Source organism: Gobio gobio (genome assembly GCF_949357685.1).
Source record: "Gobio gobio genome assembly, chromosome: 14".
In the NCBI taxonomy this organism is placed as follows: Eukaryota; Metazoa; Chordata; class Actinopteri; order Cypriniformes; family Gobionidae; genus Gobio; species Gobio gobio.
This window is the reverse complement of record NC_137107.1, coordinates 2,565,830-2,637,918: the sequence shown is the minus strand read 5'-3', so window position 1 is coordinate 2,637,918 and position 72,089 is coordinate 2,565,830. Positions and strand designations below refer to the sequence as shown.

The following is a 72,089-nucleotide window of genomic DNA, read 5'->3' as shown; positions in this document are numbered from 1 at the left end:
TGCCCTCACCCTCACACTCTCACACCCTCACACTCTCATGCCCTCATCCTCACACTCTCACTCACACCCTCACGCTCTCATGTCCTCATCCTCACACTCTCACACCCTCACGCTCTCATGCCCTCACCCTCACACTCTCACACCCTCACACTCTCATGCCCTCATCCTCACACTCTCACTCACACCCTCACGCTCTCATGTCCTCATCCTCACACTCTCACACCCTCTCACTCACACCCTCACGCTCTCATGCCCTCATCCTCACACTCTCATGCCCTCACCCTCACGCTCTCATGCCCTCACCCTCACACTCTCATGCCCTCACCCTCACGCTCTCATGCCCTCACCCTCACACTCTCACACCCTCACACTCTCATGCCCTCATCCTCACACTCTCACTCACACCCTCACGCTCTCATGTCCTCATCCTCACACTCTCACACCCTCACGCTCTCATGCCCTCACCCTCACACTCTCACACCCTCACACTCTCATGCCCTCATCCTCACACTCTCACTCACACCCTCACGCTCTCATGTCCTCATCCTCACACTCTCACACCCTCTCACTCACACCCTCACGCTCTCATGCCCTCATCCTCACACTCTCATGCCCTCACCCTCACGCTCTCATGCCCTCACCCTCACACTCTCATGCCCTCACCCTCAAGCTCTCATGCCCTCACCCTCACCCTCACACTCTCATGCCCTCACCCTCACGCTCTCATGCCCTCACCCTCACACTCTCACACCCTCAAGCTCTCATGCCCTCACCCTCACCCTCACGCTCTCATGCCCTCATCCTCACACTCTCATGCCCTCACCCTCACGCTCTCATGCCCTCACCCTCACACTCTCACACCCTCAAGCTCTCATGCCCTCACCCTCACACTCTCATGCCCTCACCCTCACGCTCTCATGCCCTCACCCTCACACTCTCACACCCTCAAGCTCTCATGCCCTCACCCTCACCCTCACACTCTCATGCCCTCACCCTCACGCTCTCATGCCCTCACCCTCACACTCTCACACCCTCACGCTCTCATGCCCTCACCCTCACACTCTCACACCCTCACGCTCTCATGCCCTCACCCTCACACTCTCACACCCTCACGCTCTCATGCCCTCACCCTCACACTCTCACACCCTCACGCTCTCATGCCCTCACCCTCACACTCTCACACCCTCACGCTCTCATGCCCTCACCCTCACACTCTCACACCCTCACGCTCTCATGCCCTCACCCTCACCCTCTCATGCCCTCACCCTCACACTCTCATGCCCTCACCCTCACACTCTCACACCCTCACACTCTCATGCCCTCACCCTCACACTCTCACACCCTCACATTCTCATGCCCTCACCCTCACACCCTCATGCCCTCACGCTCTCATGCCCTCACCCTCACACTCTCACACCCTCACGCTCTCATGCCCTCACACTCTCATGCCCTCACCCTCACGCTCTCATGCCCTCACCCTCACACCCTCATGCCCTCACGCTCTCATGCCCTCACACTCTCACACCCTCACACTCTCATGCCCTCACCCTCACACTCTCACACCCTCACGCTCTCATGCCCTCACCGTCATACTCTCATGCCCTCACGCTCTCATGCCCTCACCCTCACACCCTCATGCCCTCACCCTCACGCTCTCATGCCCTCACCCTCACACTCTCACACCCTCACGCTCTCATGCCCTCACACTCTCATGCCCTCACCGTCATACTCTCATGCCCTCACGCTCTCATGCCCTCACCCTCACACCCTCATGCCCTCACGATCTCATGCCCTCACCCTCAAGGCCCATTTATACTTCTGCGTCGAGTGTACGCGCGTAGCCGACGCCGTCGTGAGCATTTATACTTCTGCGCTGTTGTTTGCGTCAATGTGCAATTACACATGCAGACGCTAGTAGGCAGTGTCCTCGGGCATGTTGGTGTAATCAAGACAACAGCCGAAGAAGAAGCAGTTTGTTGTGTAGAATGTGTGCATTCATGTCGGATTATCAGCAGCAGTGAGAGAGCGGCTTTTCTTGCAGCTTGAGTTGTTGTATCTAATACAAATTAAGCATCTCTAGTTGATTAGTAAAGTTAAATAAGGCGATCTGGCGCTGGAATGCGTTTGTGAAATCATGCGGAGCTCGTGGCCGCTGTTTTCAGTAGCGGTGGCTCGAGCAATCGATTGCTGTTGCGGAGACTTCATTCACGAAATATACCCTAATGTGTCCCTGTTCTTGATATACAATTACTGATTAACATCTTTGGTTTTAATGCGAAAATAAATAAACTATACTCAGCGGATCTATGTATTTATTTACTACCATAAAGAATCGCTGGACTGCAAAATATTGTGTTATAGCAGACGTAAGGAACTATCATCCAATTTCTGGACACACACACACACACACACACACACACACACACACACACACACACACACACACACACACACACACACACACACTCCTATCGCAGATTTTTTATTTATTTATTGACCTGAGGGAAGGGTTCTGGCAGACCAATCACAGCGCTTGCGGTCCGCGTAGAATTGACGCGTTGTTACATTTTTGGAGAGGTGCGCGTCAGGGTACGGCGTAGGGTACGCCGTATCCAACGCGTCTATAAGTAGGGTACGCCGTACCCTCTGCGTGCACTCGACGCGGAAGTATAAATTGGCCTTCACACCATCATGCCCTTATGCTCTCATGCCCTCACCCTCACACTCTCACACCCTCACACTCTCATGCCCTCACACACTCACACTCTCACACCCTCACACTCTCACACCCTCACACGCTCTCACCCTCACACACTCACACTCTCACACCCTCACACCCACACACTCTCACACCCACACACACTCACACTCTCACACCCTCACACCCACACAGTCTCACACCCACACACTCTCACACCCACACACTCTCACACCCTCAAGCGCAAACACCCTCAAACTCTCTTACTCTCACACCCTCACACTCACACCCTCACTCTCTCATGCCCTCACACCCTCACTCTCACGCCCTCACACCCACACACTCTCACACCCTCATGCTCTCATGCCCTCACACCCTCACTCTCACGCCCTCACACCCACACACCCTCATGCTCTCACGCCCTCACACCCACACACCCTCACACCCTCATGCTCTCATGCCCTCACCCTCACTCTCACACCCTCACACGCTCACACTCTCACGCCTTCAAACCCTCACTCTCTCACACTCTCACACCCTCACACATCACACTCTCACACCCTCACACTCTCACACCCTCACCCTCACACTCTCACACCCTCACACTCTCACACCCTCACACTCTCATGCCCTCACACACTCACACTCTCACACGCTCTCACCCTCACGCTCTCACACACTCACACTCTCACACCCTCACACCCAAACACTCTCACACCCACACACTCTCACACACTCTCACACCCTCACACCCACACACTCTCACATCCACACACTCTCACACTCTCACACCCACACACTCTCACACCCTCACACCCTAAAGCGCACACACCCTCAAACTCTCTCACTCTCACACCCTCACACTCACACCCTCACACCCTCACTCTCTCACGCCCTCACACCCTCACTTTCATGCCTCACACTCTCACGCCCTCACACCCTCACTCTCACGCCCTCACACTCTCACACCCTCAAGCGCACACACCCTCACTCTCTCTCTCACACCCTCACACCCTCAAGCGCACACATCCTCACTCTCACACCCACACAGTCTCACACCCACACACTCTCACACCCACACACTTTCACACCCACACACTCTCACACCCTCATGCTCTCATGCCCTCACCCACACACCCTCAAACTCTCACACCCTCACACTCGCACACCCTCACACTCTCACACCCTCACACTCTCACACCCTCACGCTCTCATGCACTCACACTCTCACACCCTCACACTCTCACACCCTCACGCTCTCATGCCCTCACCCTCTCACTCTCACACCCTCACGCTCTCATGCCCTCACCCTCTCACACTCTCATGCCCTCACCCTCTCACTCTCACACCCTCACGCTCTCATGCCCTCACCCTCTCACACCCTCATGCCCTCATCCTCACACTCTCACACTTTCACGCTCTAAAACCCTCACACCATCACGCTCTCACCCTCTCACACCCTCACACTCTCATGCCCTCATCCTCACACTCTCACTCTCACACTTTTACGCTCTCACACCTTCACGCTCTCACACCCACACACTCTCACACCCTCACACTCTCACACCCTCACGCTCTCATGCCCTCACCCTCACACTCTCACACCCTCACGCTCTCATGCCCTCATCCTCACACTCTCACACCCTCACACCCTCATGCCCTCATCCTCACACTCTCACACTTTCACGCTCTAAAACCCTCACACCATCACGCTCTCACCCTCTCACACCCTCACACTCTCATGCCCTCATCCTCACACTCTCACTCTCACACTTTTACGCTCTCACACCTTCACGCTCTCACACCCACACACTCTCACACCCTCACACTCTCACACCCTCACGCTCTCATGCCCTCACCCTCACACTCTCACACCCTCACGCTCTCATGCCCTCATCCTCACACTCTCACACCCTCACACCCTATCACTCTCACACTCTCATGCCCTCACCCTCACACTCTCACACCCTCACGCTATCATGCCCTCACCCTCACACCCTCACGCCCTCATCCTCACACTCTCACACCCTTACGCTCTCATGCCCTCACCCTTACCCTCTTACACCCTCACTCTCATGCCCTCACACCCTCACACTCTCACACCCTCACACTCTCACGCCCTCACACCCTCACGCTCTCACCCTCACTCTCTCACAGTCTCACACCCTCACACTCTCATGCCCTCACCCTCACACTCTCACACCCTCACACTCTCATGCCCTCACACACTCACACTCTCACACCCTCACACTCTCACACCCTCACACGCTCTCACCCTCACACACTCACACTCTCACACCCTCACACCCACACACCCACACACACTCACACTCTCACACCCTCACACCCACACAGTCTCACACCCACACACTCTCACACCCACACACTCTCACACCCACACACTCTCACACCCTCAAGCGCACACACCCTCAAACTCTCTTACTCTCACACCCTCACACTCACACCCTCACTCTCTCATGCCCTCACACCCTCACTCTCACGCCCTCACACCCACACACTCACACCCTCATGCTCTCATGCCCTCACACCCTCACTCTCACGCCCTCACACCCACACACTCTCACACCCTCACACCCTCATGCTCTCATGCCCTCACCCTCACTCTCACACCCTCACACGCTCACACTCTCACGCCTTCAAACCCTCACGCTCTCACCCTCACTCTCTCACACTCTCACACCCTCACACATCACACTCTCACACCCTCACCCTCACACTCTCACACCCTCACACTCTCATGCCCTCACACACTCACACTCTCACACGCTCTCACCCTCACGCTCTCACACACTCACACTCTCACACCCTCACACCCAAACACTCTCACACCCACACACTCTCACACACTCTCACACCCTCACACCCACACACTCTCACATCCACACACTCTCACACTCTCACACCCACACACTCTCACACCCTCACACCCTAAAGCGCACACACCCTCAAACTCTCTCACTCTCACACACTCACACCCTCACACCCTCACTCTCTCACGCCCTCACACCCTCACTTTCATGCCTCACACTCTCACGCCCTCACACCCTCACTCTCACGCCCTCACACTCTCACACCCTCAAGCGCACACACCCTCACTCTCTCTCTCACACCCTCACACCCTCAAGCGCACACATCCTCACTCTCACACCCACACAGTCTCACACCCACACACTCTCACACCCACACACTTTCACACCCACACACTCTCACACCCTCATGCTCTCATGCCCTCACCCACACACCCTCAAACTCTCACACCCTCACACTCGCACACCCTCAAGCGCACACACCCTCAAACTCTCTCTCTCACACCCTCAAACTCTCACACTAACTCTCTCACGCCATCACACCCTCACTCTCACGCCCTCACACCCACACACTCTCACACCCACACACTCTCACACTCTCACACCCTCATGCTCTCATGCCCTCACCCTCACACTCTCACACCCTCACTCTCACACCCTCAAACTCTCTCACTCTCACACTCACACCCTCACTCTCTCACACCCTCACACTCTCACGCCCTCACTCTCACGCCCTCACACTCTCACACCCTCAAGCGTACACATCCTCACTCTCAAACCCTCACGCGCACACATCCTCACTCTCACACTCTCACACCCTCACACCCACAGTCTCACACCCTCACACCCTCAAGCGCACACATCCTCACTCTCACACTCTCACACCCTCACACCCACACAGTCTCACACCCTCAAGCGCACACATCCTCACTCTCACACCCTCAAGCGCACACATCCTCACTCTCACACATCCTCACCCTCACACATCCTCACCCTCACACCCACACAGTCTCACACCCTCAAGCGCACACATCCTCACCCTCACACATCCTCACCCTCACACCCACACAGTCTCACACCCTCAAGCGCACACATCCTCACTCTCACTCTCACACCCTCAAACGCACACATCCTCACCCTCACACCCACACAGTCTCACACCCTCAAGCGCACACATCCTCACCCTCACACTCTCACGCCCTCACACTCACTCTCTCTCTCACACCCTCACACCCTCAAGCGCACACATCCTCACCCTCACACATCCTCACACATCCTCACCCTCACACATCCTCACCCTCACACATCCTCACACATCCTCACCCTCACACATCCTCACCCTCACACATCCTCACACATCCTCATCCTCACACATCCTCACCCTCACACATCCTCATCCTCACACATCCTCACCCTCACACATCCTCACCCTCACACATCCTCACACATCCTCATCCTCACACATCCTCACCCTCACACATCCTCACACATCCTCACCCTCACACATCCTCACCCTCACACATCCTCACCCTCACACATCCTCACACCCTCAAGCGCACACATCCTCACCCTCACACATCCTCACCCTCACACCCACACAGTCTCACACCCTCAAGCGCACACATCCTCACCCTCACACTCTCACGCCCTCACACCCTCACCCTCACTCTCTCTCTCACACCCTCACACCCTCAAGCGCACACATCCTCACTCTCACACCCTCACGCCCTCACACTCACTCAAACTCTCTCTCACACACACACACACACACACACACACACACACACACACACACACACACCAGTGATGCGCGGGTTGATCCAAAATGAGTGGGTGCCTGCGGTCACCCGCGGTTACCCGCGGTTACGAGTCATCCAAAAATATTTTTAATGATATTCGGGTCACGGTCGGTCGGGTCGTCAATAAATCCTTATTTACCTTTTGAATGTTGAGCGTTAACTTTTGAATAAATGCTGACGCGGGACAAAAATGCCCTATTTCCCAAAACGTTGAACTGAGCAATGCCATTGTACCATTTTAATAGGCTACTTTTAAACGCATAGCTCCGAAAAGTCAGTTTTATGTATTTTCTGAGAAGGGGCGGGATTTTTGCTGGGAAAGTCGGGGGAGAGACGCACACTTCGATTAGACTGGATAAACACATGCAGCATCTTAATTGTTAAGAAAATGAAACTAAATAAATGAATAAATCAAGCCTGTTTTACATAACACTAGGCTATATCATACAGCATTCAGAAAAATAACAGTTTGCGCTCCTAAGGGCTTGCTGATTAATTCTTCAAGCCGGGTTGAAACATAAACATCGTGTTCATCAATAATATGCATCTAGACAGCTGAAATGGAAAATGATGGGCCGCCTCAAGAACTGCCTGCTCTCGCCGCTGCACCTCTGAGCGACACCGCGTCAGGGCCTGAAACATTTTCTCAAAGGCCCAATGACGCTACGATGAACATTTACTACTTTTAAAAAATGCGGGTCAGGAAGCGGGTCGGGTACAATATTTTCTTCTTTTTTTTTTGCGGTCCGAGTTGCGGGCGGGTTAGTTGAAAACGTTGGTCGGGTGCGGGTTGTTTAAACACTGACCCGCGCATCACTGACACACACACACACACACACACACACACTATATCACCTTCCTCCCAGCAGGGGTCTGATCTACAGGTCTGGTGTTCACAGATGTTTTCTCCTCCTGGGGTCTCAACTCTCCTCCTGCAGAAACAGCTTCATTCACTCAGAGCCCAGCCATATTCAGAGCTGATACACACACACACACACACACACAGTCAGTCTATGACACAGAGGGAAACTCAAGTACCTGATGCGCCACCTGAGGCCAAGGCTTCTGAAGACACACATACAGGAGACAGCCTGAGAAACACATCACATGAGCTTATACAGCAGTGGCCAAACATGATGTATAGAAATATTGAAAATGTAGTGTTGTGTTATTGTGCTTTGAGTTAATCATTTTATTCATGATACTGCAATGAAACATGGTTACATGAACTGGAAAACATGAATTACACTTGTTACATTGTTTGCATTTGTTGTTCATGTTCAAATGAAAATATATTTCTCTGAAGAAAAATGTTTGCTTCAGTGTAGAAATCTTTCTATTTACTTTTTTGGACACATCTACAATTTCAGTAAATAAAATACACCTGCTTTCACTCAAAAACGCCTGGAATAAAATTATAATAAATGGCTATAATTTGCTGAGGGATTGTTACATGTAGACAACATTTTATCTGGAAGTCTAAAACAACCACACAAAAAAATCCACACTTCATGAAGTTCTGTTTGAGCTCACAGTAAAAAACACCACATTTTTCCTGCCGTTTAAAAAAAAAAAAATTAATTTAATCCATTCTCAGACTAAATAAATGTCAAATTGGGACTTCAAATGAGCTAGATGGACACTTCAGGTTCTCCTGTTCAAAATGATATATGACATGAGTGGGTGAGAAAAATAAAGAAAAGCAGAGGCAAATCAGGCACCCTTGCTCTTCCCTCATATTTTCCTCATATTTTGATGGTTTAATTGAACTTGTAGGGTCATTATGAACAAATCTTTCCTCTGAAATATATATATATATACACACACACACACACTCACCTAAAGGATTATTAGGAACACACACTAATACTGTGTTTGACCCCCTTTCGCCTTCAGAACTGCCTTAATTCTACGTGGCATTGATTCAACAAGGTGCTGAAAGCATTCTTTAGAAATGTTGGCCATATTGATAGGAGAGCATCTTGCAGTTGATGGAGATTTGTGGGATGCACATCCAGGGCACGAAGCTCCCGTTCCACCACATCCCAAAGATGCTCTATTGGGTTGAGATCTGGAGACTGTGGGGCCATTTTAGTCCAGTGAACTCATTGTCATGTTCAAGAAACCAATTTGAAATGATTGGAGCTTTGTGACGGTGCATTATCCTGCTGGAAGTAGCCATCAGAGGATGGGGACATGGTGCTCATAAAGGGATGGACATGGGCAGAAACAATGCTCAGGTAGGCCGTGGCATTTAAACCATGCCCAATTGGCACTAAGGGGCCTAAAGTGTGCCAAGAAAACATCCCCCACACCATTACACCACCACCAGCAGCCTGCACAGTGGGAACAAGGCATGATGGATCCATGTTCTCATTCTGTTTACGCCAAATTCTGACTCTACCATCTGAATGTCTCAACAGAAATCCAGACTCATCAGACCAGGCAACATTTTTCCCATTCCGACATTCAGTGTGGAGTTCAGGAGATTGTCTTGACCAGGACCACACCCCTAAATGCATTGAAGCAACTGCCATGTGATTGGTTGATTAGATAATTGCATTAATGAGAAATTTAACAGGTGTTCCTAATAATCCTTTAGGTGAGTGTATTTGCATATTCATCTAGAAATAATACAGAGATTCTTCAATGCACACTAACTTTTTTTTTTTAACAATGCATTTCATAAATGCTCTTAGACTTTTCAAACCCATCAGTGTGTGTGTGTGTGTGTGTGTGTAAAGGCCTTACAGTACAGGCGACATCTCTTCATCCTCAGCAGCGTCTGCTGAGAGTTCTGCAGGAAATGAAGGATAAATGCAGTGAGACGTCAGTGTGAGATGATCAGCTCTGTGTGAAGCGGATGATGACGCACCCAGAATGGAGGAGAGGTTTGGAGGCGGCTGGAGCTCCAGATCCTGTGCATGACTGAGATCCAGAAGAGTGGAGTTCTTCACAACACTCATCCATCCGGCTTCCACACATAAAGCGCTCCCTCCATCTGAGAGTTCACAGGAAATCATGTTCAATTTGTTCTGCACCCTAAAAAGTTCATTCTGGATTGATGAAGAATAGGACGCAGGAGAAGAACGTTCAACACTTCAGCAATAAAAAAAACAAATGTGATGTTTAAGTCATTTTTGCTTGTTATTATGGTTGAAGTGGATCATCGAAGGTCAGCAGCGAAGACATAAAGTGAGATTAAAGGATTAGTTCACTTTTAAATAAACTTTTGCTGATAGTTTCCTCACCCCCATGTCACCCAAGATGTCCATGTCTTTCTTTCTGCAGTCGAAAAGAAATTAAGGTTTTGGATGAAAACAGTCCAGGGTTTTTCTCCATATAATGGACTTCAATGGGCTCCAAACGATTCAAGGTCCAAATGACAGTTTCATTGCAGCTTCAAACGACACCAGATGATGAATAAGGGTCTGATCTAGACAAACCATCAGTTTCTGAGAGAAACCCAGCAGTATTTATGCTATTATTTCACCTCTTAACAGACGAGCGTGATCATCTCTGAGCTCCGCCATAACTTCCGCTAATCGAGGTCAAAATATAGATGTATATGTAGATGCCTCATTAGTGCCTGTACGGATCATTAGAATGAGGCATCTACGATCAATATATCTATGACCACGCTCATATTTGACCTCACTCAGCGGAAGTTATGGCGGAGCTCAGAGATGATCATGTTCATCTGATAAGAGGTGAAATAATAGCATAAATACTGCTGGGTTTCTCTCAGAAGCTGATGGTTTGTCTAGATCAGACCCTTATTCATCATCTGGTGTCGTTTGAAGCTGCAATGAAACTGTCATTTGGACCTTGAACCGTTTGGAGCCCATTGAAGTCCATTATATGGAGAAAAACCCTGGACTGTTTTCATCCAAAACCTTAATTTCTTTTCGACTGCAGAAAGAAAGACATGGACATCTTGGATGACATGGGGGTGAGTAAATTATCAGCAAAAGTTTATTTAAAAGTGAAATAATCCTTTAAATACATCAAGTATATTTAATTATTACTGCTGGAACTATTGTAATGTTTGGGTTGAAGTAAACCCCAGTTCTCAAACGTGTTAATTATACCATCATTGTCAGCTTTGCGAAACTCCTCGATGGATGAAAGCGTCGAGTCCTCGACTGAATTTGGAGAGTCCACATCCAAGCAGTCCAACAGGAAGCTGGAAACCCCAGAGGGCATCGTCAAACCTGCCCGGCGACAGAGAACGGGTTGGCAAAGGCACAAACACACAAAGCCTTGACCTGAGAGCTTCAGAACTGACTGGTGGAGTCCTGGCTGAAGTCCCCGGGGCCGCTGGCAGACGACGGGCCCTGCTGAGAGCGGACAGGAGATGAGTTAGGCTCTTCAGGCACCAGAAACTGACCATCTTACACTCATACTGGTTCAGTGACATCACAGCACTCATACCTCTCCATGGTCGCTCCTCGTTCCTCCACTCAGACATCCTCCACCTGCCTTCTGTGCTCTGAAACTCCACACAATGGCACAGTTATGCATGGTCCACTCCCATAGCCCAGGTCTCCTGCTGCGGTCGGGTCAGAGGTCGCTCGTCAGGCGTCGGGTCAGAGGTCACTCGTCACACCTCGGGTCAGAGGTCACTCGTCAGGCGTCGGGTCAGAGGTCGCTCGTCACAAGTCGGGTCAGAGGTCGCTCGTCACAAGTCGCGTCAGAGGTCGCTCGTCACAAGTCGGGTCAGAGGTCGCTCGTCAGGCGTCAGGTCAGAGGTCGCTCGTCAGGCGTCGGGTCAGAGGTCGCTCATCACAAGTCGGGTCAGAGGTCACTCGTCACAAGTCGCGTCAGAGGTCGCTCGTCACAAGTCGCGTCAGAGGTCGCTCGTCACAAGTCGGGTCAGAGGTCGCTCGTCAGGCGTCGGGTCAGAGGTCGCTCGTCAGGCGTCAGGTCAGAGGTCGCTCGTCAGGCGTCGGGTCAGAGGTCGCTTATCACAAGTCGCGTCAGAGGTCGCTCGTCACAAGTCGGGTCAGAGGTCGCTCGTCAGGCGTCGGGTCAGAGGTCGCTCGTCAGGCGTCGGGTCAGAGGTCGCTTATCACAAGTCGGGTCAGAGGTCACTCGTCAGGCGTCGGGTCAGAGGTTGCTCGTCACAAGTCGGGTCAGAGGTTGCTCGTCAGGTGTCAGGTCAGAGGTCGCTCGTCAGGCGTCGGGTCAGAGGTCGCTCGTCACAAGTCGGGTCAGAGGTCGCTCGTCAGGTGTCAGGTCAGAGGTCGCTGATCACAAGTCGGGTCAGAGGTCGCTAGTCAGGTGTCAGGTCAGAGGTCGCTCGTCACAAGTCGGGTCAGAGGTCGCTCGTCACAAGTCGCGTCAGAGGTCGCTCGTCACAAGTCGGGTCAGAGGTCGCTCGTCAGGCGTCGGGTCAGAGGTCGCTCGTCAGGCGTCAGGTCAGAGGTCGCTCGTCAGGCGTCGGGTCAGAGGTCGCTTATCACAAGTCGGGTCAGAGGTCACTCGTCAGGTGTCAGGTCAGAGGTTGCTCATCACAAATCGGGTCAGAGGTTGCTCGTCAGGTGTCAGGTCAGAGGTCGCTCGTCAGGCGTCGGGTCAGAGGTCGCTCGTCACAAGTCGGGTCAGAGGTCGCTCGTCAGGTGTCAGGTCAGAGGTCGCTCGTCAGGTGTCAGGTCAGAGGTCGCTCATCACAAGTCGGGTCAGAGGTCGCTCGTCAGGTGTCAGGTCAGAGGTCGCTCATCACAAGTCGGGTCAGAGGTCGCTCGTCAGGTGTCAGGTCAGAGGTCGCTCGTCACAAGTCGGGTCAGAGGTCGCTCGTCACAAGTTGCGTCAGAGGTCGCTCGTCACAAGTCGGGTCAGAGGTCGCTCGTCAGGCGTCGGGTCAGAGGTCGCTCGTCAGGCGTCAGGTCAGAGGTCGCTCGTCAGGCGTAGGGTCAGAGGTCGCTTATCACAAGTCGCGTCAGAGGTCGCTCGTCACAAGTCGGGTCAGAGGTCGCTCGTCAGGCGTCGGGTCAGAGGTCGCTCGTCAGGCGTCGGGTCAGAGGTCGCTTATCACAAGTCGGGTCAGAGGTCCCTCGTCAGGTGTCAGGTCAGAGGTTGCTCGTCACAAGTCGGGTCAGAGGTCGCTCGTCACAAGTCGGGTCAGAGGTCGCTCGTCAGGTGTCAGGTCAGTGGTCGCTCGTCACAAGTCCGGTCAGAGGTCGCTCGTCAGGTGTCAGGTCAGAGGTCGCTCGTCACAAGTCGGGTCAGAGGTTGCTCGTCAGGCGTCAGGTCAGAGGTCGCTCGTCACAAGTCGGGTCAGAGGTTGCTCGTCAGGCGTCAGGTCAGAGGTCGCTCGTCACAAGTCGGGTCAGAGGTCGCTCGTCACAAGTCGGGTCAGAAGTTGCTCGTCAGGCGTCGGGTCAGAGGTCGCTCGTCACAAGTCGGGTCAGAAGTTGCTCGTCAGGCGTCGGGTCAGAGGTCGCTCGTCAGGCGTCGGAGGTTACTTGTCACACATCGGGTCAGAGGTCACTCGTCACGTGTCGGGTCAGAGGTCGCTCGTCACAAGTCCGGTCAGAGGTCGCTCGTCAGGTGTCAGGTCAGAGGTCTCTCGTCACAAGTCGGGTCAGAGGTCGCTCGTCAGGTGTCAGGTCAGAGGTCGCTCGTCACAAGTCGGGTCAGAGGTTGCTCGTCAGGCGTCAAGTCAGAGGTCGCTCGTCACAAGTCGGGTCAGAGGTCGCTCGTCAGGCGTCGGAGGTTACTCGTCACACATCGGGTCAGAGGTCACTCGTCACGTGTCAGGTCGGAGGTCGCTCGTCATGTCTCAGGTCAGAGGTCACTCATCATGCATTGGGTCAGAGGTCACTTGTCACTCGTCGGGTCAGAGGTCGTTCGTCACTTGTCGGGTCAGAGGTCACTCATCATACATGAGGTCAGAGGTCACGCGTCCGGTCAGAGGTTACTCGTCACTTCAGAGGTCGCTCTTCACACATTGGGTCAGAGGTTACTCATCATGCGTCGGGTCGGAGGTCACTCATCATGTATGAGGTAAGAGGTCACTCATCACGCATCCGGTCAGAGGTTACTTGTTATGTTGTCGGGTCAGAGGTCACTTGTCATGTGTCGGGTCAGAGGTCACTCATCATGCGTCGGGTCAGCGGTCACTCATCATGCATGAGGTCAGAGGTCACTCGTTCCGCATCCGATCAGAGGTTACTCGTTATGTTGTCGGGTCAGAGGTCACTCATCATGCGTCGGGTCAGAGGTCACTCGTCATGCATGAGGTCAGAGGTCACTCGTCATGCATTGGGTCAGAGGTCACTTGTCACTCGTCGGGTCAGAGGTCGCTCATCACACATTGGGTCAGAGGTTACTCGTCATGCGTCGGGACAGAGGTCACTCATCATACATGAGGTCAGAGGTCACGCGTCCGGTCAGAGGTTACTCGTCACTTCAGAGGTCGCTCGTCACGCATTGGGTCGGAGGTTACTCGTCATGCGTCGGGTCAGAGGTCACTCATTATGCATGAGGTCAGAGGTCACTCGTCACGCGTCCGGTCAGAGGTTACTCATTATGTTATCGGGTAAGAGGTCACTTGTCATGCGTCGGGTCAGAGGTCACTCATCATGCGTCAGATCAGAGGTCACTCGTCATGCATTGGGTCAGAGGTCACTTGTCATGCGTCGGGTCAGAGGTCACTCATCGTGTGTCAGGTCAGAGGTCACTCGTCATGCATTGGTTCAGAGGTCACTCGTCATGTATTGGGTCAGAGGTCACTCGTCATGTTTTGGGTCAGAGGTCACTCGTCATGTATTGGGTCAGAGGTCACTCGTCATGTATTGGGTCAGAGGTCACTCGTCATGTATTGGGTCAGAGGTCACTCGTCATGCGTCAGAGGTCACTCTTTTGCCGTAAATCGTTGTGTACAGCCGTCTGTCATGGGGAAGCTACACTCTAAAATATGCTGGGTTGTTTTAACCCAACTTTGGGTCAAATATAGACAAACCCAGCCTTTGGATTACATTTTTTAATAATTTTAACCCAACGGTTGGGTTTGTCCACATTTGACCCAAAGTTGGGTTAAAACAACCATATAAAGTTATAAATATGGATATGTTTCTCCGCTTCAGAAGGCCTTTATTAACCCCTGGGGCCGTGTGGAGCACTGTTATGATGGAGGGATGAGCTTCAAAATCTCCCCCATTCACTGCCATCATAACGCCAGGATATTATTTAATATGAAGAAGAATGTCATACACACCTAGGATGAGTAAAGGGAGAGTAAATCATGGGCTAATTTTCATTTTTGGGTGAACTATCCCTTTAAAGCAACAGTGTTTCAACAACAGAAGAATGTAAACGTGTGGTATTTGTGGTTAATATGATAATACATATCCGGATGATTTTTCCATTTGTTGACATGACACGGTTAGATTCAGATGGGAAATATATCATCTATTAAGTTGGGAGATAATCACCATATTTATAATGAAAAAAACAGATTTTATGAATAACATATACAGAAATAATATGTATCTGTTACTACTGTAAATCGATATTAAATTATAATTAATAAATTATATGTATAGGCAAAAACAATGAGATTTTGTTTTTCATTCACCAATCAATTTTCAGGTTTCAGGATTTTTTTTTTAACCAAACGTTGTTTAGAGATGATTCTTATGAAATATATGATAAAATATGATTTGATGTACCATTTTACTTGATGCAATATGTGGGTAAGATGGCCATACATGGGTTTTCCCATTCAATGCAATGTCTGTCTCTAATTTGCATATTAATGTGTTCTTGTAATGAAAATAGAAGTGTAATAATGGGAGTAATAATTGACAACACTTTCATAATAATATCTTGTAATTCCTTTCCCTGTTCACTTGTGTTTCAAAATGTATTTTTAATGAGTAAAAAAGGCCATTGTTTTATTTGAAAAAGTTAATAATTGTATTTTATTGACAAAATATTTTAGTTTGTCTTGTATATTTTCCTTTAATAGGGCTTCGGGTAATTTTGAAGGATTTGTTCCCAAGTGTGAGGGAAGGATGAGGGTTAAAGTAGGTCAATAATCGAATCAATAAACTGCTGGTCTGAGCATATAAAACACAAAGCCATCAGTGCGAAAGTAAACAGTCTCATAATAATATGAATAACTCCTGATCCAGGTGTAACTCATCATCATCATCATCATCATCATCAGGTAACCCCACCTGTCACTGCTGCATCCGGGACCTTTGAGCTTCGACAGCTGCCGACCTCGGCGAGCACTTCGACCGCGTTTAGACCCGTGTGTTCTGAAATCTACAAATTAAAAATGACATTTATATCGAGTCGGTGATCACCGCGGAATTACAGCTCATAACGCAAAGCGCTCGTACTGGAGAATGACGGAGGAGCGGCTCTCATCGGCGTCACTTTGCGCTCCGTGCTTTTAACTCTGGACGGTTTCTTCACAATCATAGTCAACGCGAAACCGTGTAACGCTCTCGGTGCAGTTCTTCTCTACCGGATCCCCTCTCACGCTACAATCCCCGACATCTTCAGCGACACTTGTTGCCGTTAAAGTGGGCGTGGTCCACGCGCGAGGAACGTAACCAAGCAACGCGAGTAGATTAGCTCTACTCTAGAATAATAAACATAGCATAGCGCTAATTTAGTGCTCTAACATGGATACAATAATAATACATGTGGGCTTAAGTGTACAATTATTTATTATTTAGCAGCTGTGATATTTTAAAATGGCCATGAAATAAAAAATTATTGCTGTTGACTAATTATAAATAATTAATCAGTGTTTTCTTTAACAAAAATCCAAATAATTCCCTCTCTCTTGCAGCGACGTTGGAGACACAATATAAACACAATATATTAGGGGAGAATGGGGTAAAATGAGCATTTTTTTTAACTTATGTGGTCCTCAAGATAAGAGAAAATAAGGCAGAAGTACAACGAAAGTATCTAAAGTAAAATTCAGGATGTTTGCTATCATTTTAAATGATCCGAATGCATCTGTGACAAAGGGTTCTTAAAATATGGCTTCTTATAAAAAAAGTGTTCATGTGGCTCAATTTACCCCAGTTTAGTGTTGTGTAATGAAGTCAGTGGGTAATGAAGTTCAAATTTAAATTTCTGAACAATATGTTAAACACCAAAGTTGTAACCTTCCCAATAACAGACTAAACAGAGTCTGTTGAGTAAAATTAAATACAAATTAAATACAATATAAACTGAATTAGAATGAATGAATGTCATTGAAACGAATGAACATTGTAGTCAGATGGTTGGCATGGCAGTTTTTCTGCAGTGTTGAACATGTTAGGATATACGATTGAGCATCTTCTGGGTCCGATCAGAGAAGGATTTGATGTACTTGTACATTTTTCCTATCAAATAAACTCAAACTAAGCAATTTTTTAAAAAGAAAATGATAAACTAAACCAGTTGTGTAGCATTATATTGAAATGATACCAGTTTATACTTCAGAGATTTAACTCAACTACAGTGCCTTATGGTGGGGTAAGTTAAAACGCTGGCTCAATTTACCCCACTCCATTTGGCTCATCTTACCCCACTCTCCCCTACATGAAAATGATTGCCAACAAAACACACGTTTGATGCAGTTTCATCAACCAGTCATCTCATTTGCAGGTGCTCTTCTCCCTTTACTCCCCAACACTTCCACCACACTCACTTCATTCATAGGCTATCTTGTTCTCTTTGTAAGGGTGGCCGACTCACAACTTATCTACATCAAAAACATTTTTTGAGTGTCCCACAAAGTGATTAGTGAAGGGCCATGTGACACTGAAGACTGATGATAAATTCAGCTTTGATCACAGGAATAAATTACATTTGACAATATCTTCACATTTGAAATTGTATTCATTTTTTCAAATTTGTGTTTTTTCTGTATTTCTGATCAAATAAATTCAGCCTAAATGTCACCCGACATTTAAAAAGTCCTAATTATTTCACATTTTTGATCGCCAGTGTGTAAAATAATGTGAAATAATTAGCAAATTAATTTTTTGGGGGGGACATAGGCTTTAATATGAAGGTTGCCAAACTTGAGAGTGATATTTTGAGTTTTATGAATTATTTTCAAATGATTGTGGCATTACTGAAGAAATCATTTATGACCGAAGACAATGAACGCTACTTTTATTTTTACGACCAATTAGCATGCTCGAATCATGACCCCAATTTTTGTGTGTGTTTACATACCTAATGCAAGAAAAGTCACCAAGTTTCATATCATTCTGATGAAGCTGTGATTTTTAACATTTCAAAACAGAATCTTTTCCTGTCAGAAATGACCGAAGAGCACCAGAGGGTTAAACTTTTTAAAATCGTAAACAATCTGCAAATATTGCTGTGTTATTGTCTCGTCATGTTCAGCTGCTTATCTTACCTCGGCTCGCATTCTTCAAGCATTAAAATGCGCCGCGCTTCTCGGTTTCTGTGGACAGTAAATCCCACCTCCTTCAATTTTATTGGATATCTCAAACCTTTTTGACCTCGTTGCTACTCAGGCGACTCTGGAAGATCATTCGAGTCATTTGGAGAAGAGGAAAGGTGGCACAGCAGTGGAGATTTGCTGAGGGAGTCTGGATCCCCAAGGAGAAAGATTCCAAGAAGATAAATCAGTTCAGAATAATCTCATTGCTGAGCGTGGAAGGCAAGATCTTCTTCAGTATAGTAGCAAGGCGTCTGACCAACTTCCTCTTAACTAACAATTACATAGACACATCTGTGCAAAAGGGAGGAATTGCTGGAGTCCCAGGTTGCTTAGAACATACAGGAGTGGTGACTCAGCTCATCAGGGAAGCTCGTGAACACAAGGGAGACCTCACAGTACTGTGGTTAGACCTAGCCAATGCATATGGCTCTATCCCCCACAAGCTGGTCCAGACCACCATGACCAAGCACCACGTGCCACAGCACATTGCAGATCTGATCTTGGATTATTACAACCATTTCAGGATGCGAGTCTCGGCAGGAGGTGTGACATCAGATTGGCACAAACTGGAGGTGGGAATAATCACAGGCTGCACAATCTCTGTGATCCTATTTGCGGCGGCTATGAATATGATTGTCAAATCGGCAGAGCCTGAGTGTCGGGGGCCCCAAAGCAGAGGAGGGGTCCGTCAACCGCCAATCAGAGCTTTTATGGATGACCTGACAGTCACCACAGAGTCAGTGCCAGGAGGCAGGTGGATACTCCAAGGGCTGGAAAAACTCATCCGGTGGGCTCGGATGGAGTTCAAACCAGCCAAGTCCCGTTCGCTAGTGTTGAAGAAGGGCAAGGTCACGGAGAGATTCCAGTTCAGCATCAAAGGGGCAAGGAGACCATCACTGTCAGAACAGCCGGTGAAAAGTTTAGGCAAGGTTTTTGACAGCAGCCTCAGAGACTCCGCATCAGTCCAGGCAACCTGCCAGGAGTTAGACAGCTGGTTAAGAGAAACAGACCGTTCTGGCCTCCCAGGCAAGTTTAAAGCGTGGATTTACCAACATGGTATACTGCCAAGAATACTCTGGCCACTACTTGTGTATGAGGTTCCCATTTCCACGGTGGAGACCTTGGAAAGAAAGGTCAGCAGCTGTCTCAGGAGAAGGTTAGGGTTGCCCAGGAGTCTCAGCAACATCGCCCTCTATGGAAACACCACAATGCTCCGGTTGCCTCTGAAATCCCTGGAAGAGGAGTTTAAAGTGACTCGGGCGCGTGAGGTACTTATGTATAGAGACTCCAACGACCCAAAGGTGGCTCAGGCAGGAGTGCTGGTGAAGACGGGGAGGAAGTGGAGCGCCCAAGCCGCTGTGATGGATGCACAGGCTCGACTGAGGCACAAAGAGCTTGTGGGAGTGGTGGCCCGAGGCAGAGCAGGCTTGGGGATGTTCCCAACACCTCCTCGACAAGTGCGGAAGGGGAAAGAGAAACGCAGCCAGATACAAGAAGAGGTCAGAGCTGCTGTGGAGGAAGGAAGGACGAGTAGAGCGGCTGGAATGGGGCAACACGGGGCCTGGACCAGGTGGGAGCAGGCCGTGGACCGCAAGGTCACCTGGACGGAGCTCTGGCAAAGCGAGCCGCACCGCATAACTTTCCTGATTCGGGCAGTGTACGATGTTCTGCCTAGCCCAGCAAACCTCTGTACGTGGGGAAAAGCAGACACACCAACTTGCCAACTGTGCCCTGCTCGTGGAACGCTGGAACATATTCTGAGCTCCTGCCCAACAGCGCTCGGCCAGGGTCGTTACACTTGGCGCCACAACCAGGTGCTGAAATCTATTGCAGACACCATCAGCAAAAAGATCAGCAAAGGCAGCCGAGGGAGCAACACCACTCACTCAATTACATTTGTTAGGGCAGGAGAACAGCCACAAGCAGGGAGGAAGGCACCGGCAGGGATACTGGCATCAGCCAGGGACTGGAAACTCTCTGTGGATTTAGAGAAGCAGCTGAAATTCCCCCAGCACATCGTCAGAACAAATATGAGGCCAGATATCATTCTAGTCTCAGAGAGCACCAAAAACATAATAATCATGGAGCTGACCGTGCCATGGGAGGGCCGCTTGGGAGAAGCCCACGAAAGGAAGATGACCAAGTATGAACATCTGGTCACAGACTGCCGAGCACAGGGCTGGAAGGCGAGATGCATGCCTATCGAGGTTGGCTGCAGAGGATTCGTGGGGCGCTCCCTCCACAAAGCCTTTACAGCACTGGGCATTGTAGGAACAACAAGGAGCAGGGCCATCAAGAACACCACCGACGCAGCTGAGAAAGCCTCGAGATGGCTCTGGATCCGTAGAGGAGCACCATGGGGGAAAGCTAGTGCTACCTGAACACAAGTCACGGTCTGATCAGCCGTGGCTGGGTCGCCTGGGCGAGGGTGTCTGATGTTGAAAGACCCGAAACACCCGAGGACCCCAGGTTACATCACTGATGATGTGTTCAGGTGCATCTGAAGATGTGTTTCAAGTACTATTTGACGAGCGGTTTTAGACGGCTGCACTGACACTGAGCACACTAAATAGATTAGAGTTTGTCACTCAAGTGGACCGCGTGAGAAAACTGTCTGGGCTGACGGAAGGATATAAGCTATGGAAATTTACTTCATATACACTCACCTAAAGGACTATTAGGAACACACACTAATACTGTGTTTGACCCCCTTTGGCCTTCAGAACTGCCTTAATTCTACGTGGCATTGATTCAACAAGGTGCTGAAAGCATTCTTTAGAGATGTTGGCCCATATTGATAGGAGAGCATCTTGCAGTTGATGGAGATTTGTGGGATGCACATCCAGGGCACGAAGCTCCCGTTCCACCACATCCCAAAGATGCTCTATTGGGTTGAGATCTGGTGACTGTGGGGGCCATTTTAGTTCAGTGAACTCATTGTCATGTTCAAGAAACCAGTTTGAAATGATTGGAGCTTTGTGACGGTGCATTATCCTGCTGGAAGTAGCCATCAGAGGATGGGGACATGGTGCTCATAAAGGGATGGACATGGGCAGAAACAATGCTCAGGTAGGCCGTGGCATTTAAACCATGCCCAATTGGCACTAAGAGGCCTAAAGTGTGCCAAGAAAACATCCCCCACACCATTACACCACCACCACCAGCCTGCACAGTGGTAACAAGGCATGATGGATCCATGTTCTCATTCTGTTTACGCCAAATGCTGACTCTACCATCTGAATGTCTCAACAGAAATCCAGACTCATCAGAAGGGGCAACATTTTTCCAGTCTTCAACTGTCCAATTTTGGTGAGCTGGTGCAAATTGTCACCTCTTTTTCCTATTTGTAGTGGAGATGAGTGGTACCCGGTGGGGTCTTCTGCTGTTGTAGCCCATCCGCCTCAAGGTTGTGTGTGTTGTGGCTTCACAAATGCTTTGCTCCAGACCTCGGTTGTAACGAGTGGTTATTTCAGTCAAAGTTACTCTTCTATCAGCTTGAATCAGTCGGCCCATTCTCCTCTGACCTCTAGCATCAACAAGGCATTTTCTCCCACAGGACTGCCGCATACTGGATGTTTTTCCCTTTTCACACCATTCTTTGTAAACCCTAGAAATGGTTGTGCGTGAAAATCCCAGTAACTGAGCAGATTGTGAAATACTCAGACCGGCCCGTCTGGCACCAACAACCATGCCACGCTCAAAATTGCTTAAATCACCTTTCTTTCCCATTCAGACATTCAGTGTGGAGTTCAGGAGATTGTCTTGACCAGGACCACACCCCTAAATGCATTGAAGCAACTGCCATGTGATTGATTGATTAGATAATTGCATTAATGAGAAATTGAACAGGTGTTCCTAATAATCCTTTAGGTGAGTGTATATTTACGTAGCAACAGGCCAGCCCACATTGTCCAGCGGCCCCCCTGGGAAAACTCCCGGTGCTCCAGATGGCCAGTCCACCACTGGTGTTGGTTATCTTCGTGTTCATTAAATGTATTATATCTTCATTCATTCTGAGTCACACACCTTTCTTGGTTTTAACTACATGGAAACCCGTGACGGAACTGTAAGACAAGATTTCATCTGTGAATAAACTATGGATATTCCTGCTGTCCATCTCCTCTTGCTGGTGCATCGGTCCCTCGAGGATCACACAAGGGACTTTCTTGATCTAATCAACTTCCCTGACCACTTGCCAACACCAGCCTCTACAATGACCAGCCTCAATGACGACTTGCTCGTAACTGTCAAGAAGAGACAGCTGAGAGGGTATGGTCATATTATCAGATCATTAGGCCGATCAAAGACCGTTCTTCAAGGCAACTGTACAAGGTAGTAGGAAGCGAGAGATGGGAATATAACATCCGAGAGTGGACTAAAGCTCAGCCATGCTATGAGATCAGCAGAGGACAGAGAGAAGTGGAGAGAGCTGGTCAATTGAACGTCTGTGGTGCCCCAGCAGCCTCCTAATGGGACATGATGGTGAGCCTCAACGAGCGGTCGAAGCGACGCCTGCCTGTGGATGGTCCTCGAGGGTCCAAAATGACTCCCAGATGACCGTCTGACTCGCAATGTTAATTTTGACAGCAAATTTTGATTTAGTTTTAGTCATAGTCTTTTGACTAAAATGCCATTTAGTTTTAGTCTAGTTTTAGTCTCCTAAAATCTAATGAGTTTAGTTAAATTGTAATACATTAAGCATTTAAGCATTACATAACACAAATACACGAAAGAGCTCAATTCACTTTTTTGTTTGTTTTTTAAAAACATCAATATAGTTTTTATAATGTTGTATTTCTGTTTTAGTCAGTAGGCCATATCTGGTTAAGCTAAAGCTTCAAATAAGTTTTTTTTTATTTCAGTTAAAGCTACACTGTGTGATATTTTCCCCCATCTAGTGGTGAACTTGAATATGACCATCCAGAGAATGTTAGTTTCTGTTCCTCTCAATTCCGATTTGGTTTTAACTCTACGGTGGCTGATTTAGTCCAAGATTAACATGGCTTCCAGTTCGACCTCGTCCACATTGGACACGGTGCCATCGAGTGTTAAAACGCCAAAGGCGAAGCTTGAATTTACGGGAATGTCCCTCTTTGGCTAATGTACTTTCAAGATGGAGGAGCAACATGGCGACCCGCATTCGAACCCTCACCCGTATGTGTTTACAATGGCATATTACAAACTTACCAGAATACTTTATTACTTGAAAGAAGTAAATATACATTAATGAGCACATACATTTTTGAAAGAACTAAGTGTTTTTAGCTAAGAATAAACTAAAAAAGTTACAGTGTAGCTTTAATATTAATTTAATTTCAAGTAATGAAGATTTTTTAAATGGTTTTAGTGAACTATTATAACCTGATACTTTATTGAATATGTGTCAAATACTGGTCTTTCCTCCTGACTATGAATTAAATGGGAATTAAATTAAATACAGTTTATTGTGTAACCAAAAACGAATATATAATGCATGACTTTTAATTATAAACAAGCTCGAAATACGCAAGGACTCTTATTTTGAAATGTATGCTCCTCTATTGCAGTTGCAGGAGCTCATTCAAGTTCAGATGAGGGAGATCAAATATGCATTGTTACAACCGTCTAAAACATATTACTATACAAACATCGTAAAGTAAACACTGTCATTATTCATCAGTATTAGTTCATAAACACTGGTCTGGCATACATGTGTGTTATTGATTGAGCCGCTCTGGAGCTGGATTGGGTGTGTGTGTGTGTGTGTGTTTTTCAGTGGTTAGATCAGCATCTGTTACACAGGTCATCAGTTCTGACCCCATCTCTTCCCTAATCGACCCTCACTAACATTTCAGTCTCGTTTTTATTCGTTGACAAAAATGACAGTTGATTTTCATCATAGTTTTTGTCATTCAACACTAGTTTTTATTTAGTTATCGCCTCGTTTTCGTCAGTGAAAAAAGGTGGTTGACGAAAATTATGAGGAAAATTATTCGTCAATGAAATTAACACTGGTGACTCGAGGACAGACACCACTCAAGACACAGAGCCCAGCGAGCCGTCAGAAAAAGATAGAGCTGCTGCTGACTTGGAGCCCGAGCCCATCAAAGGCCAGAGCCAAAGCCTGAGCCAGACTACAGACCTGAGCCAGACTTCAGACCTGAGCCAGACTTCAGACCTGAGCCAGGTGTGTGTGCCGGCAACAGCGTCTGCTGTCGAGGGCATATTGGTGGAGTTCTTCAGGATGTATTGGAGCCTTGCCCACAGTCCCACCTCTGAGGTACATGCACAAACTGGGAGACTGAATTATTGTACGGGGAGCTGTTTACTATAGTCACCGCTGGTCCCATTCAGTTCCAAGTCACCCAAGTCGTCGCTGGTTAGGCCAAGCCTTCATTGCCTAGATCCAAGTCTCCTTCACTGCGGATGGTCCTGCTCATGGTGCGTTCACACCGGACGCGAATGATGCGATTCGCGCGGGTGATTTACATGTTAAGTCAATGCAAAGACGCAAATAAACATTCTGCGGCGCAATTCCCGCGAATGAGGCGGCACGAATGGCTCAATGCTCCCTAGGCTCAACCATTGACTGTAAACTCTCATGTGGCGTTCACACCGGACGCGAATGACGCGCGCGAAGTTGGCCGCTTGAACATTTTGAGTTTACTCGCTTCATTCGCGGGTGACATTCACTTCACAAAAGACGTGAGTTCGCCTCATGGGCGGGGCTTCTGCCAGCGGCTCGTCTCGTTGAGAAATTACCGACATGGCCTGTTTTTACACGTCGTTTTTGTGAAAATACTACTGTTAATGTGTGACAAAACATAGTTTTAAGACTTTTTCAGGTGATAATGTAGTTGTTTAAAGCTCAAATCTGTGGTTTATTTATAAGAAGAGTGCCTATTTGAACATTTTATCTGCCGTTTTTGGAGTTTTCAGCGGTGCTCAGCGCTCATTAACCCGGTGAGATCAGCCTTTCCTCAGCCAGTCCTTCTGCCGCTGGCTCTGATGATCTGTGGTGTGTGTGTGTGTGTGAGCTCCAGTGAGATCAGCCTTTCCTCAGCCAGTCCTTCTGCCGCTGGCTCTGATGTCTCTGTGGCGTCTCCAGCTATAATTCGTCTTGTGTAGATCTAACGGCCGATCTTTGCTCTCATGGATCTATAATTTGTTCCCTGGCAAATCGTTTAGGCTGAGGGCAAAGTGAAGTTTCATTACTTTTTTATTGTTAGGCTATTTAACTTTACATTACCGTTGTAGCCGACTAGCACTGACTTTGAATGTTTGACTGAATTGTTTGCTTTATTTCATGTATAGCTTATTATACCTTTTAATTCTACTTTTGTATTATTGATCAAACATAAACTTGCATTTAACAAAAATATTTTTTGGGTTGTGTTTCATGTCATTTAATGTTATCACAGTAATAATCATATTGTCTTAACCAGATATTACTATACAGATTTTCTCCTCATTGTTGTCACTACTAGAGCAGCTCCTGATTGGTTAATGTGGCGCGAATATCCGCCAAAGTTCAGATTTTTCAACTTGAGCGATTCGTGCATTCAAAACGCTCAATTCGCGTCATTCGCGCCGCCTCATTCGCGCGAATCACACCGCAGAATGTCTATTTGCGTCTTTGCATTCGCTTAACATTTAAATCACTCGCGCAAATCGCGTAATTTGCGTCCGGTGTGAACACACCATCAGGCTCCACTGGGCTCCCTTGAGCTCCACCTTGGTCCATTGTCGCTCTGGCTCCACCTCAGACTTCAGCAGCTTCGCCTCAACCATCCACCCCACTGGCTCTGCCGGGCTCCTCCTTCCCTCTGGTCTGCCAAGCCCACGGCTCCACCTTGGTCTCTGCCTCCACTGGCTCCACCTCAGTTAGCCGTCTCCCTGGTTCCACCCAGCCTCTCCTCTAAGACACCACCATGGCTCCTCCTTCCATTGGCTCCACCTTGGACCTTCATGTCTCTGTGGACAATGCGTGTTTCTTTGGTCCAAGCTGCTCCTGTTTCTCACTCGGCGCTTGAGTTCTCCTCCATGTTGCTTCCATGCCGCTGACTGGACAGGGCGGAGTCATGGGAATACACACGCAGTAGTATGTTTTAAGGGGAAAGTATTAACATGATTGAAAAAAACTAAATAACCGACATGGGATAAATTACATCGGTCAGAGGTTCTGAATTTCGGTTTCGATTACCAGCCCTAATTTAAGCCTTCAGATCTCCTCTGTTCAGAGTCTTGTGTTAATGTTATGCTCAAGTGTAGTCCCTGAGTCATCTCCGTGTTCATTAAAAGTTGATTGTTCATTCTGCATCATGCATCTCTTTGAGCATATTAACTACACACATCCGTGACACTAACGTTCTGGCAAGGTTCTCAGTTATGAATAAATGTTCTTCCAGTAACATCAATAGAGCGTTCTTTCAAAATTATCTGGTCTTTAATAATGTTAGCACAAAAACATTATAATACATTAAAAGTTGTGTTGGACCTTTGCCTAACTTACATTTTTTTAAATTAATTGTTTCAGAATGTTCAAAGAACAATCAAAATTAAAGCTGCAAGCAGCGATGAAAGGGCCCTCGCACCCGGGGCCACCGCCACCTGGTGGCCTCAGGAAAACAGCGAATAGTGGGCGACATGCATTTAAGCGGGTAAATATACAAAAAAAAATAGCAATGTTATTTTAATGTGCCACACTTCCTGTTTCCAGCAGGTGGCGCTTTGACTATAACTGAATATTGCCCTGTAGATGTCTTCAGGTCAGGACTCTTATCAAACATGTGAAGTTTGGAGCAGATCGGACAATGTATGCCCAAGTTACAACAACTTCCTGTTTCATGGCGTAACTCGTACAATGAAACTTTGTGTGGACACGCACTTTAGGGAAAACTCTAGATCTTCACAGTTTAACATCGCAAAGGCTTTTAGATTACACTGACCAAATATGATGTTGGTCTGATCAAATCTCCAGGAGGAGTTCGTTAAAGCACAACATCTGCAAATGGCAAAATTTGCAACAATTTTGCAAAGAGAATTGAAGATATCTCACTTCCTGTTGGTTTTCAGATTTCATACCAGAAGGCTTTTTGGTAGGTATTGGGCTGTTACATGTGTCTACTGAATTTCATACTTGTACGTGAAACGTAGTGGGAGGGGTGCTTCTTTGAAATTTTGTTGGTGGCACTATTGAGTCATTTTGCCAAGCCTAATTTTGAAACCCATATCAGATGTAAATTTTCACCATTTCTGACCCGTGTGCAAAGTTTCATGAGTTTTCGAGCATGTTTAGGCACTCAAAAATGCGATTAATTTCAGAGAAGAAGAATAATAGGCCAAGCAATTACAATAGTGTCCTCACATCATCGGTGCTCAGGCCCTAATGAACAATCCCATAATCTTTGAAGAATAATAGAATTGAATCCCTTAAAGGAACACAACGATTTTTTGGGACTTTAGCTTATTTGCCGTATCCCCCAGGGTTAGGCAAGTCTATACACACCATTCTCATCTCAATGCCATAACTCAGCACCCACCGCTAGCCTAGCTTAGCACAAAGACTGGAGGTAAATAGCTCCAGCTAGCCTAGCTTAGCACAAAGACTGGAGGTAAACGGCTTCAGATAGCCTAGCTTAGCACAAAGACTGGAGGTAAACGGCTTCAGCTAGCCTAGCTTAGCACAAAGACTGGAGGTAAATGGCTCCAGCTAGCCTAGCTTAGCACAAAGACTGGAGGTTTATGGCTTCAGCTAGCCAAGCTTAGCACAAAGACTGGAGGTATATGGCTCCAGCTAGCCTAGCTTAGCACAAAGACTGGAGGTAAACAGCTCCAGGTAGCCAACTGCTCAATAAGAGACAAAATAATGCTGTTGACTAAATGGCTGTCTTGGAAGTCCAGTGAACATTCAGAAATAAATTAATGTGACACATTTTTGTCAGCGGGGTGTCTCCATTACTCCCTGCTTGCTGACTAAAAACATCTCAAACAGCCTAACAACTTAAAAACTTTTATTTAACTCAAATAATGAAAAAGATAAAAGTAGTAAAACTCACTCACTCACAGACAGAGAAAGAAATGTTTGACAAGTTGTGCCGAAAGGCAAAATGTATTACATACTGTGTGTGGCCTTTATCACATTTAGGACCAAAGAACATTCAATAAATGAAATGTATCACATTTGACAGAAAAAAATATTACAAATAGAGGCTTTATTCCAAAAGTTATTAAAATGTCTGCCTTTTACAGTGAGAATAAAAAAGGACCATTACAAAAATTGTCTCACTACAGCCTTGAAGTAAAGGGGTTAGCTTACAGAGCCTTTATAATCATTCACAATCATTAATAATCCTCATGATCCATTACAAGCGTCCGGACTCATCCTCCTCATCACATTTACTGTTGGTTGAACTGTAAGTAAAATTTCTTTTTTTAGACCTGAAAAAAAAGAAGTATAATTATTTACAGTGCATCCCTGTGCAATATCACAATATCACACAAATGTCAAATCAGTAAAAATTGTATCAACTCTCAATAATTATATTATTTCTTATTTAAATAAAACATTATAATAATAATTGTAAAAGATAATATGAAAAAATAGGCTCCAAAGTAGAATCTGATATATAATTGAGTGCATCTATGATTTACACTGCATTAACATAGTTATGAGATGTTATAAAATAACAGCCCTGCATGCAAATATGTAGGAGGACACACCCACAAATAAGGGATGGCCAAATGGGACCATGCTGCAGTTCTCACTAAATAACATTTCATTTCATTTTAGTGGGTACCACAAAAGTCTGCATGTGTTTTTAGTAAATCGGGGCGGCATGTAAAGTACTGCTAATGCCACAGCAAACAGCAGGGGTCGCTGCTCTTATCTGACTTACCAAACTACTGTCTGCATGTGATTGATAGTCTCTGGTAAAGGAGATCCGAAACTCTCCGGAAGCAGAAGGCTGAGCAACCCGGAGAGAACATTCAGACTGCCGATTAAGATGTACGGCAAAGATCTGTTATAGCCTCCTGCAGCAAAACAACAAGAGACACTTTTTATAGCCATGTTTGAGAAATTATGGACAATACACACATTATATATTTTGATCTTTAACTCTTTCTTCACAAATTGTTACTGTTACAAATCTTTTAAAATATTACAGCATGTCCAGCTCAAAAAAAGCGAAGACGAAGATCTGTGCTTAAGCACAATTAAACTGGATATATATGGGGAGGATAGAGTGGGGAGCCAGGGCAGAGTGGGGAGCCAGGGTAGAGTGGGGAGCCAGGGCAGAGTGGGGAGCCAGGGTAGAGTGGGGAGCCAGGGTAGAGTGGGGAGCCAGGGCAGAGTGGGGAGCCAGGGTAGAGTGGGGAGCCAGGGCAGAGTGGGGAGCCAGGGTAGAGTGGGGAGCCAGGGTAGAGTGGTGGGGAGCCAGGGCAGAGTGGGGAGCCAGGGCAGAGTGGGGAGCCAGGGCAGAGTGGGGAGCCAGGGCAGAGTGGGGAGCCAGGGCAGAGTGGTGGGGAGCCAGGGTAGAGTGGGGAGCCAGGGCAGAGTGGGGAGCCAGGGCAGAGTGGTGGGGAGCCAGGGTAGAGTGGGGAGCCAGGGCAGAGTGGTGGGGAGCCAGGGTAGAGTGGGGAGCCAGGGCAGAGTGGGGAGCCAGGGCAGAGTGGTGGGGAGCCAGGGTAGAGTGGGGAGCCAGGGCAGAGTGGGGAGCCAGGGTAGAGTGGGGAGCCAGGGCAGAGTGGTGGGGAGCCAGGGTAGAGTGGGGAGCCAGGGCAGAGTGGGGAGCCAGGGCAGAGTGGGGAGCCAGGGTAGAGTGGGGAGCCAGGGCAGAGTGGTGGGGAGCCAGGGTAGAGTGGGGAGCCAGGGCAGAGTGGGGAGCCAGGGTAGAGTGGGGAGCCAGGGCAGAGTGGGGAGCCAGGGCAGAGTGGGGAGCCAGGGTAGAGTGGGGAGCCAGGGTAGAGTGGGGAGCCAGGGTAGAGTGGTGGGGAGCCAGGGTAGAGTGGGGAGCCAGGGCAGAGTGGGGAGCCAGGGCAGAGTGGGGAGCCAGGGTAGAGTGGGGAGCCAGGGCAGAGTGGGGAGCCAGGGCAGAGTGGGAAGCCAGGGCAGAGTGGGGAGCCAGGGCAGAGTGGGGAGCCAGGGTAGAGTGGGGAGCCAGGGTAGAGTGGGAAGCCAGGGCAGAGTGGGGAGCCAGGGTAGAGTGGGGAGCCAGGGCAGAGTGGGGAGCCAGGGTAGAGTGGGGAGCCAGGGTAGAGTGGGGAGCCAGGGCAGAGTGGGGAGCCAGGGCAGAGTGGGAAGCCAGGGCAGAGTGGGGAGCCAGGGTAGAGTGGGGAGCAAGGGTAGAGTGGGGAGCCAGGGCAGAGTGGGGAGCCAGGGCAGAGTGGGGAGCCAGGGTAGAGTGGGGAGCCAGGGTAGAGTGGGGAGCCAGGGCAGAGTGGGGAGCCAGGGCAGAGTGGGGAGCCAGGGTAGAGTGGGGAGCCAGGGTAGAGTGGTGGGGAGCCAGGGTAGAGTGGGGAGCCAGGGCAGAGTGGGGAGCCAGGGCAGAGTGGGGAGCCAGGGTCGAGTGGGGAGACAGGGTAGAGTGGGGAGCCAGGGCAGAGTGGGGAGCCAGGGCAGAGTGGTGGGGAGCCAGGGTAGAGTGGGGAGCCAGGGTAGAGTGGGGAGCCAGGGTAGAGTGGTGGGGAGCCAGGGTAGAGTGGGGAGCCAGGGCAGAGTGGGGAGCCAGGGCAGAGTGGGGAGCCAGGGTAGAGTGGGGAGCCAGGGCAGAGTGGGGAGCCAGGGCAGAGTGGGAAGCCAGGGCAGAGTGGGGAGCCAGGGCAGAGTGGGGAGCCAGGGTAGAGTGGGGAGCCAGGGTAGAGTGGGAAGCCAGGGCAGAGTGGGGAGCCAGGGCAGAGTGGGGAGCCAGGGCAGAGTGGTGGGGAGCCAGGGCAGAGTGGGGAGCCAGGGCAGAGTGGGGGGGAGCCAGGGTAGAGTGGGGAGCCAGGGTAGAGTGGTGGGGAGCCAGGGTAGAGTGGGGAGCCAGGGCAGAGTGGTGGGGAGCCAGGGCAGAGTGGGGAGCCAGGGTAGAGTGGGGAGCCAGGGCAGAGTGGGGAGCCAGGGCAGAGTGGTGGGGAGCCAGGGTAGAGTGGGGAGCCAGGGTAGAGTGGGGAGCCAGGGCAGAGTGGGGAGCCAGGGTAGAGTGGGGAGCCAGGGTAGAGTGGGGAGCCAGGGCAGAGTGGGGAGCCAGGGCAGAGTGGGGAGCCAGGGTAGAGTGGGGAGCCAGGGCAGAGTGGGGAGCCAGGGTAGAGTGGGGAGCCAGGGCAGAGTGGGGAGCCAGGGCAGAGTGGGGGGCCAGGGTAGAGTGGGGAGCCAGGGCAGAGTGGGGAGCCAGGGTAGAGTGGGGAGCCAGGGTAGAGTGGGGAGCCAGGGCAGAGTGGGGAGCCAGGGCAGAGTGGGGAGCCAGGGCAGAGTGGTGGGGAGCCAGGGCAGAGTGGGGAGCCAGGGCAGAGTGGGGAGCCAGGGCAGAGTGGTGGGGAGCCAGGGCAGAGTGGGGAGCCAGGGCAGAGTGGTGGGGAGCCAGGGCAGAGTGGGGAGCCAGGGCAGAGTGGGGAGCCAGGGCAGAGTGGTGAGCCAGGGTAGAGTGGGGAGCCAGGGCAGAGTGGGGAGCCAGGGTAGAGTGGGGAGCCAGGGTAGAGTGGGGAGCCAGGGTAGAGTGGGGAGCCAGGGCAGTGTGGGGAGCCAGGGCAGTGTGGGGAGCCAGGGTAGAGTGGGGAGCCAGGGTAGAGTGGGGAGCCAGGGCAGTGTGGGGAGCCAGGGCAGAGTGGGGAGCCAGGGCAGAGTGGGGAGCCAGGGCAGAGTGGGGAGCCAGGGCAGAGTGGAGGGGAGCCAGGGCAGAGTGGGGAGCCAGGGCAGAGTGGGGAGCCAGGGCAGAGTGGGGAGCCAGGGCAGAGTGGGGAGCCAGGGCAGAGTGGAGGGGAGCCAGGGCAGAGTGGGGAGCCAGGGCAGAGTGGGGAGCCAGGGCAGAGTGGGGAGCCAGGGTAGAGTGGGGAGCCAGGGCAGAGTGGGGGGAGCCAGGGTAGAGTGGGGAGCCAGGGCAGAGTGGGGAGCCAGGGCAGAGTGGTGGGGAGCCAGGGCAGAGTGGGGAGCCAGGGCAGAGTGGTGGGGAGCCAGGGTAGAGTGGGGAGCCAGGGTAGAGTGGTGGGGAGCCAGGGTAGAGTGGGGAGCCAGGGCAGAGTGGTGGGGAGCCAGGGCAGAGTGGGGAGCCAGGGCAGAGTGGGGAGCCAGGGCAGAGTGGTGGGGAGCCAGGGTAGAGTGGGGAGCCAGGGCAGAGTGGGGAGCCAGGGCAGAGTGGTGGGGAGCCAGGGCAGAGTGGGGAGCCAGGGCAGAGTGGGGAGCCAGGGCAGAGTGGTGGGGAGCCAGGGCAGAGTGGGGAGCCAGGGCAGAGTGGGGGGGAGCCAGGGTAGAGTGGGGAGCCAGGGCAGAGTGGGGAGCCAGGGCAGAGTGGGGAGCCAGGGTAGAGTGGGGAGCCAGGGCAGAGTGGGGAGCCAGGGTAGAGTGGTGGGGAGCCAGGGCAGAGTGGGGAGCCAGGGCAGAGTGGGGAGCCAGGGCAGAGTGGGGAGCCAGGGCAGAGTGGGGAGCAAGGGTAGAGTGGGGAGCCAGGGTAGAGTGGGGAGCCAGGGCAGAGTGGGGAGCCAGGGCAGAGTGGTGGGGAGCCAGGGTAGAGTGGGGAGCCAGGGTAGAGTGGGGAGCCAGGGCAGAGTGGGGAGCCAGGGTAGAGTGGGGAGCCAGGGTAGAGTGGGGAGCCAGGGCAGAGTGGGGAGCCAGGGCAGAGTGGGGAGCCAGGGTAGAGTGGGGAGCCAGGGCAGAGTGGGGAGCCAGGGTAGAGTGGGGAGCCAGGGCAGAGTGGGGAGCCAGGGCAGAGTGGGGAGCCAGGGCAGAGTGGGGAGCCAGGGTAGAGTGGGGAGCCAGGGCAGAGTGGGGAGCCAGGGTAGAGTGGGGAGCCAGGGTAGAGTGGGGAGCCAGGGCAGAGTGGGGAGCCAGGGCAGAGTGGGGAGCCAGGGCAGAGTGGGGAGCCAGGGCAGAGTGGTGGGGAGCCAGGGCAGAGTGGGGAGCCAGGGCAGAGTGGTGGGGAGCCAGGGCAGAGTGGGGAGCCAGGGCAGAGTGGGGAGCCAGGGCAGAGTGGTGAGCCAGGGTAGAGTGGGGAGCCAGGGCAGAGTGGGGAGCCAGGGTAGAGTGGGGAGCCAGGGTAGAGTGGGGAGCCAGGGTAGAGTGGGGAGCCAGGGCAGTGTGGGGAGCCAGGGCAGTGTGGGGAGCCAGGGTAGAGTGGGGAGCCAGGGTAGAGTGGGGAGCCAGGGCAGTGTGGGGAGCCAGGGCAGAGTGGGGAGCCAGGGCAGAGTGGGGAGCCAGGGCAGAGTGGGGAGCCAGGGCAGAGTGGAGGGGAGCCAGGGCAGAGTGGGGAGCCAGGGCAGAGTGGGGAGCCAGGGCAGAGTGGGGAGCCAGGGCAGAGTGGGGAGCCAGGGCAGAGTGGAGGGGAGCCAGGGCAGAGTGGAGGGGAGCCAGGGCAGAGTGGGGAGCCAGGGCAGAGTGGGGAGCCAGGGCAGAGTGGGGAGCCAGGGCAGAGTGGAGGGGAGCCAGGGCAGTGTGGGGAGCCAGGGCAGAGTGGGGAGCCAGGGCAGAGTGGGGAGCCAGGGCAGAGTGGGGAGCCAGGGCAGAGTGGAGGGGAGCCAGGGCAGAGTGGGGAGCCAGGGCAGAGTGGAGGGGAGTCAGGGCAGAGTGGGGAGCCAGGGTAGAGTGGGGAGCCAGGGCAGAGTGGGGAGCCAGGGTAGAGTGGGGAGCCAGGGCAGAGTGGTGGGGAGCCAGGGCAGAGTGGTGGGGAGCCAGGGCAGAGTGGGGAGCCAGGGCAGAGTGGAGGGGAGCCAGGGCAGAGTGGGGAGCCAGGGCAGAGTGGGGAGCCAGGGCGGATCAGGCACAACGGGGGGCCAGTGCAGAGAGGGGAGCGAGGGCGGAGCTGAGGAACACAATGGATGGTAGAGCCGACGAAGCTGGACACCACTATGTGGAGCCAGTGGGGCTGGAGACCACCATGGTAGAGAGAGAGAGAGAGAGAGATTCAAGTTTATTGTCATTACACATGTACAAGTACAATGCAACGAAATGAAGTTTGGAGCAAGCCTCCGAGCCACAGCTATTTAAAGCGCCGCAACACGCTCTCCAGAAATAAAGAAATGCAGATTGCTAAGCATACATGCAAACATTACATACATAGTACACACAGTACACGTGGTCACGTGATGGGATTTTTTGTTGGGAATAGTAAGGGAGATAGGAAGGAGGAAAGGGGAGGCAGACGGTTGGATGGGGGCAGGGATGGGGGTGAGGTGTGTATGATGCGAGTAAGAGTCTTGGGCAGGGAAGGTCCCGTCCGGGCAGGTGGGTTCTCCCGGAGTACGCTTCCTCAGTGAGAAAATCTTGTCAATCGCGCTGAGAGACCAGTTAATTAATTCCATTTCAGTATTTTCAGGAGTCCAGCAAGCAGGGAGTCAAGAAAAAAAGACAAAAAGATCAGCGCCAAAGCAGAGCGGGGAGCAGATAGAAGGCACGTCTGCTCTGTATGAGATCAGGAAGTGGAAGAGCCGGTGGAGTTTGGCACCAAGGTGGAGCAGAAAACTACGGGGGGTTAGGGGACCATGGTGGATCAGAGACAGGAAGCACACAAAAATCAAGGCAGCCTCCATGGGCATAACAGTGCCGACAGAGGACGCAGTGAGTTCAGGAATGGACTCTCTGGCAGTAGCAGAGCCGACAAAGGGCGCAGAGTTTAGAATCGTCTTCCTTTTGCCTTTGTCAGGGGGTCTTCAAGAGTTTTTAAACTACCATCTGTGTTTCGTCTACCTAACGTTATGGGATTATTTTTCTCCCTCTACATCATTTGTATAGACCAAATTGGCCCACAGATTGCCTGGGAAAGGTCCCAGTGTTCCCTAAGGCCAGTCCATACCCTTGTACAAATAAAATCCCTTAAAGCTGTATGTATAAAATATGGATCCTCTGACTCTTAGAGCGGGGATATGTCCTGAAATGAAATATGTAATGAATATGTCATGGGTTCCTTACTATGCTCGCCTCAGTGGACTCTTGTTACAGGAGGATTTAGGAGATGAGATAGAAAAGATTATGGAGACAAGAGTTTAATGACCTAAGTAGATGAAGTATGGTGCAGAGATGCTGCCCACTCTGGACGCCATGGAGCAGGTTCCTAAAGCCGTGTTCCTCAGAACGGTGGGGTAAAGCTCTGCAGTCGCTGGGTACACGATTGAAAACGCTGCTGACAGACCAAACTTTCCCAGCATCACCAGAGAAATGGTAACAGAACTCATATCTACAGGTTAAAAGAGACAAAACATAACATCCAAAGTTGACCAAATACTGCAAAAATTGTGTCTCGTTTTCCAGTAAAAATATATAAACATTCTTAAATCAAGATACATTTACTGGAGAAGCAAAATGGCTTCAGTTTAATGTCATGTCAGCTACTATGGCTATCTTCATGGTGAGGGATAAATAAAATAATAAATAAAAAATATAAAATAAAAAGGTAAATAAAAACTTTTTTATAAGCGGTTGTTAAAGTTTTCCCAGTAAATGTATCTTGATTTAAACATTTTTAGATATTTGCACTAGAAAACAAGTGCAAGAGGCGTTGCAGGGGTTTCAACACAGCATAAGGGTTAAACCCACTCAAAAGTGAACACTTAGGCCCCCCCGATCAGACAGAACGCGTCTCTCAGGTTTGAAAACACGAGGTGCCTTGTAGAGATGCGCGGATGGGCAATTATTTCATCCGCAACCGCATCACAAAACTCATCATCCGTCCGCCATCCATCCGCACCAACGTTTTTGACCAATTTGCAAAACTGAACCCGCCCGCCATCCGCTGATTGGGCGATGCAAGGCGCTGCTGATGACAGCCGCGAGACTAGAAAGCTCTCAGAATATCAGCAGTGAACTCCGTCTCCGATCGGCGCACAGGGACAAAAATAAATAAATTGCCTAATTTAAACGCACTGTACTGTACAATATTTTCATTGTAGCCTAATAGAAAACGCATTTTGGCACATAATTTCAACATGCTGCTATTTAGCCTACTACTAAATGCCTATTTCACTTTTGAGGTTCACTCACACGTTTGAGGTTTAGCAGCACACTTGTGATGCACCATGTTACAGTTACCCGTCTTGTGGCTGTCATGAACATACATTTCTTCGCACGTTTTGCAAATTATAGCCTGCACTGGTGTCATCCTGATTTACCACTTTAAAAAAACTTATTCCAGGCAACACATTTCTGACCTTCTATTTCCTTTGTTTTTAATTTTCCTTTTTTGAGTTTGTCACGTACCTCCTTCACCGGCGTTGCCATCTCTGATAATAACAAGCAGTCGATCTGCATAGACTCAACTAGCCATATTACTGCCTGATGAAAATGTGACTATTTCAAAGTGTGCTCGATTTTTTTGGATGTAGGTATAGTCAGATAACAATATTTAACAATGTACACATATATTTTCAATATGATTGGTTCAACCGCCCGCCACCCGCCCGAATTTAATTAAAATATAATTTTTCGTCACGTCATCCGCCCGATCCGCGGTTTATCCATGGAGTCCGCGGCTGTAACCGCCAACCGCGCATCTCTAGTGCCTTGTCAGTCTTATTCAAGGTAACTGTCACCACAATGGAAAGCCCACCTTTCCATTCATTCGATTGGACAATGGAGAACAACATGAATGATGTTGGGCACTTTTCTGCTCAGAGTTGATTTTTTTTCAACTTCAGGTGCTCAGAGCGCTCCTACAAAAACACGAGACGCAGCAGGCGGTTAAAACTCGAGGCACCCGGGGCGCATAAACAGTGCGCAAAATGCTCACTGCCAATCGAAAACTGTTTAAAAACGATGCCTCTAACAGCAAAAAACGCTTTCTGTCTGATCAGGGCCTAAACCTTCTATTCACTATTTCTGCTGAAACATATCTTTTAATGAATATCGTTCATACCACATTACAGTTAAATTTCTCACGTTGTGGTATGAGGTGTATGAAGAGAAGAAGCAGTCCTCCTAATGACAGGGTGGAAGACAAGCAGAGTCGGCGTGGCAAACGGCGGAGCATCAGCCAGGCTATGATGAGCGCAGGCACTTCCACCATTGCTGACAGGAAGCAGTTCAGGAAGATGTTCCCATGTAGACTGGACGTGTTCAGAGACAAGGCACAGTATCCAACTGAAACAGACGACCTAACAGAAGACAGTCAGCAAGTGAGCGGATACTGCTTTTATATAAAATGTTGTGGTTTTTAGTATTTGTTTCACACATGACTAATAACCTAGATTGGGTAAACCCAGTCTGATCTGCCGGCGATTTGATTTCGCCCTGCAACTCAGTCTGGAAACCTTTACATTCATTTCTACTGTTTCTGTTACACTTTTGCGGGAACCAATCACAGACTGGCTTATCCACCTGGCGCGCTATTGGCGAGTTTAACACGATGGCGGATAGAGAAGCAATGGGTCGTTGCCCGTTGATCACGCCTCTTGTGGTCTGATTGGTTGAAGGACTATCCAATTGCATACAGTCATTTAATTTATGCTCGTTTATCATGCCTCTTGTGCAGTAGAAAATACAGAGCGGACTCCCCAGACCAATGTTCAATCTTAAATTGAGCTTGGTCTGGTGATAGCCAGACAACTAATAACCAACTCATAAGCAAAATAATGCTGATCATACAAAAGTCAGCTCAAACATATCAGTCTTACAACAAAAACAAATTCTTCTTATTCAAATACAAAACACACTGGGGCCAAGAGTCTGAGACCACATCAAAATCTGGGATTCAAAATCTAAATCAGTTTGAACCCAGTAATAAAGTTTTAGGAATCTGAACATTAAAACAATAAAATGCTATAATTTATGTTTCGGCCGTATTTCTACTATTAATCGTCTGTACAGATGCTCTGCTGGAGAACACGAGCATCAGCTTTTGTTCATGTTCCTCCAGGCCTGCAGAAATGAGAAACAGCAAATGCTGAGATATTCACAAAGTCAAGCTATTCACATAATTTTGAACTCTGCATTCACGTTCGTATGTTCAAAAAAAAGGGTTTTTGTATGCATATTGCGCAGTCAATTGTTTTATTCGTGATGATAATGTAATGAAACATGCCAATGTCATGGTTTGTTCTGGGTTTGTTTTATGTTTCATGTCTTTTATTTTGTAACCAGATTCCTGGTTCTTGTCATGAGACCTTCTTGCCCTCATGTGATAATGTCTTGTGCTTCCCTTGTCTTATGTGTCATAAAATACATTCCATTCGACCGTAAGTGGACTTCATAGTGGACTTCAGAGGGTATTCCGCCATCTCGAAGTGAGATTCCAATCCAAAGGGAGCGAACATGTTCAGTTCGAAGGGCACTGCGAACGGCGTAGGGAAGAAGGGAACATCGATACATCACTTCACAGGAAGTGGAGAGTGAAAAACACCCAACTGTCATTGCGCGTCGCATCACCTGTCAGAGCCGTGGGAAGAGTTTTTAAACAGCTCTGCGATGGAGGAGTTTATAGCATTCGAATATTCATAGTTACAAACTAGAGTATTTATGAATGCGCATATTATATTTTATGAATATGTAAACAAATTAAAAGTGTTGAGAAGTAGCTGAAGGCTGTCATTTTTTTATATTTACTTTATTTAACCCAGGAATATTTACTTCACAGCTGCGCTTGGGAAAGAAAGTGCACGAGATGAGACCGCTACAAAGACCATTGATTAAGAATAGCCTACATTTATACATATTTAATCAAATCACAATGTATTTTCATATTGAATGACAGGTGCCACTTCAAATGTGTTCATAGTCAATACAACTTAACTAATAAAACTACTGTTTTGATTATATTTTTTAGATACATACTGTGTGTTTTGTAAATGTATATACTTATTATATGGTTTTAAATTTGAAAGTTAAGTAAATTACAATATTAATTTATGTTTTACCATAATCTGCGCAACCCCGTCTTTGCCTTTCTTTGATGACGTTGCAGGGCGTTCCAAATGAGCGATTATTGTCAGCGAAGTCCACTTCAATTGATATACCCTGCTCAGGGAGTAGGGAGCAGTGAACAGTGCGTAGGGACCCTGTCGAATGGAACGCACACATATTCTGATTAGTTCTGTTTCCGGTATCTTGTTCTCATTGGTTGTTTTGGTCATGTGATCCCAATAGTCCTGTATTTAAGCCCTTTTGTTTACCATGTTCCCATGTTTGCACTGGAAACCGAGGTGAAGCCGGTTGGACTGAGAACCAGGGCGGAGCGGGGGTAAGAAGGAGCCGAAGGTGGAGGCAGGCAGATGTCTGACCAAGGTCAAGCCAGTGGGACGAGGAAACCCGGTGGAGTCGTAAGGCTTTGCGGAGGAGTCAAGGGAGGGAGTAGCCAAGGTGGAGCCAACAGGCCGTGGTGGAGTGATGGGTACTGAGACTGGAGGGAGAAAACGTATTGGGAGAGCAGCCTTATCCCCGACAGCTTTACCGGCTTCCGGACATTACGAACGGACAGGGACGCCGAATCGAGTGGTGGGCTTATTCTGCTCGTCAATGACAAGTGGTTTAACCCTAATCCTGTTACTATCACAGAACAGATATGCAATAAAAACATGAACCCTTTGCGGTCAGTTTAAGACACGATTTCCTGCCAAGGAAGTTCACAGTGGTGATCGCCATTGTTGTTTATATTCCTCCGTCTGCCAATGCGGAAGTGACCTGTGACATAGGGCATCTTCCTTTCTGGTGATTATAACCATGTCTCTCTCTCTCTAAGACTCTGCTGACGATCTAACAGGTTCTTTAATAGATACACACCTGGACTCTCTGGATGCATCTGTGAAGTTCACATTTGTTTTAACTTCAATATGATCCAGCCTCGATTGCTGTGTGAGAAGATGAGGAGAATGCAGGTGGATTCATCATTGGTCCTGTGGTGTATGAGCTATCTATCCTGCAGACCACAGTATGTGCGTCTACAGAATAGTGTCTCAATACTATCCTGAATAATACGGGGGTGCCACAAGGAACCGTTCTGGCCCCATTCCTATTTACCATCTACATGGTGGACTTCCAGTACAATACTGACAGCTGCTTCCTCCAGAAATTTGCAGATGATACAGTGGTTGTCTGCCTAATTAAGGGAGGTAAGGAGGAGGAGTACAGGAGAACAATTCAGGACTTTGGGGGCTGGAGTGACCACAACCATCTCCACCTTAACGTTGTGGATATTAGGAGGAAGAGGACACTATTCATTCCAATCAATGCTGTGCCTTCTATATGGGATCTGACAGGAATAGTGCAACACACTTATGTGAGTAAAACATGTTTTTTATATGTGATAGTATTGCATTGTTACAGATCGTTTGATATCTACTGATTATGTGTACGTGTCTAACCAGTCACAGAAGGGTCCAACTATGAAGGATGTAGCTTGTCAAACAGGAAAGACACAATTAATTCTGATCACCATCTGGGCATTGAGGTGGAGATGGTCTCCAGGCACAAATACCTTGGTGTGTAGCTTGACAACAAGCTGGACTGGAAGAGCCACATGGAGACGTGTACGAGAAGGGTCAAAGCCGACTTTATTTCTCAAGGTGGCTGAGGTCATTCAACGTGTGCAGCATCTACCAGACAGTGGTTCTTTGCTGTGGCATGCTTGGAAGAGGGTGCCCATATGGGAGAAGGGTTCAAGTAGAGATCGATAATGAACAATCCCTCACATCCACTCCACGCCCTAGGGGCTTTCCTTCCAGCCATCATACTCCACTAACCCTCTCTCGTCGATACACAACGTAGCGGGCTCACACATCTGTTCAGACACTCATATCTCCATCGTGCCAGTCATCGGTGGTGGATGGCTGGTCTCTGGATGTGGAGTGGGTCGTTGCTCCCCAGCATCCACTCCACGAATGCGGCAAAGTTTTCCCAGGGACTGTCCGCTGGAATGCATGCCTGGCTAGTCCTGGTAGTGCGTCTGGCACACAAAATGGAGGAAGTCCTGTGTGTGTTCTTCCAGCAGACGGTCTCCCTGTTCCAGGCAGAGAAGTTGGACGGCTGGTAGATCCATTGAGGGAAAATCCAAAAAAGAAAAGTGGGAAAAACAACAGTAAAACTTGTCGTCTGTCACGAGTGGCTGGATATAAGTAACTCAGGTTGACGAGGGGATCAAGAAAGTGTCTATAATAAAATCAACTCACTAGAGCTGTATGATTAATAGTTAAAAGTTTGCCTAAATGACCACGATTCTGCAATGTCTTTTATGCATGTTCCGCATCGCAAGTGTCAGCGGAGCGTGAACAGAGCGTATTTTGCCGCTGCCCATGTTAATGAATGACGGGTCTCCACTTCATGCTTGTGCATGAGCATAAAGCTCAACTTCCATAGGAATTAATCGAAAACGCTTTCTCCGCTCCATGTCAGTGGTCACACATCGGCTATCACGCTTCCGATGTGATGTCTCATTCATTGATATGGGCAATGACAAAACACATGCTGCTCACGCTCCGCTGACGCTTGCATTGTGAAACTGTTTAAAACAAAGACTTTGGTTAATCTTTGAAAGTACGATCATCACACTGCAACATTCAAATCCGCGTTCACGCCGTCATGTAAATGTACAGTATGAAGCAGCCTCACAAACAAAGCGTCTTTTCAACCACACGCCAGGAGGTGGCGACAAGTGAGTGTTTAAAAAAAGTGTTTGTCATTGAATTATTCATTTAAAAGATTCATTCACAAACGCCGATTCATCCAATAATCATACAAGTCTTGATGAATGAGACATTGACTCCATTCAAATTATTATTATATTTTGTTCAAATTAATATAGCCTATCTTTTAACCCTTGTACGGTCTTCGTTTGGGAATTACACTCAGGGTCTTTGGGGTCTCCACAGACCCCAGGCAACAAAATGTAATTTTGTAACAAAACAATTGTTTTTTTTTTAGAACAAATGTAATTTTACTCTGTTTATTAATGTTTTTACTCAACATCTGTGCAGGTTTTGGAGTATTTATAATAATTTTTACATTTATATAAAATTCTAATTTCTAACTTTCAATCGTGGGGATAACATGGATAATTTGACATGGTTTAGTGTAAGATATTTTCCCATATTTTGGAAAATACAGTAAAAAAAAAACTATTACCTATGTGCTATTTGACTGACTGAAAGACATCTTTTCTTTCATCTGAAGTATTTTTCAGTTGGATTCATATCTAAATGTTATGAAATCACAATTATAACAATTAAAATTCATTAATTTTAGCTTTTTTTGTACTGAATTTTTTTTTCCCAATGATGTTACATTACGATTACAAGAGAAAAGTTGGAGTCTTTAGATTCTATCATTTATTTCAAACATCTGATTTTCTTATAATTCTTCAAATTTAATCTACACTTCAGTTACAAACTGTAACAGAACAATAATTAACAGAAATTAACAGTTATATTACATATTGAGTAAAAAATACACAACATGAACATCAAAATGCAAAGAACTGAACAGTAATAACAAATGTATTCCTGTGTGTGTGTGTGAGCACGATCATTTTGCATTGTGGATGTTTTATGCATTGTTGGAAGTATATATGCATTTCTGTATGCGTGTTCTGGGTTGTTTCGGTTTTTGAGGATGAATTTTATCCATTTTCTAAGCGGGGTCTCTAGACCCTGAGTGTGAATTTTTTTGACATACAAACATAAAAACAGATATCAATCCAATTATCTTTTTATTTGTAGATCTAGAGAGTGTTGACAACCGTACAAAGTCTCATGCCATTTGGACAAAGGGAACATTTTTTTTAAATTTGAGCAAATGTCCTTTGGGGTCAGTAAAGACCCCGAATACCGGAGAAGGGTTAAATAGACTAAAGCAGAACCTCTAGTTTCCATGTTATTTTGTTAAGTTATCTGATGTTTTTTGTTCTTCAGAATAGTGTGAGAATCGCAGGAAAAAGGCAGGAAAATCTCAGGGAATAACAGGAGAAATCCACCACTACGCAAAAACGAGACAAGACCTGAACTGAGACCGAGACAAAGAACTGAACAGAACAGGCAGTCTAAGAACAGAAGCAATACACACTGAACAAAACATAACCCTGAGAAACCAAGTTTAGTGTTTTGTTCTTCCCTCATATTTAAAATATTAAAAAAGAAAAATCCTCAGTTTAATCGGAATTGTAGGGTCATTAAAAACGGCACCTTCTAGGGTTTCCATCACGGGATCATTTTATGGATTTATTTATTTATTTTTATTAATTATTTACTTTGATTACATTTTAAACATAATTTATCACTAGATAGAATTTGAAATAACCTGTAAAGCATGAAAGTATTACACAATCATTTAAATGTAAGTTTCTCCTTTTTGTTATAAAGCATTCGTTAAGAGACTAGTGGTCTCTGGCGTCTGGAGCCCAGTGTATAGCGTAATGCCTATATGTAAAAACAGCTATGGATATACAGATGTGCAGTTTGACTGAATAACCAAACACAAATCTGTACGATGTAACAGGGTAAATTAATCAGATAAAAGCTGCGTCCGAAATCGCATACTCTCTTGAGTGGGTAGTTATTTTCAATAAGTACTTACTTTGCGGCTGCTAAAAAGTACATTCTATATAGTACAAATGTGTGTAGTATGAATTAAATCTGTATGTACTACATCTGCCATGTTCACTGCCACCCATAAATCCTCTCCTGTGGCCTCATGGGATAGTAAAGTGTCCATCGTATGCACATTTCAAAATCTCGCTGGACGACGTAGGTCATCCGAATACTTTTACCAAGAGTACTGTGAATTCAGACATACTACTCACACTTGTCGCATACTGTTTTTTGCCCACTATATAGGAAGGAAGATCATGGTTTTGGAAGCAGCCCATGTCTATCTTGAGTATATGTAAGCGTTCTCACCAGACCAGGGACAGCAGGACAGTAATGCAGCGGATGTTGGTGGACTTCACCAGGTCAAAGAGACTGTAGGTCTTCAAACGTCCAGCACTTTCCCTAGACTGCAGCGCACGTGTCACAACAAGCATGTCTTGTTACACAGCACTGTCAAAACACTGCACACAGTGTGAGCAAAAGACCATCTGATATCCACAGCTAAAACAATATGAAGCATTCATATGAAGACGTTTGAAACGACAAAGCAAGATCTGTCTCTACTTCCGTTTCATTGTAACTTATAATGAAATGTGTTCCAAAATACACTGTTGTTGTTGTTTTCAATTCCCTGCACATTTATGTTTTCATGGAGTTAAGCATGTAAATAAAAACAAAAACATGTTTAATGTTGTGCAAGTATCATAAGAGAGTGTGTGGTTTATTGGCATGTAATTCTCCTCCCTTAGGGAACTCTGGCTTAATCATACACCTGAACTAGATTAGTGATTATGATTACTTGAGCATCTGAACTCTGGGTTATGAACTTTGGACTTGTGGTCTTTGGAGTTGTGGAATAACTGATATTATGGTAGATGCAATTATAATGAGGGTTACAGTAAATACTGTTGCTGGGTAGCATCCTCTGATCATAATTAAGAAATTGATTGAAACCCAGTATAATATTGAAGCCAATGCACTGTTATATCAGTAAGTCAATGCATTCAAATGTTTCCATACTAAGTAGAAATTGCCAGTTTAATGCGTGTTACTATGACTGCATATGTTTATATGCCTCGTCTTACTTGTGTCACAGTTATATGACATTGCATCTCAAAGTTAGTCTGCTATTGATCTATCTAAGCCAGTGGTTAGGGTTAGGTTTGATTCGCTGCTGTCCCCACTCAGATGGGCCAGCTTGACCAGAACAAATCCATACCATCTGCATCTTCATTATTATCAGACTGAAGTTGTGTTTGTGTGCCTGTCCAACATCTTATTCAGTCAGTGAGTAAGTAATTAACTCTGTTACAGTGTATACATACGTGCCGTCATAAAAGCTTATATTGCACAAACTGTGCTGGTAACTAAGGCTTGTAGTGCATTTGTGACATGCAGTAAAAATACTGTAAGTTCAGCAGCAAACTCTTCTCACAGCTGCGCTTCTGCTACACCACACAGCAGAGAAATTATAACTAACTTAACATTGTTATCTACACAAATCCACGTGGCACATGTACAGCAAGTGTGAGATTATAACATGAACTGAATGCACTGAACTATTTCAACTCCTTGTTATATGACCCCTCTAGTAGTAAATCAATTTAGACTGAGTTCAACAGAAAATAAAAGGGGTTGAAGAGCTTTCATCATATGAGGAGATAAATGAGACTGTTTAAAAAGCACAAGCCGATCTGGATTTCACCTGTTGCTGGGGAAAAATGACATCAGGGGCCTTAACCCCGTTCATCTTGGCAGCCTTTCTCAGAATGGCCTCGGCCTCCTCAACCCTCCCCTGAGACAGCAGCCATCGCGGAGACTCTGGAATAAACCTGCAAACAGCAACAGATCCTTCATTATCCTCATTTAATGCAGCAAAATGAAATTGAAATGAAATTCAATAAGGGTCCTATTATTTGTACGTTTATCTTTCTTTAGTGTGTTTGAGCATGGAAAAGTTAAGCAAAGCAGAGAACGTATAGGCACATTTTATGGATGGAGTGTGGATTTCTTTATTTGTGTTATTATTGATGTGCGCAGGAGCTCTATTTTTGAGTCCTAATAAAAGAAACGGAGAAACTCGCTGACCTTTTTAATCTGTGAACCAGTTTACAGTGGTGCCTGAAACCCAGGAGAAGTTGGCACGCCGCCATACAGTTAGCACAACAAATGCCGCTTGTAGAACTGGTGAAGTCACTCGCCGGTCTCCACCAGACGCAACATCAAGCCCACATGGACCCCAGACTGGAGCAGGAGGATTGTTTCCATCTGTTGGTCCAAGGGCAGGAGGAGGACCAGCGGGTCATCCGGAGCTTGCTTGGCCAGAAGGTCACCCCAGGCGCAGAACCCACCATCTCCCACGTGCCGCTGGTAAAAATCTGGTCCACAGAACAACCCGGAGGTGTTTTTGGACCTGTTTGAAAAGACAGCAGAGGCATGTGGGTGGGCATGAGGGCGTCCCCAGTGCGCCTGATCCCGCTAATGTACGGGTTGCCTGGCGGTGATGGAGCAGTTCATTATGTGTCTGCCATGCAGGACGGCCAAGTGTGTCCAGTGCCACTGCACGACATCGCTAAATCGGGCCATCCAGCTTGTGGACCACCCTTTGGTGGTGTGCCCAGAGTTGGCGAGGCCCTTTCGGCTCATTCTCTCAGCATTTCTCCCCCTGTTCCTTTTTATTCCCCTGTGTCTCGTCATGTCCCCATTCCCAGGACACGGAGCGACGTGCCCCATCGACAGCCACCGCGGAGAAGAGGCAGCATAGCCTCAGAGTTTACCCCAGGTTCCAGACATGGAACGTGAAGGGGTGTGTCAGAGAGAACAGGTGCTGGCACGTTTCCTTCATTCCTCCCATCTCCGTCAGTCGCTTGGCCAACTTTCTGTCACTGGGGAGGCCTGGGGCAGCCTGCTGAAGATGCAGGGACCTGGGTCATTTCCAGGACAGGTGTCCAGTCATGAAGGTGAGGACTTTGATTCGGATCCCGACTCTTTGTACAGATGCCTCTTGGGCGATAGGGCTAGGGAGGGGAGAGGACATTGCCCAAGCTGGGGACGCTGTTGCGGGACCGTCACAGACTGACTCGGGGGGCAAAATTCAGTATGTCCTGGACATCCGAGCAAAACTCCACACACTGGGACGGCTCTCCATGAAGAATTTGCTCCAGACGCAGGACACACAAAGTCGGCTGTACAACAGGGGTACTTGGCAATGTCAATTTGCACCGAGAGAGAAAGTCGTAAGGACCCTTCATGGTCACACGGCGAGTAGGGGACCTTGGTTACAAGGTACAGCGTGTGGACAGGGGCGGTGCATTTCAGATATCGGTTGAGCGGGCTGCAGACCGGAGCGCTCCCTGGCCTGACACCTGTGTCTAATTCCAGTCACTGGCGGAGTGATGGGATAAAAGCAGCCCATAGACCAGGGAATGGGAAAGAGCTTAAGCCGGGTTCACATTGCACGATTTTAGTCAGATCACTGTTCTTTTCACACTGCACGACTATCTGGGGTAGGGCTGGGCGATATGGCTGAAAACTGTATCACGATATAAGGGTTTCATATCGGTCGATATCGATAATTATTGATGTTTTATGACAAGGACCAGGAGAAAAGCGCCTCGTTATTTCTTTGTAACTGTTACCGTTTAGATGCTTTGTCATGAGGCCCTGATGCAGAGTAACATTACCTTTCCGTATAGTTTCAAAGGCTGAATCCGAAATCGCCCCCTATACCCTATATAGGGCACTATTTGAGGGGACAGCCATTTGTAGTGGTGTCCGAAACCATCGAGTGCACTCATTCTATCCCACTCTGCACCGCAATAACGAGTGTACAGCCGATGTACACACAGCCGCTGTTCGAATTCGCTCACTTGTTTTCATTCACTCCTTCAAGTGAACTGTATTAGTGGATTAAAGTAGGGAATAGTGATTGAGGGTTTAGGGGGCGATTTCGAATTCAGCCAAAGTCAAGAATTGCACAACGGCGAGCGCGTCGAGTATAAACACGTCCCCAAACGAACGAAGAGCACTGCGGAGCCAGACGAAATTATAAACAAGGCTGGTAAAACAAGTTTGTGGTATTACCAGTCTGGGTGGGGATGATAGTCTTGCATAATTTGCAGACGACATTGGTCTGACTACAGTCAGACTTATATAATCCAAAAAACTGCCATACTGCAGAGCTGACTTGTTTTCCTGTTTTATCAACAATGTCCTCGCTCGCTGTGGCACTCATTCTCCACTGGTCACTCCATGCCGGTTCTGTTACTGAAGAGTTAATCCAACATGGGACAACGATATGGCGCAACCAAACATGATACAGTTACATGATTGGCTGTTGGCCAGTCACTCCCTATGTTGCTTGGTTACCAGAGAGCGAGTGCTTTGGTTCATGCAGCCAAACTTGCTTCGCAGCCTCTGGTTTCTTCCGACGAAGAAAAAAATTATCAAATGATTTATCGAATGCAATTTTTATTGATATATCGATTACGTGTCTATCGCGATACATATCGTTATCGTTTTATCGCCCAGCCCTAATCTGGGGTAGCATTCAGTTGCTGTTGTGAGCACATTGCACGACTTTACAATAGGAAGAATTGTCGACAACTCTGTCTAGTCCGTAAACTACGTTTCACAACCAAACACACGCGAGAAGTGATAAGGAAACAACACGAGATCACGCGTACATGAGTTCTCATGAGTTCTCATGAAAGACTTGTTATTAAATAAATAACAAGATTTGTTATTAAAAATGACAGCCAACAAGAAGTTTGCGATCAAAACTGTCAAAAAAAAATCAAAAATGATTTGCAGCGAAAAGGAGAAAAATGAAAAAGATTATGAAGGAGGGAATGTTTGGGGAGACGCGGGGAGCAAGGATTGTGTCCTGCAGAGAGAGTTGGAGGTGTAATGTGCTGCGGCTGGTCAAGCAAACGTCTGTGCTTTGATTCTGTGTGATAGAATTGTAAATATATCTCTTAAAATACTGATATTCTGCTCTATAACTCCTCCCCCCAGTATCTTGCAATCTCATTGGCTGCAGGACACCATGTGACTGTCAACAGATTTGCCTCTGATTTTCGGGCATTTGTCGGCGATATCATAAAATCTGCCGGCGAGTGAAAATCAGGGCTAAAATTGTGTCAGGATACAAATTTAAATTAACCTCATTCATTTAAATCATTTAAGGATTTGCTCCTTATACAGTAAAACTAATATATCATATAGACTCATTTCATGCTAAGTGAGGTATTTCAAGCCTTTATTTGTTATCATTTGGATGATTATGGCTTACAGCTTATGAAAACTGAAATATCTCACTTTGCATGTAATGAGTCTATATCATATATTAGTTTCACCTTTTAAGTTGAAATAAATGAACTTTTCCATGACATTCTAATTAATTGAGATGCACCTTTATATAACTTACTCTAAACAATTAATGTTAGCAAAACATATATTTTTATTATCTAGGGTGTGAGCTTAGGTTTCATTATTTCGTAATGTTTGTAAGCATTTGTAGGTTTAACCTGTCTTATTTCACATGACCTTTGTGCGGCCTCTTTGCCCAGCAAATGTTCCCTATACATGACTGTTCTTCTCATGCCTGGTTCATTATTAAATAGCAAAGACCTACCACCAAAGGGGCATGCAGAAGAACCCAGGGACGGTGAGGGCCAGCAGCAGCATTCTCCAGTCTCGCAGGAAGTAGGCAGCCAGCGGAAGCATCATATACCCGATAGAGAAGAAAAGACACACACCCAGAGTGGAGTAGATGTCACGAACGGATGGGCTCAATATTTCCATTCCTAGGGGAAGAAGAGTAGTTTAATCCAATTCTACAGTCTGAATTATTGAGAATATTTTCAAAGTAGATTCTGAGACAAAAACATGCATTTGTTTTTAAACTTCTCATTCTTAAAATGTGTTAGTAGAGCAAATGTGCTGCCAGTCGTCACTTTCAATAAGCCGTTATATGACTGAAAACAGTACAGTAATGTAAAGATCAGATGTGATTATACAACACTAATATAAAGAGTACACTAAGGGCCAGATTTACTAACAGCTTCCAGCTAAAAAAAAAACTATTCTCAGGATTTGCTAAAGACACGCAGTGAAAAATGAGCACTGGAAAAATGTGGACAGGGTTATTTATTGCATATGCATTTGTAGGAGCTTCCCTTTCAGACGCAGTATTTATGTCATTTATGCCATGCAAGCTGATTTACTAAGGTTAGCGCTCATCAGTTTACTGGTGTTTGCGCTATTATTTACCGGCCAAAAAAAGCAGACGCTAATTTGTGCTACTCTTGGTAGATTGTGTTGGTCATTATGGAAATGATCCGGCTGTGTCTGTGTTCATTAATTTGCGTGTCATCAGTAGATGAACGTGCTGAACTGTCCACTCCCATCTGCGTTTTTATGGGATTGCACTCTCACGCTAATTTGCCCTGTTTAGTAAATCTGGCCCTAAAAACCACAACACATCAAAAGCCTTTACCTAAAACAAATGCTCCCACATAGTTTGAAACCTGGCCCATTCCAACAATGAAAAACAACAAGCAAAAAATCAACCAAGATGGGGAGAAGACTTGAATGAAGGTGAATACCGTCTGAATCGCCATGGTAACAAACAGCACTATTTTCCTGCCAAACCTGAAAATACATTGTGGAAAATATGCATAACTATAGCAACAGACGTGACAAAAAAATCAAAATATATCTGTGCATTAAGTATTGACGTGTAAATGCAAACTAATACGCCAGCCACTTGTCCTATTTAACATGTTTCTTTGTTCTTTATTTTGATAACTTTTCACTTTTTACTCAATGTATTTAAAGGCTACCATTTACTTAATTCGGTGAATTCGGTCAATTTTAGCCATTGGGACTGGGAAAAAATGCCTCAATTATCCTGAATTAACCCAATCCCAGCCTTCTTCAGCTACTTTTGAAACTATTTTCATTTGGCAGAGGGAAAAAATATAAAACTAAATGGCCGTTTTTTATAAACAATTTCACACTTGCAATTACACTGCTGCGATCATGAATATCAGCACATATTGCCTAGTGATACAACACTTGTCATCAATTATAATATTCACATGTGGCTTGTGTGGGGAACAAATGTTTGATGCTTTCTAACCTGTCAGCAATCTGTCCAGAGATGACCGAACCAATCAAAACACCAGAGAAGAAGAGCGAGGTGGTCAATGGAACTCTCCAGTCATCAGAACACACCAAATCCCACTGAACAAATAAAGCAGGTTAAAGTGATTATATCCAATTGTAGAAGGGAATAAAGATCAAACTAAGTTGTTATACCGTCTGACCCATGAAAGCCACTGAATGGAGTGATCTACATTATTCTGACACTGATAGAATACAGGAAAAATTAAGACCCGGGCTAGTTGTCACAGGGCTATAACAGTAACTTTGGATTTTCAGCTAAAATTCCCATAGAAACCCATAGTTTAACTGATATAGTAGGCAAAACATTTAAGTTGGCATGAAATAAGTTTTATTATATATATATAATTATTGTGAAAGATTTGTGATCGTAAAATGAAATGTCATAGCTTGCTCTTTCTGTGATAAGAATCATGTCACTGCATTTCGGTCAGATTTTTCTTTTTCATTCAATTTTAAGTATTATTTAAAATGTTTTTAAATAAGCTATTATACAGTGCATCCGGAAAGTATTCACAGCGCTTCACTTTTCCCCCATTTTGCTATGAACCCGTGAAAGAAGTTTGTTTGAAGCAAATTTAGCAAATTTATTAAAGCTACACTGTGTGATATTTTCCCCCATCTAGCGGTGAACTGGTATATGACCATCCAGAGAATTGTAGTTTCTGTTCCTCTCAATTTCAATTTCATTTTAACTCCTACGGTGGCCGATTTAGTCCAAGATTAACATGGCTTCCAGTTCGACCTCGTCCACATTCGACACGGTGCCATCGAGTGTTAAAACGCCAAAGGCGAAGCTTGAATTTACGGGTATGTCCCTCTTTGGCTAATGTACTTTCAAGATGGAGGAGCAACATGGCGACTCGCATTCAAACCCTCACCCGTATGTGTTTACAATGGCATATTATAAACTTACGAGAATACCTTATTACTTGAAAGAAGTAAATATACATTAATGAGCACATATATTTTTGAAAGAACTAAGTGTTTTTAGCTAAGAATAAACAAAAAAAGTTACACAGTGTAGCTTTAAAAAAATATAGCTGCAAGCAGCAATACCGGGGCCAAGCACAACAGAAGCAAACAAGGAAGCTAGCACCAGACCAATTAAAAAAATTTGAAGACAATTTTAAGCAAAAATGTTAAAACCCCACATTAAAACATTGAGTTGTATAGAGCCAATGTGATATTTTGGTCTATAATAGCGCCACCAAGAGGTACAATCCTACAATCTCTTTTATGTGTCTTTGGAGTGAGCCCATACATGTGTGTCAATTTTGGTAAAAATATCTCATTTCGTTTTGGAGTTTATATGAAAAAATACGTCAAAAATGACTGACACCTGACTTTGATTGGATTTTACTCCCCCTTACTATCAACATTTTGACATGTGGGCATTAGTGTGTAGCTATCGACCTATGTTTCTGAACTTATGACGCTGGTTTCGTCTGACTTATGGCGCTAAATTACGACGCTGCACAAACCATATGCCGAAACCTGGCAAGTCTGGTATCGTTGGACTCGGCAAGGATTCAGGAGACAAAAAAAAGTTACTCCCATGAAAATAAGTCAATCACACCCAAAGTTATAAGCATTAGGAAAAAAATTCTCCACAAGGTGGCGCTGTTACAAAACTTCTCAGGCTCCTTCAGGGCATCGTGCTGATGACCCATACCAAGTTTCATAACAATCCGTTCATGTGTTCATAAAATACAGCATTTTAGCACATTTAGCACAGGCGGTTCAGAAGTTATAAGCAAAAATAGCCATTTTTCGTATCTCCGACCAGTAGGTGGCACTGCGTGACGCTTTATATGAATACAATAAAGCATTGCGGAGATATAGCCTTAAGTGTATTTTCGCACTCAATATATAAAATTTGTACGCATGTTTATCGAAAACAATTTGACGAATCAACTTGAATTCCATAACATTTTGTCAGCACCGTCTGAAGATGATCTGGTTACATTTTTGTGAAAATCAGAGCTACAGCCTAGGAGGAGTTCGTAAAAGTAGGTTTTTCTGAAAATTCAAAATGGCGGGAAAATTTTCATGACGGAAAATGATGTCATATGGTGTGATCGAATCGGGTTGAGCCAAGGACTCAGAGGAAAAAAGTATTTTGTTTCTAAAAAGTTATTAGCATAAACATAAGGGAAAATTTGGACAGGTGGTGGCGCTAGAGGGATTGTTTTAGAGACTCCAAAATTGGTGTGGTTAATGTTAACTGCACTTTTTTTCGAAAAAAGCTTTCTAATATATGCACGGATTGATTATATATATATATATATATATATATATATATATATATATTTATATATATATATATATATATATATATATATATATATATATATATATATATATATATATAAATCTTAAATCAAGACGCATTTACTAGATAAGTTAAATGACATAAGATATTTTTTTCTTGTTTTCTGGAAAATGAAATGAAACTGAAGTGAGTTTTTGCTTAAAACAAGCATATTTATCTGCCAATGGGATAAGAAAAATAATTATTGTTTCTGTTTGCATTCTTGTTTCAGTCCCAAACCGAAAAAAGATAATTTTTCTTACCCCATTGGCAGATGATTTTGCTTGTTTTAAGGATAAATTCAATTATTATTCAATTTAGTTTACCCCCCCCCCCCCCCCAGAAATCAAGAAAAAATATGTAATTTTCACCAGTAAATGCATTTAACCTTACCATAGATGCATTTAAGATCGTTTCGATATTTGGACTGGAAAAAAGACAGAAATACTGAGTAAGAAAAACATTTTTTTGACAGTGTGGTTTGACCTGTGGTGATCTAAATAGAGCACTCGTTCCCTTTCGTTCAGTCACTCCGACGTACGTCAGTGACTGACGAATGGGGGTTTCGCCTAGAAGCCAATTACCTTCGAGGTGTTTAACAGCGCCCAATGGCGTGCCAATGCCATGGGCAATGCGGAATTTGCATACGTAACTCCGCCCCACCGCGTGGGTATATAAGGAAGTACGCTGGCAACATCGCATTATGTTTCTGCTTTGGAGCCAAGAGTACCTCTTCACTCCTTCAAGCCTGCTAACTGAGTCTTTGTCAGCCTTCGAGACGAGCAGCTTTCCAGAGGCGTTGGATCTACGGCGCGTTCCAGTGATCGCATACTGCCTGCCTGCTGATCTGCGCAGTGGTCCGTCTGACAGCTGGTGTGTGGTCCCTGGGCGCTTCGGCGTCTCTGCGAAGCTTCCTCTCTAAAAGAGCTTACACGTGGCACGTCCTTTTCAGGATGTCTCGCCCGTGTACTTCTGGGTGTGGCCGGTCGTTGACTTCCTTTGATGGGCATGATCTCTGCTTGGTATGCTTGGGCATTCAGCATGCTCAAGCAGCGTTCGTGGATGAGTCATGTTCCCACTGCGGGAACATGACCATCGTGGTTCTGCGGTCTAGACTCAAAGACCTTCGTACTGAAGTGAGAGTCCCCTCTACCACATCCCGATCTACCGCGCCCCCCGTGGCCGGTACTTCGGCTGGTGGTCAGGGTGACCTGAGGGTTACGGTGTGGAACAAAGCCCCGACGCTCATGCCTCGGGCCACACCCCCCTCTAGCGTTCCGCAACCCGTGAGTGTCCAGGCTGAAATCGCGGGGCCAGCTCCGGCTCCCCCGCGCATTTCGTTTGGCGCTCCGGAGGATGATGCGATGTCGGTCACCGCATCACAAGGTGGGCTCGAGTCCTCTGAGGATGATGACTCGGCTGTGCTGCCGCCTTCGGGCGCGCCAGCATTGCCCGAGTCAGACCCAGAGCTGACAGCCATGTTGTCTCGGGCAGCCGCGAGTTTAGGGATAGAGTGGAACCCTCCGCCCTGTCCCGAACGCTTGCGGCTCGATGATTGGTATCTGGGGGCCCGCGCTGACTCACGTCAGTCCCCGCCCTCAATACCTTTCTTTCCCGAGCTGCATGAGGAGATTGCCCGGGAAATTCTTTCGAGGAGATGGTAGCAGGACCACTCCTTCCCCCGGTGGAGGGCCGGGGGAGAATCCTTTGTTCAGCTGCTGGCCCCCGGGTCAGCAGCACCCTAATCTGGTCAAAGAAAGAATTAACACTCCCATCCCTGAGCCCCCAGAGTCCGGTGATGCCAGTGCGCGCCACCCACGGGTCCCGCCACTCGCATCCCACTCTGTCGCAAGCCCCCTGGCAGAGCAGACCCCAGTGGAACGTGCGTCCTTCCCTGGTCTCCTCTGTCAGGACGCAGCCGTTAACCGTACCCCCCCACCGGGACGCCCAACAGCCTCCCTTGTCCGGGTCGGTAACGCTGCATCGCTGCCCCACATCGGGTAAATCTGTAGTCCGAATGACCCCGCTCGTACAGTTCCTGGGAGCCTGGCTTCAGATTCCAGGGCTGTCCGGCTGGGTCGAGAAGACAGTCAGGCGCGGCTACGCGATTCAGTTCGCGCAGGTTCCTCCCTGTTTCCGGGGAGTCCGCTTTACTATGGTCGGGGCCAATGCCCCTGTCATGAGAGCGGAGGTTGCCACCCTACTGGCGAAGGGTGTGATCGAACCTGTCCCTCCAGCCGAGATGAAGTCCGGGTTCTACAGCCCGTACTTCATTGTACCCAAAAAGACCGGTGGGTTGAGGCCAATCCTGGACCTGCGCATCTTGAACCGTTACCTTCACAAGTTTCCGTTCAAGATGTTGACAGCGAAACGCCTTTTCGAATGCGTTCGTCCCGGCGATTGGTTTGCAGCGATTGACCTGAAGGACGCCTACTTTCATGTCTCCATCTTACCTCGACACAGACCGTTCCTACGGTTTGCTTTCGAGGGGCGGGCATACCAGTACGCGGTCCTCCCATTCGGGCTATCTCTGTCCCCTCGCGTCTTTACGAAGATTGCCGAGGCAGCCCTTGCGCCCCTACGGCAGCACGGGGTTCGTATCCTGAACTACCTCGACGACTGGCTCATACTGAGTCACTCTCGAGAGCAGGTTTGCGAACACAGAGATCTGGTTCTCCTCCACTTAGCCTGTCTGGGCCTTCGGGTCAACTGGGAGAAGAGCAAAATCTGCCCAGTGCAGAGGATCTCTTTTCTCGGTATGGAGATCGACTCGGTCGCCATGTGCGCGCAGCTTACGAGCGAGCGCGCGCAGTCTCTGCTGACTTGCCTCCGTCAAATTGAGAGCAAGAGTGCGGTTCCACTGAAACATTTTCAGAGGCTCCTGGGGCATATGGCATCGGTAGCCGCGGTAACGCCGCTCGGATTGCTACAAATGAGACCACTTCAGCACTGGCTTCGCGATCGAGTCCCGAGATGGGCATGGCGGTCTGGCACGCTCCAGGTCCAAGTGACCCGGGCCTGCTTACAGACACTCACTCCGTGGTCGAACCTCAGTTTTCTACGGGCCGGAGTGTCCTTAGAACGAGTTTCCAGGCATGTTGTTGTATCAACAGATGCCTCCGCCACGGGCTGGGGTGCCATGTGCAATGGACAAGCAGCCACGGGCTCCTGGACAGGACCCCAGCGCAAACTCCTGCATGTCAATTGCCTCGAGTTGCTGGCAGTACGGTTCGCCCTGCACCGCTTCCGAGCGTTGCTGAGGGGTCAACACGTATTTGTCCGGACAGACAACACGGCCACAGTAGCGTACATCAACCACCAGGGCGGTCTACGCTCCCGCCGTATGTCTCAACTCGCCCGCCATCTCGTTTTATGGAGTCAGAAGCACCTGAGGTCCCTTCGTGCTATCCACATCCCGGGGGTCCTGAACCGTGCAGCCGACGAGCTCTCACGGATTCAGCCACTTCCTGGAGAATGGAGACTCCATCCCCAGACGGTCCAGCTGATTTGGGAACAGTTCGGCGACGCACAGGTAGATCTGTTTGCCTCCCAAGACTCTTCCCACTGCAGCCTGTACTATTCCCTGTCCGAGGGCACGCTCGGCACGGATGCACTGGCGCACAGCTGGCCCCAGGGCCTACGCTTATATGCGTTTCCCCCAGTGAGCCTTCTCGCACGAGTACTGTGCAAGATCAGGGAGGACAAGGAGCAGGTCATGTTGGTCGCCCCGTATTGGCACGGCCAGACCTGGTTCTCAGAACTGCTACTCCTTGCGACAGCCCCTCCCTGGCCTATTCCTCTGAGACCGGACCTCCTCTCTCAGAGACGGGGCACCCTCTGGCACCCGCGTCCAGCGCTCTGGAAGCTCCACGTGTGGCTTCTGGACGGGACGCGGCAGGTTTGAGTGGCCTGCCACCTACGGTGACCGCCACCATCACTTCCGCTAGGGCAGAGTCTACACGACACCTCTATGCGTTGAAGTGGAACCTCTTCGTCACCTGGTGCTCTTCCCGCCAAGAAGACCCCTGGAAATGCCCGATCGGGTCCGTGCTTGAGTTTCTCCAAGAGGGGCTGGAGCGAAGGCTGTCTCCCTCCACCCTCAAAGTTTATGTGGCCGCTATATCTGCCCACCACGATCTCTTGGAGAACAAGAAGGTAAGTTAGCATGACCTGATCATCAGGTTCCTGAGGGGGGCGAGGAGACTGAATCCTCCTCGCTCTCCTCTCGTTCCCTCTTGGGACCTCTCAGTAGTCCTAAGTGCTCTGCAGAGGCCTCCCTTTGAGCCTTTGCGGTTGGTCGATATTAAGTTTCTGTTGATGAAGACGGCTCTGCTGACCGCATTGGCCTCTCTTAAGAGGGTCGGGGACCTACAGGCATTTTCGGTTGACGAAGCGTGCCTAGATTTCGGGCCGGCTAACTCTCACGTGACCTTGAGACCCCGGCCTGGATATGTGCCCAAGGTTCCTACCACTCCCTTCAGAGATCAGGTAGTGAACCTGCAAGCGCTGCCTTTGGAGGAGGCAGACCCAGCCTTGGCATTGCTCTGTCCAGTACGCGCTCTCCGCGCTTACGTAGACATGACGCAGTGTTTCAGGACCTCAGACCAGCTCTTTGTCTGTTATGGTGGAGAGCGGAAGGGAAGTGCTCTCTCAAAGCAGAGGTTGTCTCACTGGGTGGTGGACACCATTGTTTTGGCTTACCAGCAGCAAGGTCGACCATGTCCCCTTGGTGTGAGGGCACACTCCACCCGGAGTGTGGCCTCCTCTTGGGCTCTAGCGCATGGCGCCTCGCTAACAGACATCTGCAGAGCTGCAGGCTGGGCGACACCCAACACATTCGCCAGATTCTACAATCTCCGAGTGGAGCCAGTGTCCGACTATGTACTCGCCCCCCCGAGGGGCCGGTAATGGATCAGGCTTAGGTGTCTTCGCTTGCTCGCCACTCCACTCCACGGACTGGATACGTGCGATATATTTCCTCATGTGAGCTCCGCGAGAGCCCTGAGCTCCTCCAGCACTGCTTACGCCGACATCAGTTCAGTCTGCCCTCTCGAGCCCAGACCCTCATGTCCGGCCAGGTGCCCCGTGTGCATGGTTCCCTCCGGCGACCCCCACACGAGTATTTCCACCGTAAGCCTCCTCAGTGAGCAGGTGTCTTTCCCTTGGCAAGCCCTGCCACCCCTAGGGTTAAAAATCCACCTTCGGCTGGTACCCTAGAGTTTCCCATATGCAGCCCACAGCGGGTCATATGTGTACTCTCTAAGTCCTCCCCACGGGTAGGCATCTTTGGCATTCCCTCACTGGGATATGCTTCCCAGTGTACCTTGGTAATCCTGTGATAAGTGGGAGTCCTACGGCCTTAAGTGGCGGGATCTCACACTTACGCAGGGCACTGGACGACAGCTGAGTGGCGCGGTTATATTGGAACCCCCATTCGTCAGACACTGTCGGAGTGACCACGTCGGAGTGACTGAACGAAAGGGAACGTCTCGGTTACGTATGTAACCCTCGTTCCCTGAGGAGGGAACGGAGACGTACGTTCCTCAGCCACGTCAGCTGTGCTGCTGGAACCCGGAGTTCAGTCTTTTCTCCGCAGCAGATACATAATGCGATGTTGCCAGCGTACTTCCTTATATACCCACGCGGTGGGGCGGAGTTACGTATGCAAATTCCGCATTGCCCATGGCATTGGCACGCCATTGGGCGCTGTTAGACACCTCGAAGGTAATTGGCTTCTAGGCGAAACCCCCATTCGTCAGTCACTGACGTACGTCTCCGTTCCCTCCTCAGGGAACGAGGGTTACATACGTAACCGAGACGTTAATTTAAATAAGAATAGAGTTCTAACTCACAAATAATATTTACATTTACATTTCATTAAAAATTTTTGGTTGATGAAAGTTTTACAGATATTGTTAAATATTTATACATTTACAAGCTATTTTTTTCAAATCTGTCATGTTTCCAAGAAACAATATATAGGCTATAGATAATAAAAGGGAACCGGCCCCCGGGTGTGTCCACAACATCGAATCTGGCCCCCTTTAAAAAAAAGTTTGGACACCCCTGGTTTAGTGCGAACATCTTATCTGACGTGCATGTTTTGGATGGAGTACAGCACAGCTTTCAGTTTCTGTTCGCAGTAAATGCTTCTCTCCAAGTAGGCTACTATATGTTTGAGTCGCTCAAAATGATAATTTGGGAATGCAACATGCAGCAAACATCTTTCCAATTTCATAATGAGAATCATTTATAAATGAATAAAAGGTCTTCCTGCGTGTCAAAATAAAAGCTGTTTAACGTTTAAAGAAACCATAAAATGTCTTGTTTTTAAAAGAAGTCTCTTAATCAGGCCCGTCGCGACAAGGCAGGCAAACCAAGCAATTGCTTGGGGCCCCGAGCTGGCCTGGGGCCCCAAGACAACGACAGGTTAAGAATAAAATGAAACGACAAACTGTGTGAGCGCCCCATTGATAGTCAATGCAGTAAAGTGCAATGACACTGTTATCGGGATCCCCCTTAAGGGGCCCCCTCTCAGTAGTCGCTGACAGCAGCCAGCCAACCACGCGATCTCTGCTGCCGGTAAAATACAAAATCGCTTCGGATTTGAAGCGGAATTTTATGCTTCAGGAAGCCAGAAAGGAAAAAAAGAGAAAGGAAGAGCAGGATAAGAAAAAAAACAAGATAGTGGTATGTGATAAATTACACTGGATAAAATAACTCTATTTGTCTTGTACAAAAATGGTGTAAGTTTGCAGCAGGTAGGCTAGCAAAAATATGTTTATGTTAGCTAACTTACCTGCCTGACGGCAAATGCTGCTTGTAACGAACAGTTTTTTTTCGAACAGACGGAATGACATAAGATTGCTATAGCTTTGTAATAGGTTTTGATGAAAGTGGCATAGCATGCTATACTAACTATTATTTATGCTGTTACGTCCAAGGACGTATTGATATTTGTTTCTTCCACAATGAGTGTTTTTGGAGTATTTGTTCTTCTCTCTCTCTCTTTCTGTCTTTCTCCCTGCCTGTGTTTTCTTGCCTGATAGGTAAATGGTTACCACCTGTTCATTCATCTAATCTGGGAGTTGCCTACCCCCTGATTGGTGCGTGTCCTGAGGAGTCCAAAATAAAGCTGCAGAGAGAAACGGGGAAAGGCGAGAGACATTCGGCGGTTGAGGCTGATCCTTTTCTCCAAACCCAGACCAGAGAGAGCTTGGTGTGCTCTTTGTTGGAATGTGTAATGTGTAATGGATGTCATGGTGTTAACAAGTTGGTGTCAATTATAATCAGTTAAGATGTTATGGGTAAAGTAGGGTGGAGGATACCTATCTTTTCTCCTGTTTAATGGTTAGTTAGGGAGTGAGGGAAGTTATCTGTTGTTTTGTTTGTTTTTCTTTAATGTAGGTAATTTAACATTTAATTCCTTTTAGGTAGAGGTATTTCTGTTTTCTTTTGTCTAGGCCCTCCTCCCGAGGTAAAGTTTGTTCTTTTTGTTTATTTTCTATTTATTTATGAATGGGCTTTATTTCAAAGGAAATTTATATTTAAATTGGTGATCCCTGTTTGGTAACAATAAAAGGCAGAAACGCCATTTCAGAATTGAAAAGTTGTTTGATTATTTGTTACTCTGGGTCTGGAGAGCTGGAGAACCTCAGTCTCTCCATCTTTTTGTTGTTCGTCATTCCCTATTTTCCCCTAGATTAAGGGAAGACGTAACACTATGCATAAATACGGTAACCTGGAGTTAATATAGCATGCTATATTAACAATTATTATAAACATTATTTAACCAGAAAGAGGCAGAGGAACATGATTTTTTTCATAGCTTATCTTAATGTGCTAGTGTCGGGATATATACGGTAGTGACAGAAATGCAAATAAGACATTATTTGTATAAGTTACCAATGGATCTTGAACAGTTACTTTATTCTGTGTGGCAATTTTTACACTATTACATTTTGAAGTACAGTATCAGGACAACCCACATGTTTTACAGGTACTGTTTACATGTTTTACTGGTACTGCCCACATGTTTTACTGGTACTGTTTATTAACTATTTAACAAGGTATTATAGTCATCTGTATTCTGCAACTTTATAATAACCATCCAGATAATGTTTATAGACAGTTTACAAACCAACTAGTAACCCTTAAGTATTCCCAAAGTGTTAGGAATATCTGGTCCGTCTATCTATGTAAATGTAATGTTTATAGATGTTTAAAAAATGGTTACTTAAAGGTTTACACTTTGTTTTTTTCAATGATACAGTACTGTTTCTGTGGTGTTTTTTGCAAATGTTTTCAAATTTTATGCACAGTATATGCAACAACAGTATTTGCACTGTAAACCTTTTTATTTATATAAAGTGTGGGTGAACTTAAACTGTATGGCTATGCTGCGGTTCCTGTAGGCTTTGCGTGCGTGCGGGTGGGGTGGTATTGGGGGGGCCTCCATGTCCATTTTGCTTCGGGCCCCCAAATTTCTTCAAACGGCCCTGCTCTTAATGCCCACCAAGGCTGCATTTATTTCACCAAAAATACAGTAAAAATGGACAGTAATATTGTGAAATATTATTGCAATTTAAAATAGCTGTTTTCTATGTGAATATATAGTAAAGTGTAATTTATTCCTGTGATCAAATCATCATTACTCCAGTCTTCAGTGTCACATGACCCTTCACTAATCACTCTATGAGGATTTGTTGATCAAGAAACATTTATGATTATTATCAGTGATGAAAACAGTTTTTAGGATTCTTTGAAAGCTTTCTATTTCAGATAAATGCTGTTCTTTTTAACTTTCAATTCATCAAATAATTCTGGGGCAAACATTTTGAGCATATTCAGCATAAGAGGCTTCTTTTAAAAAATATATATATATATTTTTAAAAAAGTGCACATATTCCAGTCTGAACTGTAGTACTGTAAGACTTTGAATATTAAAGTGCAAGTTAACATCTGAGCACTCTTGTGGGTTTGCTACTGTTACAATTAGAAACCGTATGAGGGTAAAAACATGACAGGCAGACATGATGAAAGCAAAACAGCTACATCTACTAACATTGATAATGGGTGTGCGAATTATCAAGAACTGACAATAGTCAGTCGTATTGGTGGCACCAAGGGGCCCCAAAATAAAATTCTGCCTCGGGCCCCATAAAGGCTTGGGCCGGCCCTGATTTTGTTTAATAATCATCTTACTGTTTAATTATTGACTATCCTATCACAGACTTAAAATACATTGTGTGGAACCCATTTCTTAGGTTAGGTTGTTTTCAAATCAGTAGGGGAGCGCGGGATTAGTTGTAACACGCATGTTTTAACCCTTTCCACACATGCCAGAATGAGGAAACTTAGTGTATTTACTAGTTGGCATATCAACATTATTTAGAGAAAATATAGCACAAAAAATTAAAAAATCTCTGGAAGCTATTACTGAACATGTATTTAACCATAGCAGAAGTAAATTTCTTACTTAAGTTTAGTTTTCATCTCTGTTTTTTGTGTTTATTTAAAATAAGACAAATCTGATATTATTGTAATCTTACATCTGTTATTTAACAGTTGAGATGTTCTTTAAAGCTGATCTAACAGCAGAAGACACGAGCCAAGATTTACATCCCAGTTGAGCTGATGGGGTGTGTTCTAACAATCAGCCCCTATTAGAAATATGCCATTATATTCTATACTTTTATTAATTCTTTTGAGAAACCATGAGAAAAGGGTGAATAATGACTGAGAGTTAATGTTCAGAAATGATTAATTATTATTATGTTTTGAACTATGTTGTATCGCTGTATTTAGCGATGTGTTTGTAGTCAAACTCAAAAATGCTTATATTTTTAATGATTCAAAAATGCCATTATTTTAATTTTAAAAAGTTAATAATTGTATTTTGTTGACAAAATATTTTAGTTTGTCTTGGATATTTTTTTGATAATATCAGAGAACATTTTAAGTTGTTATTTGGTCATGTTACATTGTGCCCCACCTATGGGGCATGTTGTCACATTTCACTTCCATTCTTTCGGGTAAATCAAGAAAAAAGTATACATTGTATTAATGAAACAAAACCACATAATTGTACTAGATATGTGTGCAATTAATGTGGGAAAAAATAAATACTCTGAACCCCAAGTGGATTTACACAAACTGAGAAAGTGAAAAGCGTTAGGTTGTGCCCCGCCCTCCAGGTCCCCGTTGTGACAACATGCCCCGCGGTAGGGTCAGCGTGCAGGACTTTCTCTATATGGGACACTTGCATGTGTGCAAATGTTCAATCGTTTCTGTAGTCAATACCTCATGACTACAGAGCTGACTTTCAACATTCACCGGAATAAAAGCGTGACCTCTGTCCTACTAGCGGGGCGAAATGAGGTGAAGAACCGGAACGCGATTCCAAGGGGGCCCCGGGGACCCCAGCGACGGCCCTGCTCTTACTACACGCGAATCTGACCTTCAGCTGTGCATACTAAACACACTAGTCTGGCTCTGGTTTTGCAGAAGTACGGAGGAAACGAACCTCTGTGACAATCGTGGAGATGTACGTTCCTTTATCATACACCCAGCCGTCCATACAGGCTTCTCGAGGAATATCCGAGACATTCACATCCACCCACGGGAGCAAACCAGTGTCGGAGTAATTCTTCACGATGTCCAGTCGGAGTCTGGAGCATTTCCTGACGCGAGAGTCCTCCTCCTCCTCCAGAGGGAGAGACGCGTTTCTCCATTCATCCGTGATGTTCAGAGCCGCGGGGATGAGGCAGTGATGAGCGGGTGTATCGCCCATGAAGACCATGGATAACCCCGTGAAGCCATTGGGAACAATGCTCAAACACAGAAGAGCGAACACGGTCCTTTGGAAAGGCCCCCAGTCCCCCAGGAACGCGGTGCTGTCATCGTAGTCTGAAGAGTTCATGATAGTCGCAGCACATCTCAGACCCTTCAGTGCTTCGGTGCGGATGTTCACACACAGATGGGAGGAGGCAAACTCATCTCACACGCAGCTTCATAGCGTCACACACACACGGCGCATCTGTTAACATTTCTCAGTAGCGATGCTGTTCATCATGTGCTTCTCACCGCAGAGCCGAGTCAAGTCCAGCTCCGCCTCTCTGGACGCCATGCGCTGAGACGATACATGCGTCTCAATCAGCTCCTATAGTTCAGTAGTAGCTACCCACATGAAAAAATACTATAGTAGAGTATATTATAGTAAAATTACTCTAGTAAATACTATAGTGTTTTTGAACCATACTATAGTAAAGATACTGTAGTATATTATAGTATTTACTACACAATTTACTGTAGTATATTTACTATAGTACGGTTCAAAAACACTATAGTATTTACTAGAGTAATTTTACTATAATATACTATAGTATTTTTTCATGTGGGCTGAATTTTGTTTTATACAATCGTGTGATATGGTAACACAACAGGTTCTGTGGTTTTCAGCTGAAAACAGCCGCAAGCATGTACAGACACGACGACGAGGTAAATTGGAAAACGGCAATACACACTACAAACTAGCACAACCACAATTTACCTTGCAGCTTACAGTGAAGAAATATGCTATGGTGTATTGGCAGAAATGTATTTATTAAAAATGTTGCTATTATTATTATAGGTGTGAGGGACCAAGCAGTCAAGGGCAAAGAATACAGGATTTCCAACCATAATTTATTAAATGCCAAACAAAGTGACAACTTAAAATAACTTGGAAAACTGAATGAACATAAAGTCAGGTCTGGGCCCATAAACAAAAGGTAAACTAAAGAGAATCAAAACTGAACAATCAAACAAACAAAGAAAACATGGCCTCCCAAATGCCACACATGGGAAAACTTATATACACAAAGGACTAGTCCATTACGCACACCGGGAACGACAAACACCAATTAAACACAGTTAGAATGAATACCATAATTCATTTCACAAAAAAAATTAAGAAATGGGTCAAACAAATTAGTTATATACACAAACAATTATAATTAACAAAAACAAACAACCCTACATCCCCCCCCAGCTAATCTGCAACATGGGCTCAACCACTGGAACAAAATGGCGGCCACTGGCGCCAGCCGGTCCTTTATTAGAACGGACCTCCACTGAAGTGCAGCGCTTTGCCCAGACAGTATCAAACCTCCGCTTTCCACACGTAGGTAACTTAAAAGAAATAACTGTTAACACAATATACCACTCATATCTAGAAAGTGTGCACCCAAACTAGTCATGCATGGTAAAAGTGTAAATTAGAAATAAAGTGGTGAAAATGAACCAAAGCTGTGTCTGTCTTTATTATGAAAATATATATATATATATAAGGTGATCTGCAACTAAAATGTTTAATTATGAAATATACTAAAGGACAACCAAAATAACATGTAAACAAATGAAAGAGAAGGATGCATGTCTGTGTGTGGTTTAGTTACCGCCTAGCTGTGTGGCCACATTGTCGGCCATCACAATCCCCCCCACTTCAGAAACCTCGCTGACACAGCGAGAGAGGAAATCAGCAGTAGCATTGGCTTTCCCTGGAACATACTGGACAACGAATCGGAAGGGCTGCATGGCCAAGTACCACCGAGTAATTCTGCTATTTGTGTCCTTCATCCTCTTCAACCACTGTAGAGCCTTATGGTCAGTTTCCACAATAAACGCTCTCCCCAGCAGATAATATTTTAGGGAATCCAGAGCCCACTTCACAGCCAAGCACTCCTTTTCGATTGTAGAATACCGGACCTCTCGCGGGAAGAGCTTACGGCTAATACAAGCCACCAGTTGTCGTCCATCGGCTGGCCCTTGCAGTAGCACAGCTCCAATGCCTCGTTCCGAAGCATCTGTTTGCACAATAAACTGTTCATTAAAGTCAGGATTATGCAACACAGGATCCTCACCCAGGGCAGTCTGAATATCTCGAAAAGCCACCTTTGCTTCCTCTGACCAATGAAGTCGGTTGGGGCATCTCAAGCCCACCATATCTGTCAAGGCTACAGCACATTTGAGTGGATTTATGGTGAGGCCAGCTTGCTGGAGTCGCTGCAGAACTTCTTGAAGATGTTGTAGGTGCTGTTCCCACGTCTCACTGTAGATAACAATGTCATCTAAATAGGCGGCCGTAAAAGACAAACCATGTAATATCTGGTCCATGAGCCTCTGAAAAGTGGCTGGAGCCCCATGCAGGCCAAAAGGGAGGACCCTAAAATGGAATAGCCCCCATGGGGTTCTAAAGGCAGTCAACTCTCTAGATTGAAGGGTGAGAGGAATTTGCCAATATCCTTTGGCGAGGTCAATGGTGGTCAGATACTTGCTTTGACCTAGGCGGTCAATTAGGTCGCTTATACAGGGTGTTGGATAGGAATCGAACTTAGAGACAGAGCTCAGGTATCTAAAATCAATACAGAACCGTAAGGTTCCATGCTTTTTGGGGACTAAAACTACTGGGTGGCACCACTCACTCTTAGATGGCTCGATGATTCCCAACGTTAGCATCAGATCAATCTCTTCCCTCAAGGAGGCCTGTAATCGCTCCGGTATTCGATAACTCATCCTTTTAACAACAGCATCACCTTTCAACACAATCTCATGTTCAATCAATGTTGTGGCTCCAGGGTACTCAGAAAACAGTTCAGGGTGACAAAGCGCTCTCACCTGGGATTGGCGATCCTTTGGCAAATGCTCCAGATTAACACATTAGGCGACCGGCTGAGGCAAATATTGCTCCTCCAGTTCCTCTTCCTCCATCACCTGTTGAATCATCAGGACTTGTGACTCTCTCAGGACGAGGAATCCACTCTTTCAGCAAATTAATGTGCAACACTTTACTAGGCCGATCCAGGCCTGTTGTGGCAATTTCATAAGTGGTGGATCCCAGCTTCCGCTGGATCTCAAATGGACCCTGCCATTTCGCCAATAGTTTGCTCTCCTGACTTGGTAACATCAACACTTTCTGGCCAGGGTTAAAACTCCTCTCACCAGCGGACCGATCATACCATGACTGTATACCGGATCTCTGTGCCTCAGCCATGTGAGTTTGAGCCAGTCTCGCCATCACCTCCAACCGTTCCTTCATCTGCAGAACATAAGAGATCACATTTACCAAGTCCCCACTACCCTGGGTTCCTTCCCACAGCTCACAAAGCAGGGTCAAAGGGCCTCTCACCTCCCGTCCATTTAATAACTCAAAAGGAGAGAACCCAGTCGAGGCCTGGGGAACTTCTCTATATGCAAACAGGAGGTAGGGCAACCACTGGTCCCAATCCTTGCCCGACTCACTGATGAACTTGAAGCATTTGTTTGAGTGTTTGATTGAAACGCTCGGTGAGGCCATCTGTTTGCGGATAAGGAGTTGTGCGTAAACTCTCAATACCCAGAAGCTTATACACCTGTTTTAAGAGAGTCGACATAAAGTTAGTGCCCTGATCAGTAAGAATCTGACAGGGGAACCCAACTCTGGAAAACAGTTGTATCAAGCAGGTTGCTACGTACTTGGCTTTAATGGACTTCATCAGGAACACCTCGGGATATCTAGTTGCATAATCAGTTATGACAAGCATGAATCTATTTCCAGCTCGACTCCTTTCTAAAGGGCCCACAATATCCATACCAAGTCTCTCAAATGGTGTACCCACAACAGGTAGAGGTTGTAATGGAGCTCTGGAAGGACTTCTCATGGAGACTTTCTGACACTCAGGACAACTTTTACAATATTGAGACACATCCCTCCTTAGTCCCGGCCAGTAGAAGTGCCTTTTGATGCGAGCTAAGGTCTTGTGTCTTCCTAGGTGGCCAGCCCAGGGAATTGAATGGCTCAACTGGAGGATTACCTCTCGGACACATTGTGGCACGACAAGCTGGTTTGTCGACTCAAACTGGCGTTAAAGAATTCCTTTTTGGAATAAATACCTTTCGGCAGAGTCAGTGTCATCAGCATTGCCTGTAGCTTCCTGTTCTGCTTTCTTGAGGTACGGAGCCAGGCTGACATCCTCCTGCTGGAGCTGGATAATGTTAGTGGGCACCTGGAAACTTTGAAACAAGTCACATGAGGAGTTAGCCGGTATTTTGGAAACATTATAAGCAAGCTTGTCCCGCCTTCTTTCACTACGGGACTTCCGCGACTTTGAAGGTTCCACTTCAATATCCATATCAAAGAAAGGTAAAGTACTGAGTGTCTGCGTCGGTTCCTCTGCCCGTTTCCATTTTGCCCTGGTGATTACAACATTACAAAGCTGTTCTGGCTGCAGTATATCCAAAAGCACTGGTAAATCATGCCCCAGAATCACAGGATACGGCAAATTATCTGCCACCCCAACGTCCAGGAGATAAGTCTGGCATACAGCTCATTGGGACTCTCAGATGATTCAACCTCCAGAGAACGAAATCTTTGTCGATAATTTTCTGAATTAATGTCGTACTTTCTCAGAATAGCCGACTTAGCACAATCATACTCAAGAGAGTCATCAATGTCCATAAGCACATATGCCGCTCGGGCCTGACCAGTCAGTAGGGGAATCAGGCGGAATGCCCAATCAGCCTTAGAACACGCTGCAGCAATCCTCTCAAAGGTTATCAAAAAGTGTTCTATGTCATCAGAGTCACTTAATTTTTCTAATCTAGGCTCTTTAATCAAGGACTGACCTCTATCATGGTCAATGTGGTGACTTTCTCTTTCACTCCTCTTAGGAAGTGGCCGCCAGAATCAAGGTCACCTTCCTGCATTTCCCCAGGACATGAATTCATAGAAAATGGATCAGGGGTGGGTGGAGTACGAGTACAAGCTTGCACCTCCATCTGAAGCAGGCCAAACTGATGCTGCAATGCCTTAAATCGTCGTTCTTGTTCCCTTTGCTCTTGGGCCCTCCCGGCCTCCCGAGCATCCATTTGCGTCATGTGGGCTCGGAACAAACTTGTCAGATCTGCAAGCGTTGGCTCCCGACCTCCAGACTCCTCTGTGACAATCTCCTCACCATCCTCTATGGTCTCCACCTCTTCTTTCTGTGCTTCCATTGGCACAATCCTTTGTGCCCCTTTTCTTCCAGACCGACTCATAGCTAAAAAAAAACAGGAAGGACGGAAAGGGGAAAACCAAAAAAATAGGAAATCTGCACCCTCTGCTGATTCCACTTCTGACACCATATGTGAGGGACCAAGCAGTCAAGGGCAAAGAATACAGGATTTCCAACCAAAAAAATAATTTATTAAATGCCAAACAAAGTGACAACTTAAATAACTTGGAAAACTGAATGAACATAAAGTCAGGTCTGGGCCCATAAACAAAGGTAAACTAAAGAGAATCAAAACTGAACAATAATCAAACAAACAAAGAAAACATGGCCTCCCAAATGCCACACATGGGAAAACTTATATACACAAAGGACTAGTCCATTACGCACACCGGGAACGACAAACACCAATTAAACACAGTTAGAATGAATACCATAATTCATTCATAAAAATTTAAAGAAATGGGTCATAAACAAATTAGTTATATACACAAACAATTATAATTAACAAAAACAAACAAATACACAAACAACCCTACATCCCCCCCCAGCTAATCTGCAACATGGGCTCAACCACTGGAACAAAATGGCGGCCAATGGCGCCAGCCAGTCCTTTATTAGAACGGACCTCCACTGAAGTGCAGCGCTTTGCCCAGACAGCATCAAACCTCTGCTTTCCACACGTAGGTAACTTAAACTCAAAAGAAATAACTGTTAACACAATATACTAGGGATGTGCCGAACGAAGCTTCTGAAGCAGTGAGGCTTTTACGACAAACTGTTTTGGTGCTTCGAAGCTTTTGACACAGCGCTCTACTCTGCCATCTGGTGGTCAATAAAAATTCCTACACCAACTGTGTCATTCATTCAGATGTTTGGTTTATTGGGAAGGCTTATTTGTATATTCAATCATTTTTATTGTATTTTGCACAATAGAATGACAATAAAGACTTTCTGTTTTTCATTTTTTACTGACATCAAACTAAATTGATGGTTTAATACACCAATAAATTAGGCCTATGTGATTTTTCATTGCACCGTTATTTGTGTGTTCCTTACAAAACAACACAAACATGCACATTGTTAAAAAAAAACACAAATACACAATTACAAATGCAATTACATATTTTTATTCAAGAATATTATTTGTTCCGCTGTGCTGGAGCTTAAGCGGCTCCTTTTTGTACTAATCACATCCCCAGCTTTAGAAAATATCCGTTCACATGGAACAGATGTGGCTGTAATAGCTAGATATTTACTGTCCAAAGCATACAGATGGGGGTACACTTTATGGGCCTGCCAGTATTTGAGAGGGTCCTCACTTCGAGGGAGGTATGCATCATTGATGTATCTCTTGACCTCTATGGTGGCATCAGCATTAAAGCTATGATGCTGTTGTGTCTCACTGACCCGGCTATCCAAGAGCTCCCACAGGTCATCTGAGGATGGTGGATTCTGAGCTGCCTGAGATGATGATGCCTCTGCTTGTGAAGCATGCTCACTGGTTAGCCGAATCATTGAAGCACATTCACCTGTCAACAGCCGTTCAGCTTCACGGGCATTATCCAGGTTGCCAAACCCAAGGGTCTTAAATCTGGGGTCTAGCAATGTGGCCAATGCAAGCACACGGATGGATTCAACATTACTGCACCGCTTGTTGATGTACTGCTGAAGAGCCATTCCTAAGGATGAAGCAGATGCATTTCTTGCATGGGCTGTTTTTTCTGCCACCTTATGCTGAATCATCCTAATGATTGGGATGATCTTTGAAGCTGACACACTTTTCTCACTAGAGAGCTCTGTAGTGGCATACTTGAAGGGTGCCAGTACTTCAAGGCTTTCAGAAATTATGTCAAAATCAGCACTTGAAAGTGGCATGATGTCACTTGACAAACTAGCCAAAGCAGCACCAACAGGCTCTCTGAGGTCAATGAATCTTTGCAGCATATCATGTGTGCTGTTCCACCTGGTGTCCACTTCCTGGATAAGCTTCAGGGGTTGCCTGCCCATCCTTTCTTGGGCAAGGATTAGGTTTTCAGTGGCCTTAGTGCTGCTCCTGAAAAAAGACACCACTCTCCTGGCTCTTGTACGGATGTCTGCAAACACCTCATGTTCTTCAATTGCCCTCTTAACAATGAGATTGATGGTAT

General features: G+C 46.9%; 1 protein-coding gene across 1 annotated transcript; it reads right to left on the bottom strand.

Moving 5' to 3' along the window:
- Positions 1 to 28,735: 28,735 nt before the first annotated feature.
- LOC307136882 (solute carrier family 22 member 4-like) lies at positions 28,736 to 65,031 on the bottom strand. The gene is made up of 10 exons (XM_079834215.1): positions 64,458 to 65,031; positions 51,575 to 51,678; positions 50,930 to 51,084; positions 50,066 to 50,237; positions 46,136 to 46,262; positions 44,740 to 44,837; positions 37,799 to 38,013; positions 35,919 to 36,101; positions 29,637 to 29,772; positions 28,736 to 29,178 (listed from the first exon to the last, which is right to left on the bottom strand). Exons 1-10 carry the CDS (start codon positions 64,851 to 64,853, stop codon positions 29,103 to 29,105), a joined length of 1,662 nt encoding a protein of 553 aa, XP_079690341.1. The 5' UTR covers positions 64,854 to 65,031; the 3' UTR covers positions 28,736 to 29,102.
- Between the last annotated feature and the right edge of the window lie 7,058 nt (positions 65,032 to 72,089).

Excerpts from the sequence above, each read along its gene's own strand:
- LOC307136882 (XM_079834215.1), bottom strand. The coding sequence starts at position 64,853 with ATGAACTCTTCAGACTACGATGACAGCACCGCGTTCCTGGGGGACTGG. Across the intron at positions 51,679-64,457 it reads TCTCCACGATTGTCACAGAG|TGGGATTTGGTGTGTTCTGA; the intron begins GTTCGTTTCCTC and ends TTATTTGTTCAG. Across the intron at positions 38,014-44,739 it reads GTCCTGCTGTCCCTGGTCTG|GTCGTCTGTTTCAGTTGGAT; the intron begins GTGAGAACGCTT and ends GTCTTCTGTTAG.